General features: G+C 38.4%; 2 protein-coding genes across 2 annotated transcripts; one reads left to right on the top strand and one right to left on the bottom strand.

Moving 5' to 3' along the window:
* Nucleotides 1-25,551: 25,551 nt before the first annotated feature.
* LOC133817537 (xyloglucan endotransglucosylase protein 1-like) lies at nt 25,552-26,906 on the bottom strand. Its single transcript, XM_062250089.1, has 3 exons — nt 26,565-26,906; nt 26,239-26,432; nt 25,552-26,144 (listed from the first exon to the last, which is right to left on the bottom strand). Exons 1-3 carry the CDS (start codon nt 26,841-26,843, stop codon nt 25,730-25,732), a joined length of 888 nt encoding a protein of 295 aa, XP_062106073.1. The 5' UTR covers nt 26,844-26,906; the 3' UTR covers nt 25,552-25,729.
* A 15,947-nt stretch (nt 26,907-42,853) lies between these two features.
* LOC133817536 (xyloglucan endotransglucosylase protein 1-like) lies at nt 42,854-44,006 on the top strand. The gene is made up of 3 exons (XM_062250088.1): nt 42,854-43,170; nt 43,299-43,492; nt 43,587-44,006. Exons 1-3 carry the CDS (start codon nt 42,880-42,882, stop codon nt 43,999-44,001), a joined length of 900 nt encoding a protein of 299 aa, XP_062106072.1. The 5' UTR covers nt 42,854-42,879; the 3' UTR covers nt 44,002-44,006.
* Nucleotides 44,007-72,089: the final 28,083 nt, after the last annotated feature.

Genomic DNA, 72,089 nt, shown 5'->3' with positions numbered 1-72,089 from the left:
ATTTGGAATGGCTCCAAAAACCCAAATAACTCGCAAATCTCATTTTTAATTCTATAAACATCCAATTAATCATTGGTAACAACCATGGAGATTGGTGGAATTTGAATTCAAAGGGTGTCTCTAAACCCTATAAATAGGAGCTTATTGCTCACTTGTAAGACACAACTTTTCTATCCATTAGAGCACTTGGCTAAAAAACACCTAGAGGCTTAATTATTCTAGAAAGCAATTTCCAAATCTATGAGAGATCCCTTAGTGCTTGATTTAGGGGGAAATAAGCTTTTGGACAAAGGTTTCAAACCTTGTTCAAGTTGGTGATCCCCAACACTCTTCACTTTGGTTGTGTGAGTGAGAGTTTCTTGTTATTTGTTCTTGTTCTTATATTTTCTACTATTGTTTTTCTTCTTATTCTTCTTGTTCTATTTACTTGTAATTTTGTTTAGAGTTGTAATCCTCTCATTTCTTTTGTTACAAACATTTTTACTTTATTTGTATCATTTTGCTTAAAGTTGTATTTCACTATTCTCTTCTTCGAACCCTTCTCTTATTTATTTGTATTTTCAGTTATAGAGTTGTAACATTATTTAATCAATTTAAAGTTTATTTGTATTATTTTTTCCAGAGTTGAAATATTTCTTACCAATTTCCATTGATACAACATATATTTTCCTAACATTCAAAAGCTTACCCTTTTGTTTGTATCAATGGAAGGTGAGACTATCATGATCATGAATCAAGACCTAGTGAGGTTGGATAGGTTTGATGGGTCCAATTTAACTAGATGGCAAGACAAGGTGAGATTCTTCTTGACAACTCTAAGGATCGCCTACATTCTAGAGTCCACTCTAGAACTTCTCCCAACGCCATCCGATAAGGACACTCCCTAGGAGGTGGAGAAAAGAAGGAAAAAGGGAGGAGGATAATCTCCTTTGTAGGGGTCATATCCTCAATGCCCTTTTCGATAGGCTCTATGACCTCTACACCGAGACCAAATCGGCAAAGGAAATATGGGATGCACTTGAGACAAAATTCAAGGCGGAAGAGGAAGGTACCAAAAAGTTTTTGATATCTCAATATATTGATTTTAAGTTTTTAGGTGATAAACCTATTCTTCCTCAAATACATGAATTGCAAATAATTGTTAGCAAATTGAAAATTTTGAAGATTAAGCTTCCCGAGGCCTTTCAAGTTGGTGTTATAGTGGCTAAATTACCACCAACTTGGAGGAGCTATAGGAAAACAATCCTTCATAAAAGTGAGGGTTATTCTTTGGAGGAAATCCAAAAGCATATTCGAATCGAGGAGAAATTGATATGCAGAGATAAACTTGTGGATGGGTCTAATGGAGAGACGTCCAAAGAAAATGCGGTGTCACAACCAAACTTGTGGAGGGGTAATGATACATCCTTGGGTCCAAGAACAAACCCAAACAAGTTTAAGGGCGAGAAAGGTCCTTGCTTTGTGTGTGGGAAAAAGGGTCACTATGCTAGAGAGTGTAGGCATAGAAAATACCAACAAGGACCTAAGGTAAATGAAACTCAAGAGGAGAATATAGTTGCTACCCTTAGTGAGGTGAATGCGTTCCAAGGCTAGGTGAAGGGATGGTGGTATGATACATGTGCCACCGTCCATGTCACCTATGACAAATCATTGTTCAAGACCTTTGAAGAGTCAAAGGGCAACCATGAGATTAAAATGGGCAATGAGGGCAAATCCAAGGTACTTGGCAAAGGTACCATTGGTCTTTTTCACCTTCGGCAAGAAAGTAACATAAGTGAATGTACTTTATGTTCCCGAAATGAGTAGACACTTGGTAAGTGATGATTTTCTTGGCAAGCCCGGCATTAAAGCCATTTTTGAGTCCGGTAAACTTATTCTTACCAAATCCAATGTATTTTTGGGAAAGGGGTACTCTTGTGAGGGTATGGTTAAGTTGTGCATCAATGATGTAACTTTCAATGTTATCAATAAAAATGTTAATTCCGCCTATATTGTTGAGTACTTTATATTTGGGGCATCTTAGACTATCTCATATAGGTTTTTCAACCATGAAAATGGTAGTCAAATGTGGTATGATTGCATGCAATATTAAAAGCTATGGTAAATGTGAAACATGCATTAAGACAAAAATGATTAAGAAACCATTTCCTAGTGTAGAAAGATCATCTAATTTACTTGATTTAAGCCATTGTGCTCTTTGTGAATTAAATGGTGTTTTAACTAGAGGTGGTAAAAGGTATTTTCTTACTTTTATAGATGATTTTAGTAGATATACCTATGTGTTTCTTTTAAAGCATAAAGACGAAACTTTTGATGCTTTTAAAATATATAAATTAGAAGTTGAAAATCAAATTAATAAAAAGATTAAGGTCCTAAGAAGTGATAGAGGAGGAGAGTACTTCTCTAATGAATTCAATACATTTTGTGAAGAAAATGGTATAATTCATGAAAGCAATGCACCTTATACACCACAACACAATGGTGTTGCTGAAAGGAAAAATAGGACTTATCTAGAGATGATAAATTCTATGTTTGTGTTAGAATTTCAACTTATGGGGTGAAGCGTTGTTAACCGCTTGTCACATTCTTAATCGAATACCGATGAAGAAAAATGAGATATCTCCATATGAGTTATAGAAAGGAAGAAAACCCAACATAGGGTACTTCAAAGTGTGGGGGTGTCTTGCATATTGCAAGAAAAATGAACATAATAGAACAAAGTTAGGTTCAAGAGCCATAAACTGTGCTTTTGTTGGTTATGCCAACAATAGTAAAGCTTATATGCTATTAGACTTAGAGTTTGATATTGTGATTGAATCTAGAGAAGTTAAAAAATTTTGAGAACATGTTATGTGACAACAATTATCAAGCTTCAACATCTCTAAAGAAGAATTTGTTAATGAGAACAATTCTCAAGCTTCTACATCAAAAGTTCATTCTCAATAGGAGAATTCTCAAAAGATTGTAAAGCAACCTTTTGACCTTAGAAGAAGTCAAAGGCTTAAAAAGGAGAAAAGTCTAGTAGTGGATGAGATAGATTCTCAACGAACTTTATTCTACATGATACAAGGAAATAGAGAGGAAGTCTGTTGACGCCGTTTTTCGTCAACTTAAAATGTAGAGCAATTAAACAATAGGAACTATGGCGCAGATGAATAATATCGTAGAACAACAAGGATTTTACGTGGTTCAGCAGTTAACTCTGCCTAGTCCACGATTCTATTTTATTAATACTTGGAGTTTTCTAGAAATCCTTCAGGGATGAATTCTCCAGAATTTCTCTCAGTATATCAAAATATCTGTCCTCTACAAATGTTCATGACCTCTCTCTTTATAGAGAGTTCTCAGAGTTCATTCCCGCATATTTTGGGAAGATACTTCTACTTATTAATTAAAATAATGATATTAAATACTGTAACTCCTATATACAAGGGAATGTCCCCTAAAGACCAGGGGGCGAATAACAGACTTATTAATTTCCCTTTAATGTTGGGATGTTACAACAATAAATATCCGTAAACGTACGAAACACGTTACATCAGATGACTCATTAAATCTTTCGAGGTCATCGTCATGTCGGTCAAGGTTTATAGATAAGTTACGAACTAGCCGCCCTACTCCAAGACCAGCTCGGAGCAGGTAGATACCATCGAGGCTGTTACATTTTGAGCTTGTACTCTTTTTAAGCTCGGGCTACTTGATCCGAAGACACCCGACAATGGATATACCCCGATGCTATGTCTTTCGAGCTTAGAAAGAACTTCGAGGTTAAATGTCTTCGAGGTTGCCATCTTGATTCGAGGGTTTAACATCTAGACAACGAATATGCGTTTTAGACATCTCGAGCTCACACTTGACGAGTCTAGCTTTCGAGGTCACAGTCTTAGGTCTCGAAATCTGGGTGTAACATTTTGCCCCCTCAAAAGTATTAGTTCGAATCCTATGAGAGGGAAACTTTTGAACTACTTCCTTCGGGAACCGTTCCGTCACACACTCAAGTATGGACACGCGTCAGCAGGGTATTGCTCACTCAATGTACTTAAGTGCCTTGAAAATCTGCCCACGCCTATCCACCTGCCATCCTTTTGTGGTACTATCATTTCATTTGTCCCTGGCCGTCAGATCTGATACAGAATCTGGCCAATGGCCCAGATTAGTTCAACTTTAACATCCCTGGAGGTCTATAAATATATCCCCATTTTTCTTTCACGTTCAAATTCTCAGAGAGAAAAAAAAAACCAGAAACTTCTTTGCCCAGTTCTTGCATGTTCTCCAAGCCGAGAAGACAAAGCAGCGTTGGACTTTTTGACTCAGTGAGATCGCACTTGCAACCACTCATACAATCGTCCATTTCTCTGTTTCCACCGATCACATTGTGTAAGTTTTCGGTTCATGGCTTCTTTGCGTTATATATACATTTTTTTTCTTCATGTATGCTTATGCTTCTGTTACACCGTGGGCACTAGGATTTATTTTCAACCCATTCATTAGTTTAATGCACTAGGATTAGGGTGTTTTGACTAATATATATAGTAGATTCAAATCCAGTTTTTGTGAAAAAGGTCCAAATATGGTTCCTTTTTTGGGTTTTCAAATTCCAGAGACTATATCTTGCACATCAAGATATCGGGTACAAAATCAGTGTTTTTTAAGGAATGCACAATTCCCAAAAATATCACCTTTTTAATAACCGCCACCTTTTTTCCCTAATATTTTGGGATTTCCCATAACATATCCACCTTCCTTCCTTTTAGTGGAATACACGCTCTGAGATTGGCCTCATCCTTTGGATCGAGCTTTCCTTGTAGCCTCGATCATTCGAGCTTAGGTACTATTTATCTCTTTATTTCTTGTTCGCTTGGCCCTCACCCTTTTTCTTTCTTGTTAGATGTCGCAGAATTCTGGAAAGTGGTGGGGGTCCAAGCTTGCGATTCCTTACTCATCAGTAGCTTCAAGCCCAGAATCTCCCTTTACTCAGAACCAACGCTTAACTCGAGAGCACGAACTGAGGCGTGAGCAAGAGGACACTCGAGACCACTTCCGACGTTAGATAGATGAGGTCAAAGAAGGGAAGAGGAAAAGACTAAGGGTCACCCTTTATCCAGATCCGGACATCGATCTTAGATCGATTCCTCTCGATCCTACGCTCAAAGTGACAATCGCCTTCAAGTCGGGTGATCTTCAATTTTCGTTGATGGGGGAACCTTCTACCTCGCAACCGAGGAGAGAATTCTTCAAGTCCAAGAATTACTAGAGCTCGGTTACGTCACTAGGTCAGATAACTGATATTCTGGCCTTTCACGGCATAGGACTATCGGGCTCGGTGAGGTGTCGAGCTCCGACCTCCCACGAGCGGAGTTGCCGCGCTCCAGGAGACGGAAATCCTGACAGCAAGCTGAGATACGCAGCTTTGAGCCAGAAGCATATGAAGGCAGGGATAGTACTTCCCTTGAAGTCTTTTTTCAAGGACTTCACAGACTTTGTTGGGCTGGCTCCCTTCCAGCTCAACACCAATTCTTACAGGGTTCTGTCTGCCCTAAGGTCGCTGTACCACGAGCTAAAGTGGGTAGGACCTTCACCAGAAGAGATTTTATATCTCTTTTGCTTGAAAAGCAATCCCTCCCGAACTCAGGGAGGAGATGGCTTCTACTACCTCTCGAGTTATCCCAATGAGAAGAAGATGTTTGAGGATCTTCCCAACCATCCTCCTGATTTCAAGAAGGCCTTCTTCTAGACAGATGGCCTAGCCCCGTCTCGATTCTACTCATTCAGACGGATTCGTAAGTATCTCAACTTCCCTCTTTTTTGTGCTCGAACTTTATTTTAGGATCGTGCTTAGTTGAAATGTGTTTGGTCTTCCAGCCAATTACCATTGCCCTACCCCCACCAAGGAGATGAGGGAGCACAGAGAGACTCTGCTCTGACTTCCCTACGGCAGGAGATCCCTCTCCTATCTCCTACATGAAGACAAGCTCCGGGCGTGTGGGCTCTTAAGGGAGGATCAATCTACATCTGATTGGTCTAACAAGAAGTACGACTGGTGGGAGCTCGTGCCTCTGCCAACTGGCAACCTCCCCCTATGGAGAGATGTGAGGCCTCCATCTCTAGCTCACTGTCATAGGAGTCCACAATCGGGGAATGAGGCCAATGACGAGGCCTCGAGCTCGGGTTTGGATGAACAAGGTACAGTCATCCTTAGCTCGGATTTGTGGTCTCCCTCACTACTAAAACATAAACCCGATAGATTAATATTGCGTGAGGACGATAGGAACCATTTTTATGTATGGTCATGGGTAGATGAGAGGGTACATAGGTTCGATAGCTGGCTCGGGAAATACGACACCATGTATAGCCTGAACAAGGTATGGAACGGAATAGCTGTCCAATACGGGACTAACGACTATAGGGACCTTTCGAGGTTGAAATCCACCTATAGGGCAGGTACTCCCCTCGCCTCTTCTGAAGATGGGGGAATTTTGTGGTCGCCGAGCACAAGCTCGGGGGAGAGTTCCAGTTAGGTTTCTCTCCACTTGTCCTTTTATCCCTTGTATGTCTGCATTATGTTAAATTATTTTGGTTTACGATAACTCATAATGTGGTGTAAATGTGCAGGCGAGATGGACTTCGACCTTGACAACATCCTGGTGAGTGGCGGAGCCAAGAGGAGTAAGCGCCCCAAGGGGTCGCGAAAAATAGACCGGCCTGCCAAGGTCCTTAAGAGGACTGAGAAAATGCCACCTCCCCCAATTCCGATTGCTCCGAGCACGGCTCTGAGTCCACCTGCTCAGGTCGAGACTTCCTTGTCGACCCTACCTTGTGCTCCTCCTGCCCCCAAGTCAATCCCATAGTTGGTCCACCTCCGAAGAAGCCCTCGTCCTCAAAGACACCGCAGCTTTCAATTTCTACTCATGTTGATGAGTATGTGATCGACAACGTAGCTGGACCCCACTAAGCTACGCTAGGCTCGGACGTTCTGTCTCGGGTGGGTTGGAGTTTTGGCAGCTTCGACGCTCCTCACTGGCAGTTTCTAAACAATGCCCAAGACTACAACACTCTTTACGAGAAGAGCATCGAGCTCCATGCTGCGGTAACCTTTCTTCTTTCGCTATTAGCTGTATTTACACTTGGTCCATATGCTAATTTGATTTCTTTGTATGCCAGACTCTTGCTGTCTCTACCCAGCTCAATTATAAGCTGAACAACGAGGTCCATTCGAGCATGACCCTTGCTCAGGAGGCGAAGGATCTCCATCTCAAACTGAGTGACGAGATCAAGGCAACAAAAGCAAAAGTGGAGGCAGGAGCTGAGGAGCTAAAGGGAAAGACTTCCGAGCTTGAAAAGCTGAATGCCCGGCTCGCGGAGCTTGAGAAGGAAATTACTCAGGTCAAGGAGACCAATGCCAAGCTTTAAGAAGAGAAGGTTGTCACTTTCGAGATCATGGAGGGTGAAAAGGCTCGTCTTCTTGAAGAGTTTAAGGAGAAAAAGGATCGAGCAGTCGACATGGCCATGTACAGAATCTGGGCCAACAATGTCGACCTCGACACCAGCTTCTTAGGCCCTCTTGAAGCAAAGCTCGTGGCCAAATGGTAAGCTCATCTTAATGATGAGGAGACTGCTCGGGATGAGGCGAAGGGAGCCAGGGAGGATGCTGATGCTGAGAAGGCCAAGGAGAATGCCCCTCCTACTTAAATTTTATCTCGGGGCTGCGTCCCTCTGAATTTCTTGTAATAGCATTTTATGTTTGATTTATTAGTTATGCCCATGGGGCCAAGACAATTCTATAGCTCGTAAAAGAGCTGCATTTTTATGATATTTGAGATACCATTTTTTTTTTTATTTTAATATATAAGCTTTACATTTCTTGGGCTAAAATATTTTGCACAATTTATATTAAAGTGTCATATATGCCTGTTTATTCATACAAACATAGTTTGGATTTAAGCTCGAGGTTTAGTGCATTCATGCGCAGTTTGCTCGAATTATCCGCTTCCGACCTCGTTATTTGTCAAGGTCGGATATTACTTTTATGGCGTGTAATGCAAATAGTTTAGTTATATCTTACTTTTTAGTTACTTTTTCTCATCCTCGATTAGCTCCCCGAGGCTATGAGGTTGAAACTATTGTTTTGCAAGATACTCCAGCCTCGATCTCGACTTAACACGAAGTGGGTTATGCTCCAACTTGCTGTCGATTAGTTTTAGCTGGTTTGTTCTTAACCTATTAAGGTCGTGTTAGGTTTGTAATCCATACACTTATATTTTTATCTCTTGATAATTTGATTATGTTAAAACTTTCTTATCTCGCGCATTTGGTTATGTTCAAACACTTGTATGTTTATGATAGTTTGGTTATGTCCAAACTATCTTAGCTCGCACATTTGGTTATATCCAAACACTTGTATGTATGTTTTTGATAGTTTGGTTATATCTAAACAATCTTAGTTCGCGCATTTGGTTAGCTCCGAACACTTGTATGTCTTTCGTATATGCTTTTTATTTTTTCAAGCTAATGGTATATGTACCACTAATGCCCCCTTAATATCCTATGAATGCGACCATAGGTTATTAAATTAAGAGAGATTGCAAAAAAATACAGCATATTAAAATGAAATCAAACTTTATTTGATAAATCCAAAAATAGAAAAACAGTACAGATAAGCAAGCATGGTAATAAGCGACATCCTTCCAACATTATTGATAGTAAGGTCGTAGGTGCTTTCCATTCCATGCTCGTGGTACCAGACTTCCATCCAATCTTGCCAACTTGTACACACCGGGTCGGATGACTGTTTCTATCTGATAAGGTCCCTCCCAATTTGGCCCGAGCACGCCGACTACTGGATCCCGTGTTGCCAAGAATACACGCCTTAGCACCACATCTCCTACGCCGAATTTTCTATCTCGAACTCTTTTATTGATGTACCGGGTAGCTCGCTGTTGGTATGCATCATTTTTTAATTGAGCTTCATTCCTTTTTTCTTCGATCAGGTCCAGAGATTCTTCTAGCTGAGAGTGGTTCGAGGTTTGATCATAAGCGAGGGCTCAAATTGTGGGAATTTCGACCTCGATTGGAAACATAGGCTCGCAACCATACGCCAGAGAGAATGGGGTATGTCCTATTGATGTACGGGTCGTGGTCCTATATGCCCATAGAACTTGGGGCAATTCTTCGGGCCATCTTTCTTTGGCTTCTTCCAACTTTTTCTTTAGCGAACTCTTTAGGGTCTTGTTTACAGCTTCGACCTGGCCATTCGCCTAGGGATGGGCCACTGATGAGAAGCTCTTTATTATCCCTTTTTTTTCGCAAAAGTTGGTAAACAGATCGCTGTTGAACTGGGTACCATTATCAAACACAATCTTCCTTGGCATCCCATATCGGCATATGATGTTCTTTACCACGAAGTCAAGGACTTTCTTCGAGGTTATTGTCACCAAAAGTTTGGCTTCAATCCACTTCGTGAAGTAATCTACGGCGACTCTGCGTATTTTACTCCACCCTTGCCAGTCAGAAGGGAGCATATGAGATCGTTTCCCCAGACCGCAAATGGCCACGGGGAGGTCATCATTGTTAGCTCGGATGGTGGAGCTCGAGGAAATGTGGCAAACCATTGGCACTTATCACACCTCTTGACATAGTCGAACGAGTCCAATTTGATGGTAGGCTAGAAGTATCCCTTATGTATGATCTTCTTGGATAGGCTATGCCCCCCAGTATGGTCTCCACAGAACCCTTCATGAATTTCTTCTATGATTTTCTTAGCTTCGGGTGGGGTCACACATCGGAGTAGCGGCATGGAATATCCTCTTCTATACAACTTTCCATCTACAATGGTATACCTAGGGATTTGATACATCAACTTTTGAGCCTTGGCCCATTCTTCTGAGAGAACGCCGGTCTCAAGGTATTCAATTATCGGAGTCATCCAGGTTGGCTCGGAATTGATCATACACACATCCTCTTGTTCTAGTTCATTAATACTGGGCGTTGCGAGATGTTCGATTGGCACGACATTCAGTTCGTCATTCTCGGTAGAGGTGGCGAGCCTGGCTAAGGCGTCCGCGTTTGAATTCTATTCTCGGGGGACCTATTCTATTGCATAGAACTCAAAATGCTCCAGTGCCGATTTTGCCTTTTCTAAATATGCCGTCATTCGTGTACCGCGACCCTGGTACTCTCCCATAATTTGGTTAACCACCAACTGGGAGTCGCTATAGCAATGTATTGCTTTGGCTTTGAGTTCCTTGGCTATACGGAGTCCCGCTAGTAGAGCCTCGTACTCGGCCTCGTTATTCGACGCTTCGAAGTAAAATCTTAAGGCAGAGTGAAATCGGCTTCCTACAGGGGTGATCAAAATTACTCCTGCTCCCGCTCCATTTTCATTAGAGGACCCGTCAACATAAAGTTTCAACAGCTCGCGTGCCGAGGTTATAACTTCATCGTTGGCCACGACCGTACACTCCACTATGAAGTCTTCCAAGGCTTGTCCCCTAATGGTCATCCTTGGATGATAAGTGATCTCGAATTGTCCGAGTTCAATGGCCCATTTGAGTAGTCGACCTGAAGCTTCTGGCTTGGACAAGACTTGTCTTAGTGGTTGATCAGTAAGTACATGGATGGGGTGCGCCTGAAAATAGGGTCGGAGCTTTCGGGATGAGAGAATTAGGCTGAAAGTTAACTTCTCCATCAAGGGATATCTTGATTCTGCCCCCAGTAATCTTTTGCTGACGTAATACACGGGCCTTTGCACTTTTTCTTCTTCCCGCATGAGTACCGCACTTATGGCGTGCTCGGTCGTAGCAAGGTACAGGTACAGAACTTCTCCCGTAATGGGTTTTGACAAGATGGGGGGTTCTGCGAGGTGTTTCTTGAGCTCTTGAAAAGCCAACTCGCATTCCTCTGTCCATTCGAACTTCTTGCCTCCCCTCAAAAGGTTGAATAATGGAAGACAACGGTTTGTAGATTTTGAGATAAACCTACTTAGTGCCACCATCCTGCCAGTCAAACTTTGGACATCCTTATGTTTTCGAGGTGAAGGCATATCGATCAGAGCCTGGATTTTGTCTGGATTAGCTTCTATCCCCCAAGCATTTACAATGAAGCCCAAGAATTTTCCTGAAGATACTCCGAAAGAGCACTTCTGAGGGTTAAGTTTCATGTTATGTCTCCGTAACACGACAAAGAATTCTTCGAGGTCATCCACATGGTTATTGTTAAGTTGAGATTTAACTAACATATCTTCAACATAAACTTCCATGCTATTACCTATTTTTTCGGAGAACATCATGTTCACGAGTCGCTGGTAAGTGGCTCCAGCATTTTTGAGCCCGAATGGCATTACGTTATAACAATACAGCCCTTTGTCTGTTATGAAACTTGTATGCTCTTGGTCAGAGGCATGCATGGCAATCTAGTTATATCCAGAATAGGCATCCATGAACGACATGAGTCCATGCCCTGTCGTTGCATCCACGAGCTGGTTGATCCGTGGTAAAGGGAAGCAGTCCTTAGGACAGGCCTTATTGAGGTCCGAGTAGCAGGTCTGCCATGTCCCATTAGGCTTCAGGACCAGTACTGGGTTGGCTACCCAATCGAGGTAAAAAGCATCCCTGATGAATCAGTTTGCTTTTAACCTGTCGACTTCCTCTTTAAGGGCCTTCTTCCTATCGTCATCCAGTAGTCTTCGCTTTTTCTGTTTCAGCGGGAAGCTTCTGTCGATATTTAACGCGTGGCTTACTACATTTGGACTTATCCCTATCATGTCCGAATGTGACCATGCGAAGACATCCTGGTTCTTTTTCAAAAAGCAAATTAATTTCTATTTGGTTTCTTCGTGGAGGTTTTTCCCGACCTTTACCGTTTTCGGGGGGTCTGATTCTTCGAGCCTGATTTCTTCGAGCTCTTCTAATGGTTTGAGATCTACACTTTCCTCCACTCTTGGATCGATTTCTTCATCTATCTTCAAGACTTTCCCGTCCTTAGTCTGAATAACGACGAGCGCTTGTGCGCTCGCCTGCTTCTTTCCTCTTATGGAAATGCTATAGCATTCCCTTTCGGCTAACTGGTCTCCCTTCAGTGTCCTGATGCCACTAGAAGTCGGTAACTTGATGGCCAAATGCCTTACAGACGAGACTGCCCCCAGCCCTACTAGGGCGGGTCTCCCGAGCAGCACGTTGTAGGCCGATGGCAGGTCCACTACCACAAACTCCATCATCTTGGTTGTTGAGTCTGGGTAGTCTCCCAAGGTCATAGGGAGTTCAATGGACCCCATACAGGTAATCCCTTCTCCTGAAAAATCGTACAGCGTCATTGCATAAGCTTTTAGGTCACGAAGCGTGAGTCCCATCTTTTCTAAGGTGGCCTTATAGAGATTATTCACTGAGCTCCCATTATCAATGAGAACTCGGTGAACCCTCGTGTTCGCGAGCTAGAGAGTGATGACCAGTGGTTCGTTGTGAGGAAACTGAACATGGGACACGTCATCCTCAGTAAAGGTTATAGGCTGAGATTCAACCTTTTGATACTTTGGAGCTCTGGGTTCGGTTTCAAAAGGGGACCTGTCCCCAGTTTTCAGCTCGTTCACGTATCGCTTCTGGGCGTTCTTTCCCGATCCTGCGAGGTGAGGCCCGCCCGAGATGGTTACCACATCTTCTCCATCAATTGGAGGGGGTCTCTCTTCTTCCCTAGCTCGGGAATTGTTGTTTTGAGCAAGCGGCAGCGCAGCTGTCCTCTGGCTGGTAGAAGCCTGATTATTATTCTGGTTCCTGACATACTGCCTAAAGTATCCTCTTGAGATCAGTCCTTTGATCTCGTCCTTTAGTTGCCTGCCTTCATCAATAGTGTGTCCAGTATCTCTGTGAAATCGACAGTATTTACTGGAGTCTCTCTTGGACTTTTGATTTCTCATGGGGTCTGAATGCTTGAAAGGGACCTGGTTTTCATTATCCAGGTAAATATTCTCCTGATACTCATTGAGCTCGGTGTACACCTTGTACACGAAGAAATACCTTTCCCCTTTCTTCTTCTTTCCCCCTTTCGCCTCGGGGTTACTTCCTTCATTCTTCTTCCTTTTGGAAGGGTTTTCTGCAGGGGGTTTCGAGGCTGATGGGCCTGCCGAGGTCGAGGCAGAGTTTATGTTTGCCGTTGTAGCTATGGGTTGAGAGGTCATATTTAGTGTTGACCTCGCCTCTTCTACATTGACAAACCTCTGAGCTCGCCTATTAAACTCGGTTATTGACCTTACAGGCTTCCTCTGCATATCTTCCCAGAGGGGACTTCCCGGCATTACCCCAGCTCGAACGGCCATTAAATGACCACTGTCGTCTACATCCTAAGCTCAGGCAACATCCAAATTAAATCTTGTGAGGTAGCTTTTCAGCATTTCATTTGGTTGTTGCCGGACATTGGTCAGGGTCGATGCCTCGTGCCTTATCCCGATCATGGCTCTAAACTGCTTCATGAAATCTTTTGACAACTGATCCCAAGAAGTGATTGAATGTCTCTTATATTTTTTTGAATTAGTTTTTCGCTGGTCCTGTAAGCGATGCTGGAAATAACATGCATCTTAGCTCGTAACCCACATTGCTTGCTCTCATTATAGTGTTAAATGTACTCAAATGACTGTACGGGTTGGATTTCCCTTCAAAAGGTGGGACATGAGGAATCTGAAACCCTTGAGGAAATGGAGTGTTGGAAATGTGGGGAGCGAATGGTTCGAGCTCCACATCAGAATCTTCGTCCCAATTCTGACCTCTCTCATTCTGTAAGAGCCTAAATGCTCTTTCCAGTTGATCAATTCTATCCTGAACTGGGTCCACAGGGGGTCTCATCTGAAATTGGTTATCATTGATCACAATTCAAGGTTCGCGCCTTCGTAGGGGATCCTTGCGCCCATTTATATGATCTCTCAGATCTGGGTTCGAGGGATTACCACTACCCTGATTCTAATTCAGGTGTTCCCGCAAGTCAGGGTGGTTCCTTTGGTCCCCAGTATTTCAACGTCCTTGATCATACATACTGACTGATCTTGTGTCCCCTGAGTCATCGCTGGTGAAGCTCGTCGCATGATTTTTTCGAGATGGATTCCTTTCAGGCTGCCTCGCCTCTACAGTGCGAGACCGAGACATTTGGCTTCTCGTAGGCTGGGTGCCTCTCCATTCCCCTGCTTCCATCCAGCCCGCCTTTCCCTATCACCCTAAGTCGGTTGTGCGTTCCTCCGAGGCGGTGAAGGATATCTTATTGGCGATGGTGGGAACCGTATGGGTTATGGTGGATGCCACCCATTTCGGGGTCTGGATGGTCCCAAGTTCGCCTGTGCCGGCTCAGTAACACTCTGCCTGTTAACAGGATTCTGAGTCCGAGCCTCTGCAGGGGCTCGGTTATTCCCAGTTTCAGCTGGTAACTCAACAATTGAGTTAACCGGAGCTCTAGCGCGGGTATTTTTTGGGGCCTCGAGAGAGCAGGTTGCTCTGCCGGTGGCGGAGGTTGCTCCGTTCTTCTTGTGGCAGCAATTTTGCGAGGTCACCAACGAGGCCTGCGAGGAGTAACATGCACGTCCCGCGGAGGTGGGGCGTGGTTCTCAGACGAAGGTTGAGGCAGAGCCGCCTGCGCCTCCGCAGCTAACCTAGCCAGCTCCTCGTTTCGCTTTTTGGCCTCAGCCAATTGTTTTCTTAACTGTCGGTTTTCGAGTTCCACAATGGGGACATACCGCTCGGGATTATAATACATGTCCTCATCGTCCCTGGGAGCCGGAGGTGCCGGAGGTCCTCAAGAATTAGAGGACTCACTTCTCTCTTCTGGTTCTGGATTCGTCATTGGCTGCTTCCCAAGGCGTCGTGGATAGTTTTCTTCAGGAATATTCTGATCATTTGCGGCCATAGCTAATCAGGGATTGTACTGCTTAAGGCTCTCAATGAAAGCACCAAAATGTTGACACCATTTTTCGTCAACTTAAAATGTAGAGCAATTAAACAATAGGAACTATGGCGCAGATGAATAATATGGTAGAACAACAAGGATTTTACATGGTTCAGCAGTTAACTCTGCCTAGTCCACGAGTCTATTTTCTTAATGCTTGGAGTTTTCTAGAAATCCTTCAGGGATGAATTCTCCAGAATTTCTCTCAGTATATCAAAAGATCCGCCCTCTACAAATGTTCATGACCTCTCTATTTATAGAGAGTTCTCAGAGTTCATTCCCACATATTTCGGGAAGATACTTCTACTTATCAATTAAAATAATGATATTAAATACTGTAACTCCTATATATAAGGGAACGTCCCCTGAGGACTAGGGGGTGAATAACAGACTTGTTAATATCCCTTTAATGTTGGGATGTTACAACAATAAACATCCTTAAACGTACGGAACACGTTACAACAGATGACTCATTGTATCTTTCGAGGTCAACAACCAGCATCATGTCAGTCAAGGTTTATAGATAAGTTACGAACTAGCCACCCTACTCCAAGACCAGCTCGGAGCAGGTAGATACCATCGAGGCTGTTACATTTCGAGCTTGTACTCTTTTTAAGCTCAAGCTACTTGATCCGAAGACACCCAACAACGGATATACCCTGATGCTATGTCTTTCGAGCTTAGAAAGAACTTCGAGGTTAAATGTCTTCAAGGTTTCCATCTTGATTCAAGGGTTTAACATCTGGACCACGAATATGCGTTTTAGACATCTCGAGCTCACACTTGACGAGTCCATCTTTCGAGGTCACAATCTCAGGTCTCAAAATCTGGGTGTAACAAAGTCATTAGGAAAATTCCTATTGTACTTCTCGTTGAAGATGATCCTAAGACTTATAGATAAGCTATGCAATAGAGAGATAGTGCATTTTGTAAAGAAGCCATAAATGATGAGACAGATTCCATTCTTTCCAAAAACACTTGGGAATTGGTAGATCTCCCCCCGGGGTCTAAGCCAATTGGGTGTAAGCGGGTATTTAGGAGAAAATACCACACTGACTGTTAGGAAAATATGAATTTGACTCAATAGAAATGGTAAGATAATACAACTCTATGCAATAATATTACAAATAAATATAGATTGATTAAAAAGAGTGTTACAACTCTATAACTGAAAATATAAATAAAAGGAGAAGAAGATGTAAGATGATAGAAATAGAAAGTACAACTTTATTACAAAAAGATACAAGTAAACTAGAAGTGTTTGAATAAAGGAAATAAAAGGATTACAACTCTTAAATAGAAGTACAAGTAAATAGAACAAGAAGAAAAGGAAGAAAAAGCAATAGAAGAAAGTAAGAACAAAAACAATAAACTCTCACTCACACAACCAAAGTGAAGAGTGTTGGGGATCACCAACTTGAACAAGGTTTGAAACCTTTGTCCAAAAGCTTATTTTCCCCCTAACTCAAGCACTAAGGGATCTCTCACAGATTTTGGAAATGCTTTCTGTGAGAGATCCCTTAGTGCTTGAGTTAGGGGGAAATAAGCTTTTGGACAAAGGTTTCAAACCTTGTTCAAGTTGGTGATCTCCAACACTCTTCACTTTGGTTGTACGAGTGAGAGTTCTTTGTTGATTGTTCTTGTTCTTATTCTTTTGTTCTATTGCTTTTCATTTCTTCTATTATTCTCCTTTTCTCTTTTATTTGTATCTTTTGTTTTGGAGTTGTAATCTCATCTATATCTTTCATTCTACTACTTCTAGTTTATTTGTATATTTTTGTCATAGAGTTGTCCTTTCTATTTCTATCATCTTCCACCTCTTTCTCTATATTTATATGTATCTTTTGTTATAGAGTTGTAAATTTATTTAATCAATCATTATTTATTTGTAATATTTTGTCAAGTGTTGTAATATTCTTACTAATTTCCATTGAGGAAAATATATTTTTCCTAACACTAAGAAGATGAACAAGATCGATACCGCCATGAGAAGAGAGTTCGACATCGAGATCATCTGGTCGAGACTCGGTGCTCCGTCCATGGGGCCAACTGGATCTGGGTTAAGATTGAAGTCACGATTGAGGACGGCGCCAAACGCTACTAAGAAGAAGAAGAAGAAGAAGAGATCAAGACCGCATGGAGAAGAGAGTCTGGTGTCGAGACCACCTGGAGACAAGACTGGGTGCTCCGTCCATGGGGTCGGCTAGATCTGGGTTTTGAGAATATCAGTGAAACGTGGGGTTTGGGTTTGGGTTGAATAGCGATGATGAAGAAGAAGAAGAATATGATGATGATGGTCTAGTATTTGAGTTGTATTGAGATTAGGGGAAGAAAAGAAGAACATGAGGTCTAAGATTAGGGGAAGAAGAAGATGAACGAAGAAGAAGACGAAGAGTAGCAAAAAGAAAAGTCTAAACGTTTATTTTGATTTTTAGTTTTAAATTTAATTTAATATCAGTTTTTAAAATGATTTTTCATTAAGTTTTATGATAATTTAAAAATTAAAAATTAGTTTAAATTATTATTTAAATACATAAAATAAAATTTAATTATTTTTTTATATTTTTATATTTTTTAATTTAAAATTATTTTTAAATAATGTTTTAATATTTAAATAAAATTGGGTTTTTTACATAGGTATTTAAGTTCAACAAATCTAACTACATAGGTATTATTGTCGCACATTTTTCTATTCAAAAATATTTTCAATTAATAAATTAATATCATAAACAAAAATCGGGCAACATTTCCTCTAATTCTATAACATATCCTAAATTATTAGTACCTACAAATTCAATTCAAATAAAACATACAACAAACAACATGCATAATTTCTTTCATAAACCACCGCAGCACACATAATTCACATAACCTACTTCACTAAGACACACATGTTCTCAACCTTCTGTTATCTCCGTAGCACAAAATGTCATCTCAGAACCTACTTCACTATGGATGAATATCTAATGTATTTAAACTCCTCTAACAGTTTGTTATCATATAACAGATTGAGTTCAAGTTGAATTGATACATACCTCATACCAAACAACATAGCTGATGATTCAATATTATCCATGGAGGCTGCTTAATAAACATTTTTCGATGTGATGAAGATGACCTCGCGATCTCCTATAAACTTCGGGTCAACGAGAACTAGTACAACCCCATCTATTCCTTTAATGGAATAGTACTGTAATGCCTTGTTACTCCAAGACCGTTATTGTAGACTTTAAACAGTGCTTAACTCGCTAAACGATTCATTTGGTTATAAACGTGCATCTAGGTGTTATTAATAGGCTAAGGTGAAAAATCTCGATCAAAAGGAATGGATATATTTTATTTAAAACATAAAATTGTACATGGGCCCATAAAAGTGTTTACAAAGTTATTTACAATCCAAAATGGTCACTACAGTGTAAGAATTACAACCTACCGACCTAAACGACAAAATATACGGTCACACCCCTAATTCCCCTAAGAAACACCTTGGCCGTGGTGATCAACCGGCCACATATGTACACATCGCCACCTAAGCTCTCCACTCAAGGCTGGGTGAGCTTCTCTTTCCCTTTACCTGCACCATATAGCAAGAAAACTTATTACTGCATGTATACAATATCAATAAATGATTCTGATAACCATATTAGGGCTTGCAGCCCAATCAGATAAGTGAATATCAATAATGATTCTGGTAATCATGTTGGGGCTTGTAGCCCTAATCAAATAAGTGACAAATGAGTCACGAACTTGAACCGGATAAGTAAGTAATAAGTCACGAACTTAAACTAAATAAGTAACTAATAAGTCATGAACTTGGGCTCCGCACCCTAAGCCATGTGACATTACGATCACCTGAGCCTTTTGGCTCTGGCTCTAAGTAACTAGCCTTTAGACTAGACAAGCGCTTTTGTTTTCATCGAACTTGAGGTCGGTCAAGCATTTCATGCTTATGTTGATAATGCTTATGTCGATTAGATCTAATCTTTTCAGCTCGTGTTAAACACGCTAATACCGTTCTTGACTTGTAACGACCCAAATTTGCTAATAGAGCTTAGGGCCTTGATTAGCGTGCCTGGAGGGCAATAAATGATTTAATATGTTAATATGTGAATTTATGTGAATATATGATAAAGATGCATGTTTAGTTGAATTAAATATGCATGTGGGCCCCATTTGGATATTAGGGGTATGTTTGTGACTTTAGCCCGTTGAGGGCGTAAATGTGATAAATATGATATGCATGTGATATATTTCTGTGTAGCACGATCCGAGACAGTCTTGGGGAGTGGTTAGCCAGAAAGTCACAACGGGGTTGAGAATCTGACTCAGGGTGAGTCGAGGGGTATTTTGGGTATTAGATGTATTATCGGGTTATGGAAATAAATATTTGGAGATATATTTGAGGATAGAATGTCTAGGAGGGAATATTGGGGAAATTTACCATTTTGAGGTAACCTTAAAGCTTAAGTTAAATTAAACAAAGCCTAGGAAGCTTTTGGATACTTAGAAACCGATATTTATTTTTTCCCTTCTCAGCAGAAGATAGTTTCTCTCTCTCTCATCTTTGCTCTCTAAGACAATTCAAGGAAACAAGCAAGGGGAAGAAAATAGTCAAGAACTAAGGATTGGAGCTGAGCTTGGGAGACTCTAACCAGAAAACTAGGGCTTAGAGCTTGAGGAATTGAAGTTGGAATTTGGGGGATCAACTCTGAATCGTAACTCAGCAAGGGTAAGCTTTAACTTTGAGAATTATGGCTGATTTCTATTATTTTCTTAGGAAATGCATGTGAGTAGGATTTGATCTATTCTAGGGTGTTTAGCTGAGTTTGTGGAGCAGGTTTTGATGTTGAAACTGGGCTAGAACCTTTGTGATGACTATTTGGAATTGTTAGTTTGATTTTGGATGAGATGGTTTGAAGAAAATGCAGGAAAAGATGGAGATTTCTAGGTTTTGAGGCAAGTGTCGCAGCCCTAGGAGGGGCATGTCGCGGCCCGTGTGTGTGCGCAGCCTTGGAAGGCCATGGTGCTTGAGGCGTGCCGCGACGCTTGGTCAAGTACGTCGCGGCCCGTGCTTGTTTCAAGGTTGTGTTAGCCTCTGTTTCGAGGCTAGCCGCGGTGCTTGTGGGTTAGGGACGCGACTCTTAGTGCCACTTTGTGTTTTTAAGTGTGTTTAGGCTTGGGAACTCAAGGGTTAAGGCTCGGGATGGATTTTATCACCCGTATTGATAGAATTCAAGGTTCCGGAGATTAGAGTTATGGCTCAAAGTTATTTAATGGATTAGAACTTGATGGATGAGTATTGTTAACGTGTTGTGACTAGGGTTCGGCGAGGCTCAAGTTAGGGGGCTGTGCTTGGGATTTCGGTGCTCGGAAAGCTCGGGACGCAGGTAAGAAAACAACTGTTCCCATAGAGCTTGTATGCAGGGCTGAGCCCAATATGTTTGAATTGCAGGACGTAGCCCTTTGTCTAAATCTGTTAATGTTCAGTATATGTTTATTATGCTATCAATGCGATTGTGAAAGTGTTCGGCAAGAGCCGGGAACGGCACAAGCCGAGGTCGGCAGGGGCTGGGAACGGCGTTAGGCCCGTTGAGTGCAAGGCCGAGTACGAAAAGGGGCCGGGAGCAACGTTGAGCACGTGGAGTGCGAGTTTCCAGGGCGAGTCCCTAAAGGATACCTGGGATATCCTCACGGTGTGGACCACAAACCCAGGGCCTAGTAAAGCGCCTGGGACGGCTTGGCCGTATGTGTTTAGCCTATTGATGGCCTGTTATATATGCTATGTGTTTGTTTTGCATATGTTATTTGTTTGTGGGTTTTCTTGCTGGGCTTTGGCTCACGAGTGCTCTGTGGTGCAGGTAAGGGCAAGGAGAAAGCCAACCAGCCATGAGTATAGCAAGCTTGAAGCGGCGTGTACATGTTTGGCCTGCCTGACTGTCACGGTCAGAAGTATTTTGGGAGATGAATGAATAAAACTGGATTTTGTCGTTTAGTCTACTGTGTTCCTATTTTTGAGTTGAAAATATTTCTAAAATTGTATTTTGGGAGCCCAACTGTTAAACTTTCATGATTTTCAATGAAATAAAGTTATTTCTAAAGTTTCTACTCAGATTATGGCTTAATTACACTTCTGCTTTAAAAACCTCGATTAGCGAGTGATTCCACGATTTAAAATCACTTAGTAACGGCTCTAAGGTAGTAGGGCATTACATGACTCATAAGCCAATACCATACAACCAGTGCTCAGTACTACTATCGAACTTGACTAATAAGTCACAACTTCACAATCAATACTGACACCATTGTCGTTTCCTGACTCATAGGTCAGTTCCATACACAGATAGGCAAAGCAATTATGCATTTACTATGCAATCAATGTCAATATATAGAGCACTCAACATGCTTCATCAATCATCATGCATGTCACATACTGGGTGCAATTTTCTTACCTCTGGTTCGAGCGATTAATAATAATAGAACGACCTTTGAGAACGATCAGTCCTTATGTTCTTTAGCGGTCACCTAGTCATAAAAAAATATGGAATTCCATCAATAATGAGTAAATAAAGGCTTCTAAACTGAGTCCTAGCCTCCGGGACGTCGAATCCTACCAAACTGGGTAGTAGGATCGATCCCGAGCCCTTAGGTTTAAGTTCCCATCAATAAAAACTCATTTTGGCCATTTCTTCCCTTTTGGGCTGTGGCCCCAAAAACCCATGCCATGGCCTAATCAAGAACAGGGGCTAAACCCCTCTCTGTCTGCGTTGTGGGCCACGGCCTGAAAAAAAGGGGCAGCAGCCCAAAGTGCCCCCAACAGCCAAAAACATCTTTTTATGCAAGCCTGGGCCGCGACACACAATAAAAGGTTCGCAGCCCAACCACGAACACAACCATGAAACTCTGATTTTCCCACTTTAAATATTTCCAAAAACCTATCCAAGCATACCCATATCTCATAAAAAAAAAAATTCTCAATCATCTCAATGGCACAAAATCCTCAAAAGCCAAGCTTCAAATCATTTAAAACCACACCAAATAACCACTTCAAAAATCAAACCTTCAAGATCAAGAACTAACTTTAAAATATAGCAAACCAGAAAATAAAGCTCAAAATTCTTTCCCTTGAGTTGAATTGAACCCCTTCCAATAGTTGAACCAATAACCTAAGCTCACAAGCCTTGATTCCCAAGCTTTGATCCTTAAGCTCACTTCAAAATTCAAGCCAAAAAGAAGAAGAAGAAAGAATCGAGAGAGAGAAAGAGAAGAGTCTCTGTTTTGGCTGCTTAATTCCTTCTACAACCAGCCATCCTAATTTGAAATATATCCCTTGGTCAAAAGACCAAAATGCCCCTATGTCCATTTAATCTTTTTTTAAACCACCAAGGGAAAAACTATCATTCCCCACTTATCCCGCTAATTATAATTAACGTCCTCCAATTCCCAATATTCTCAATAAATAATTAAATCATAACCCACTATCCTTTAATTCTCGGTAATGTACTAATCATCAAATTACCCCGAGACTCACCTCGGGCTCAGTAAATAACCTCGTTATGACCAAACCGCTAACTTGCATTCTAAGATCGTCTCATGCCGAATAGCTCGAACAAATCCACATTATAATGTAGTCTCATACATTAAGTCATAAACATGCATGAAAATATACATATATGCCCTCAACGGGCCAAATTAGCAAAATTCCCTTCTAATAATAAATGGACCCACATGCATGCAATTATCATCATATAATAATGTAACTCACATAATTGCATATTAAATCAATTATGGCCCCCCCGACCCCATAATCCAGGCATTAAGCCACATTAGGGAATTTGAGTCGTTACAAGTACTCCTTCACTATAAATTTTAGACTAACATTAATTATGTCCCATTGGTCATCAATTAACCAATTTGAAGGTTCTGGTTGAGCTCTTTCAACAAGGACAACTACGTGAGCTCCAGGTGATGATAAATGTGGGCTTGGTGATATGGATTTTCATTTATATGTCGATGGGCCCTACATAATATCATTTAACATATTAATACAATGTACCCATGTAAAAATAAAATTTAAGCATCTGAGAAAATAATTTTATACCTGACCAATCACGATTAATTTTTTTGGCCAAGGAAGGAATGTGTCTCATGCGTCTCCAACATATCGTATGTTACCAAAGGGAATATGGGATCTCAGCTTCTTCTTGTAAGACATATATAAGTCAAACCCTCGCAATGGAATCATCAAGTATAACTCCATGGATGGCCATTGGAATACCCATATTTGGTACAATGATAACACCCTTAGCCACTACATTGTCAATATTTTCATAACACAATTGCACTTCATAGCTTGGTGGTGGCGGGGACTCATAATAAATTGATCGATCATCTTCATCATCAAAAGGATCCATTGTGGTTTGGTGGACAGGTTGATAGAATTCACCAATAGGATAGTCTTCGGTTTGTGGGACATCGAGATATACTTGATGAAAATGATCCTCTGCGTAGGAGCCAGGTGATAGAAGCACTTCTTCATTTGGATTCTCATAGCATTGCCCTTCGTTATTGTTTGGATTCTCATAGTATTGTCCTTCATCTTTTGGATTCTCATAGTATTGTCCTTCATCATAGTATCCCCATCATCATTTTCTTCATTGTATTCCTCATTTTGAACTAATTCATCTTCTGTTGTAGATTTATGTCTCTTTAGCTCTTCAATCTCAGCTTTTAGCCGAGCAATATCCTATTTTGCAGTCATTTTCTTCGGGTTTTTTCCAAACATTTTGGTTACGTTCGCAATGAACCTACAAAATAATCAACCAAGTTATTCAGTAAATCAAGCTAAATAATTCTTAAAAGAAAACAACTGTTATAAAGTATCATACCCTCCAGCTCGAACACGACCTGGGTGTTTCGGTGTCCCTAATGCTTGAGTCAAGATGTCATCTCGACCCTGAGTTGTAATTTCACCACGACTCAATTTTTCTTTGAGCTCCTCCTATTCAAGATATTGTTTGGTCAAATTAGTTTATATAAATAAAACCAATATGTTAATTATAATGTCGTAGAACAATTACTATCTTATCGGCAATCTATCGGTCCAACTCTGTCACAAGAACTTTATTATTTTCAAGCGATCTAAGCCAAGCTTCATACCACTCCAGATTTTGAATACCTCATTCTTTTTTCTACAACGTACAATATAATTAAAGTTATATGTTGCGATAATATCAACCATTATTTAAACTTTAATATCAATTATTCTTACCAAATCTTCTTTTATATTAGTCATTCATCTATGAGATGTTCGATGCCTTGACTTCATTTGTAATGCACGTGATTTTTGTTATTGATGCATTTTTTCAAACTCTGGACTTAGACAGCTGGCTACAAATTTTAACCATTCTCTTTTGTCAAGTATAGCTCTATACTTCTTCGGGGGAAATTTAAGTTCTTCCATCATACTCATTTCAACTAAAGGTTTTTATGTACTTGGTACTAAGTTCACTTTTAAAATCCCTCATTATATGACCAGCTTTTTTCAAAATCTCACGTTTGAAGTTCTGAGGAATTTTGTGACCACCCTGACAATATAAACAAGAAAATTAATTATTAAATTTGAATATCACACTCAAGTTCATAAATATAATAATGATAATTTCTTACAATGGTATCCTCTCATCACTACTACAAAAACATGCTTTTTGGACTCTTTTTTAGGGCACTAAACTAGATGCGAGTCCTAGAAACATCTCCTGGACTTTTTAGGACACTCATTGAGCCCTAAAAACTAATGCGTGTCCTAAAAGTTTGAATATTTTTTAAACAAAAGTTCCTGGACTTTTTAGGAGACGCAAAGCGAGGCCTAAAAACTTATGTGTGTCCTAAAAGTTTGAATTTTTTTTTTTAACAAAAGTTCATGTACTTTTTAGGACACTCATTGAGAGTCCTTAAAGAATTGTTTATAGATGATATTTGAGTTAGATTCAAATTTTTAGTTTTAGTTTAATTTTATTTTTTATTTATTATAAATATTTTTAATTTATATTTAATTAAAGAGAAATGCTAAATACAGTATATATTTCACTTTCTTTTACACTCTCTTAAATCAATGAATGGAATATCCATTCCACTAATGATTTTAAAAAGATTAAAATATAAAAAAAATTGAATAATATCTATATGTAATGCATGGATGAATGAGAGTGTAAAAGAGGGTGCAATAGAGTGTTTCCTTAAAACATAAAGCTTTTTAATTATTTTTTATTTAAAACTAATTTAATTTAATTTAATTTTTATTATAAAATATATTTTTAATTAATTAATAAAATCAAAATGTATTTTAGTCATATTAAAAAAAAAGTTTGACAAAAATTTGGTCCAATGTAATTTTGTATACAAAGTTCGAATTATCTTTACACAACACAAGATCCATAATGGTATTTATCAATACTTACCCAAAAAAAAAAAACCTTGAAGGTCATATTACGGTTGTAGTGTACTCATTTGTTAATTTTTAAAGTTTTGACATATTTTTCTTTTATACAATGAAACCTTGAAGATTTTAAATTATATATATATTTTAAACTTTAACTTACTAGACCTTACTTGAGTTAATATTAAAGTTTTAGAGAGAGACAAAAGGAAAATTTTATTTCGTATAGTTTCATAATTCAAAGTAGTACAGTTTATTTTACGATATACAGGGAATAAATAAAGAATTTTGGGCAGTATGTATGCATGATACAATTTAAAAACAAACAACAAACAAATAGAATTGAATTGAATTGATGGTATTGAGTTTGAGTATAATTAATCAGAGGAATCGAGAGTGCTTGCATTCTGCAGGAAGCTGGCCCTTAGGGAAGCGTTTCAAGTCTGTGCAGTAGTTGTACACCATGAACTTCTGCTGCACCCACCGCAGCCTGTTCCGCCCGGCGGCGTCCAGCCCTTGATTCTGCCACGTGGCATCGTTAAAGCCACCGGAGTTGTTGGCGTCACAGGTGGACTTTCCGGCAGACCAAACACAGGCATTGGCCTTAAAGTTAGCGTAGGAAGCAGTGAAAGGAGCTTTGGTCCAGTCAGTCTTGACAAGGCCACCTCTTGTAGCCCAATCGTCTGCGTTCCACAAGCTTGAGTAAATCCTCATTGGCTGGCTTTTGGGGAATGCAACTCCTGCTGTTGACTCCAAGTTGTTGAACACTCTTATTGGAATGTTGTCCACCATGAAGCTGATCAATCAACCACAATATATAATTCATTAATTAATAATTAGATGATACATGCATGCATATATATATATATATTAACAATATCATCACTTACATAATACGTTGTTTGTTCCAAACAATGGAGTAAGTGTGGAAAGCCTTTGTTGGGTCGAACCAAAGATGGAACTGTTGTTCTCTATTCCCTTTTCCTTGGCTGAACACATTGGTATGGAGTGTGTAGGGGTCTCCAGACAAGTTGCCCAAGAACTCGAAGTCAATCTCATCGTGGTTTGGGCCTTGAGAAGATAACTGCATTGTTTGGAATATTATTATTATTCATAATAAGAAACTATATATAATTATATATTGTAGAAGATTATACAAGAGAGAGATCGAAAAACATATTTATATATATATATATATATTAATAATGTATCTTACATAGTATGCAGTGACTGTCCCAGCTGAATTCCCAGGCACAAGCTTGATTTGCATATCGATTCGGCCGAACAAGTACTCGTTCTTGGACTGGAAACCAGAGCCTGAAGCCTTGTCAAGTGAGAGAGTAAGAAGCTTACCTCCTTGGAGTATTTGGGCTCGGTGATCACCCCATGTTATATCGAAGTCTTGGTAAAAGTTCCCAGCTGAGGCTAAACCCACCAGCAGGCAACTAGTTACCATCAACACACAACAAAGCAGAGGCTTCGAAAGAGACCACATTTTTTTGGAATAATGTATTATTCTTGTAGAAAATATAATATAGCTATACTTGTGGTTGGGATAGGCTTTGTCTATCAATTGATGAGAAGCCTAAGTTACTGAAATGCCTTTATATAGATCATAGAGATATGGAGCAACGTTCAAAAGTTGATACCTGGTGCCAACTGGGGATAATTATTACAAAATAAAAGTCTTAATAAGCAGACAGGTGTAACCAAAAAATATAGGATGGTATTAGCTCAGCTGGCAAATACCAACTTGACCATAGAGAGTCTCCATTAATTGGAAGGAGCGTAGAAACGAGGAATTAATTTCTTTTTTTAATTGTGTGTTTGTGTGTGATATATAATATGATGATTATTATGGACTGAAATAATATAAAGGCAATTTTATTTATTTATGGGTAAACTTGGGTCCTCATCAAGCTTCAATTGTATCGATTAACTCTCCAATTTTTTTTTAGCAAATAGATCCTCAATATTTATATTTTGACTTACATAAATCTTTAATATTATATTTTATTAAATAAATCATAATTTATATAGGCAAAATGAGATTTTTAACCCAAAAAAATATAGCAACCATTTTTTTTAACCATTTTAATAATTAATTATTACTAAATATTAAAAATTTATTTTCTATCATACCTCTAAAATATTTAATATACCATTAAGTAGTTTATCATTTTTAATAAAAAAATTTACATATTTTAAATTTTAGAAGCATGAAATTTATTTAGGATACTTTTATCTATAGCATCATTTTTTTTCTCACTACGCACATTTCTATGTAAACTCCTCATAAATTGTTAAAAATTATTTCTACACGTATGATGAGCTTAATAGAAATGCGTGTAGTGAGAGAAAATGATATTATAAATAGAAGCATCATTAATAAATTTGATGCTTCTAAAATTTAAATTATATAATTTTTTTATTAAAAATGATAAACTAATTAATATATAAGTGATATTTTAAATATTTTAGAGGTATAATAACAAATATTTTTATTATTATTTCTTAATATTTCAAGAGAATATTTAAGTTAATTACCAAAATAATATATTTAATAATAATTTTTTTGAAGGTATAATAATTAATTAATTAAGAATGTTTAAAGAGAAAAAAAACGGGTGTTATGTTTTTTTTGTTGTTAAAATCATATTTATACTTATTACGAATGATTTATTTAATAAAATAATAAAAGTTGATGATCTAATTGCTACAAAATAAAAATTAACAACTTAAGCCATACAAGTGATAAAAGTTAAGGATGTGGCAAGTGCTATTTAGCCTAATTATTTATTTTATTTCTAAAGAAAGTTGTTTTAAAATAGAAAAAAATAGATATGGGTTCACGCGCAAAGCAAAGATAGCATGCATGCACCATAGTAATCCAAAAGGAAATAAATACTGGAATATTGTTATTATCTGGGGTATGGCGGTGGGAGCTGGACACAGAAAATAGGTACGTACGCGTTTCGTTTGGTGGGTTAATACTACTCTTATTGAGACCGTGAGTTAGTTAGTGATCAACTTTAAACCTTGGCTTAGGTCCACTTGAAAAATAATAAACCCTTTTATTGGTACTTTTATTTTGTTATTTTTCAAGGCTTTCCTACTTGATATTATTTTTTAAGTATTATATTGGTGTATGTACGTGTACGTAGGGAAGGGATATTATTCTTGTATAATATCATATTCTTTTTCACATTTGGGATGTGTACATCTACTATATGGCTAAACAGGGTGCTTATTATTATTGACTTCCTTCTGTATTCCAAAACCGGAGCCTCATTACTAGCTAGTCTCTCTATATAGGAATTTTTTTAGGTAATTAATACGGTTATGTACTTTTTAGTATTTTTGGTATATAAATAAGTTATAACTATATTTTTTATATGACAGTTTATAATATAATTACTTCCCTATAAATATTTAGTAAATACCATTCAGGCAGTTTCAATAGCAAGGGTGTCTTACGTGTTCCTAGGATAATTTTGGTGCATTGGAGTTCTCTTTTTTCTAGTTGGTAATTAAATGTTTAACACGGATATGGAACTTAATAATTTCAACATCAAAGAGAGGTTGTCTTCTTCTCTTACTGAGGTCATTAAGAATCCAAAAGATTTTATTTTTCATTCTTCTCTTCTAGTTCTAGATTTGACAGGAATTTTTCCCACGGCAATATTGGTGGAAGATGATGGTTATAGTGACATTTACAAGGGGCTAGTGTAAGCACTTGGATTTTAGTCTAATTTTTTTTAACTTAATTTAATATATATATATATATGTTAAATACATTATATTTAATTGAAAACTAAAATTAAGATGTCTTTTTCATAAATCTAATCTAAACTCAAACCCACTCATTTGATAAGATTATTTAAAAGAATAAATAGTATTTTTGCTTCTCGAACTATGAACATTATATGATCGTGCTCCCCTAATGATTTGCAATGTTAAAAATCTCTCGAACTATACACGTTACTCAAATATGAGACATCTATTAGATTTCGTCGTATGTGACTAACATATTGATGATGTGACATTTTGTCTGTTAATGTGGCAATGTCATGTGTAGAATAAGTAGTAATTTTGCCCATCGAACTTTGACCACTACCAAATTGTACCATTTTTATTTAAACTAATTTAATTTTTTTTTAAGAAAATCCATTTTTTTCTTAAAAATAATCATTAAATCCTTAAAAAGTAAAAAAAAATATATATATTTTAAAAGATTAAGAAAATAAATAATACTAAAAGTTTCAAATTAATTAAATAAATTTTCAAAAATTAAAAATCTAATTAATGAAAAAGAACTTTTTTTTAATTTTTTTTACAATATAAATAAATAGGGAGCGACTACAATGCATCATTTTTTTTTTGCAACACTGGTGCATCATTTTTCTATTTCAGCACCTGAATAGTCATAATCCCAAATTTTTTTATATGATGGTGTACATTATAGCTATCTAGAACATCCTACAAATTTTCAAGAAATTCTGAATAAATTATGGTACTGAAACAGGGTCTAAACTGTCTGTTGCACGCGTGCCTGTTTTTTTGTATACGCGTGTAAAATTTGACAGTTTAAACTTTGTTTTCGGCTCCGTAAACTATTCATAATTTCTTGAAAATTTGCAGGATATTCTAAATACCTACAATGTACACCGTCATATAAAAAATTTTGGATTATATCTATCCAGGCGCCAAAATAAAAAAAGGATGCATGCACCGATGTTGCAAAAAAGTGGGATGCGTTGTAGTCGTTCCCTAAATAAATATATCTTAAAATAAATCATAAAACAAAAAAATTTCTCATTCGTCCTCCTCCTTTTAAATTATTTTATTTATTTATTTAAGACTTTCGTCCTTCGTCCTCATTTTTAATTAAAAAAAATTTCTTTCTTTTAGTATTTATTTTAAATTTTCACTCTAAAATAGATTTATTTTATATTGTAAAATAAAATTAAAAAAGAGCTATTTGTTATTAATTAGATTTTTAATTTTTTAATGATTTAATTAATATTTTTAAGAAAAAATTAGATTTTTTTAAAAATAAAAATTGCACAATTTAGTAGGGGTTAAAATTCTGGTTAAAGTTCGGAGGAAAATTGGTAATTACACATGGTATTGTCACATTAACAAACAAAATGCCACATCATCAATCTACTAGCTATCTAGGACGAAATCTAACAAAAGTTTCATATTTCAATAACATGTATAGTTCCATGAGAATTTTTAACATCGTGAATCATTCGGGGGCACGATCATATTGTTGTCATAGTTCAGGGGACAAAAAAATAATGCTATTTATTCTATTTGAAATAATATATAATACGATAACACTATATTTAAGTCTTATATATATGCATATATCATTATGATCCTATATATTATTAAAGTAATATTGAATAATCAAGTGTGTGGTGTACATATCGATGTATAAAAAAAATTAATTGAAGACAATAAAAGGTTAAACAAATGAATTTAGGTATTATAGAGAAAAGGTGCAATGAATGTTGTTTGCAATACACCATTGGTGAGTAGTGAAAGAGGTGCTCGGAGACTTATGAGATTTGGGCTTGTTTGATATTGTTTTTTGTAATGCCCCAAAATCCCTAATAAGGTTTTGGACCTTGATTAGGAGGTCGGGAGGGCCATAATTGATTTATTATGTCATTAAATGATTATATGCCTATTTATGTGAATTATATTATTATATGATGATAAATGCATGCATATGAGTCCATTTTTAATTATAAGGGCATTTTGGTAATTTGGCCCGTTGAGGGAATAATTGTGTATTTTCATGCATGTGGGTGAATTATGATTAATACCACATTATATGTGGATTTGTTCGAGCCATTCGGCATGAGACGATCTTTGAATGCAAGTTATTGGTCTGGTCATAACGGGGTTAGTTTCGAGGCTCGGAATGAGTCTGGAGGTGATTTGGTGATTAGAACATTACCGGAAATTAAAGGGTAATGGGATATGATTTATTGATATTTGAGGATATCGAGAATAATGGGAATTGGAGGGTGTTAATTATGATTAACGAGATAGGCGGGAAATGACGATTTTTCCCTTGGGGTTGTTAAAGAAAGAAGATAAGCCTAGGGACATTTTGGTCTTTTGACATAAGGGGTATATATAACCTTAAGAAGCTTTAGGCAGCAGAAAAACAGAGCATCACCTCCCCTTCAAACGATCATCTCCCTTCCTATTCCTTCTCTTTGAATTTTGAAGCTCAAGTTTGAGGATTCTAGTGTGGGAATCAAGGCTTGAGGGTTTAAGCTTGTGTTTAGCCATAGAGGAGGATTCAATTCGAGTTCAAGGTAATGTTTTTAGTTCAATTTTATGGTTCCATACTATGTTTTTTATGTTAGTTTGGAAGTTGGGGTTTTGATCATATGAATGGGAATTTGGTGTGGTTTTTGATGGTTTAAGGCTTGGGTTTTGTTAGTTGTATGTTGGACAAGTTGTGGTAATAGTTGGGAACTTTGATTTGTGTTGTTGGAAGTGTTTTAGTGAGGTTTTGAATTGGATTCGAAGAGGGAAAAACAGGGGTTTTTAGCTGGGTTTCAGGTGGGGTTGCGGCTCTATTCTAGAGCGCCGCGGCCCAAGCTTAATGAACATGCAGGAAGGACGTTGGGCCGCGACATGGGGAAGGCAGGGTCGCGGCCCGTGTTGGTGTTTGAAGGTTGGCTGCTTCTATTTGGGAGGCGGGCCGCGACATGGTGAATGTAGGGTCGCGGCCCTTAGTGGCATTTTTAGCCATAATGATGTTTTTAGTGTGGGGATCCAAACCTTAGGCCTCGGGATCGTTCGTACTACCCGGTTTAGTGGGATTTGATGTCCCGGAGGCTAGGTCTTGGTCTGAAACCTTTATTATTGATTTTATTGTTGGAATCCCATATTGTGTTATGACTAGGTGACCGCTAAATGATCAAAGGATTGATCGTTCTCAAAGGTCGTTCAATTATTATTTCTCGCTCGAACCAGAGGTAAGAAAACTGCACCCAGTATGTGATGCATGTGATGCACGAGAAACATGTGATTAGGGCATGTCATGAATGTTGAATATGAGATTGTTCAGAGCTTGAGTCTCTGTGTTTGTGCATGATCCTAGTTATGCTAGCAATTGTTAAGTAAGTATGTTGAATGTCCTACAGTTGGATATTTGACATATGATATATGCCTGCTAGCACTGCTTACTTGTGCGTGGCACTGACTAACTAGTCAGATTTGGCAATGGTGTCAGTATTAACTGTGAAGCTGTGACTCACCTGTCAAGTTCGGCAGTAGTACTGAGCACTGGTCACATGGTATTGACTAATAAGTCTAGAACGATCTTAGCGTGTTTAACGCAAGCCGATAAAGATTAGATATAATCGACATCTGCATTGAATGACTCAAATGAGCATTAATGCCGGATCGACCTCAAGTTCGATGAAAACTAAAAGCGCCTGTCTAGCCTATGGCTAGTCACTTAGAGCCAGGGCCAGAGAGCCCCAATGACTGTTTAGTCACATGGCTATGGGTGTTGAACCCCGTAGTGACTTGCTTGCCAGTCACTCATTTGATTAGAGTCATGGTCAGAAAGCCCAGGTGACTGCTTCGTCACATGGTTATGGGTACTAAGCCACGTAGTGACTTGCTCGTCATTCACTCATTTGATTAGAGCCATGGTCAGAAAGCTCAGGTGACTGCTTCGTCACATGGCTATGGGTACTGAGCCCCGTAGTGACTTGCTCGTCAATCACTCATTATGGTTAAACAGAACCTCAAAGTTATATTCACGCATCTGTTCAGGGCTACGAGCTCTGTATGATTATAATGATCATCAGTCGCATGGCTGTGTGTGCTGAGCCCCGTGGTGACTTGCTTGTCAGTCACTCAATCTGGTTAAACAGAACCACCAGTGTTAAACCACTCATCTGATTAGGATTGACTTGATGGTCATCCAATCAGGAGGGCAGGATTTCTGACCAGGGATTTCCCCATCATTATCTGAACTTAATTGCATGCTTGAATAGGGCCATAATTTCTAGGTATGCCAGATATGATTTTGTGACATGTTATGACTGTTCATGAGCATATTAAGCTTTCTTGTTGGGCTTCGACTCACGGGTGCTATATGGTGCATGTAAAGGAAAAAGAAAGTTGGATCATCCTTGAGTTGGAGAGCTTAGGTGACGATGTGTACATATGCGGCTGCTCGACCACCACGGTCGAGGGTTGAAAGAGGAACTAGGGTTAAACTCTGTTTTGCCGCTTAGATCGGCTAGTTGTAAATATTTTCTTGTAATTAACCTTTAAATTATATTTTTGGGATCTCAATGTATACAGTAAACGTATTAGTGAAACGTTATATCTCAACCAAAATTTTTAATCCTAAACCACTAATCATACTTAGTTACACGATTATGGCCAAATGACTCGGTTAGCGAGTTTAGCACTGTTCAAAATGCACACCGTACCGGTTCCTGGAGTTTAGGGCGTTACATTTTTGTTTTTGAAGTTGTGTTTTCATAAATGAGAATAGAAAATAGTTTTAGTAGTTTAAAAAAAACAAGAGGTGTTTGGTTAATATTTACTAAAAATAATTTTGTAGATTTTTTCTGAAGAAAAACTTTATATAAAAAATTAATTCATATTTTTTTAAACACTACTTGCGAGTCCTAAAATTTTTTTTAAAAAACTGGGGTTTTAGTCCTAAAAGAATATTTTTAGGACTCGCAAAGTTTTATTTTTTATTTTTAAAAAATTAATTGGAGGGTTTTGAATCTGGTGGTAGGGCGCAGGCGACGGCGGCGCCGCCACCATTCAAAGGTGGTGGTTCGGAAAACAAACTATTGGGTTTTAAAGCCCAAGAAGCAAGGAGTATGGTGGTGGTGGTTCATCTCGTGGTGGCTCGAGGTGGCTGGAATATGCTCGGAAAGTTTAGGAGAAACCCATGAACGACCGAACTTCGAGTGCCTCGTTGAGGGCCTTAGGCCGCACGTGAGGTGTCAATCTTCGGGGGTTGGGGGTTTCGGGGGACGACACTTCTGATGGTGTGGCGCGTGGCGGTGGCTGGAGACGGGACGACGGGCGTTCGACCCTATTTAACGCCCAAAACGTGCATCCACTAAGCGGTGGTTGTAGTATAGATCGGGCGGTCGAATCCACAAGGAGGCAAAGAAATAAAGTTAATCAATAAATAAAGTTTAGAGATAAATAATATGAGGAAAATAGAACACGTGATACTTTTATTGTTTTTGAGATTTAAATATTAGAAATAGAGATAGACTAAAGTGTGATGTAACAATAAGTAACAAGTAGGAAGGGTCAAGAGTCACCAATATGCATACTTATTTATTTGGATCTTTGATTCACAAAAATTACACAAATGGATAGTTCACATCCCAACTATTCATTTGGAATATTTAACATTGAAGCACAAATATATTTTACAAAATGTATTCAAGTGATTACTATTCTTTACCATGGCAGGAATGACATTATACCATTGGCAATAATGAAATAAAAGATTGGACATAAAACCTAACACTAATATTACTTTTACTATTTATAAAATACATAGAAATAGCATGACTAATTCTATATAGATTTAGCAAAAGTAAATATATATGAATGAGGTGGAGAAAATGATAAAGATATTATCTATATTATTTTCACTAATTTGATAATACATAGAAAGTGCTTGACAAAATCTATATACTATTAGTAAACATAAATAAAGATAACAAGATGAAGAAATAGAGATGAAAGAAAATAAATTACTCAAATATATAAAATTTAAGCACATGGTGAATCAAAAATACTAAACAAAGTCATAGTGCATATATGATCATCCTAACCTTCCTAAGATGGCTAGCCTATATGCTAGACATTCTCATGAAATTCTAGAGAGAAAATATGAGAAATGGGACTAAAATTTGGTAGAGTTTTGCTACCTAAAAATTACATTGTAAATGTGAAAGAAGAGTCCATATTTATAGAGGGAGAAAATGACTAAAAAGAAATTAAACAACAATTTCGGGTTTACAAAATAAATCTGAAATATTAATAATAAAATATGATTTTGAAAAATCAAATCTTATTATAAATATTAACCTAGTTATTTTGGTGCATGGTCAATATGCCCCTTTTCTAAAATACCACAAAATATGGGCTTTAAAACTCAAAATAGAAGGTTCATGGTCCAAAGTGCATCAAAGGTTGGGGTAAAAGGTGGCTAGTGCAGCTGGTCCATTGATCCAGCCATGGCCAATGGAGAGGCGCCACGTAGGCACTGGCTGAAGGAAGAGGAGCATGTGTTGACCGGGTCGGATCTGGGTCGTGGGTCGCCAACCAGGTCGTGCGGAGCTCCAGGAGGCTGGGCTGGGGAGGATGCGAACAGGTGTCGTGCGAAGAAGACGCCAGGTGGCGTGCTGGGGTGAAAGGAGGCTGGCAGGCCTGGGTCTTTGGGCTGAATTCTGGGCCTATTTTCTTCAAAAATGCCACAATTCCACTATATTTTAAGTTGTAATTCTTTCCTTCTTGCTTTCTTTTTTTCTTTGTTTCCAAGTGCCAAAATACACTTTATTTTCTACAAAATATAAATTAATTAAATTAAGATCAAATATTTCCAATGTAAGAATATATCGTATTAATTCCATGAAAAATATTAATTAAAACTTAATTTATTTTGACAATTAAAATAAACAAATGTGGATTTTTCACCACTAATCAAGCCCTGACAGTGACGACGCAAGGAGAGAGAGGGAGAGAGAGAGAGAGAGGGAACCGAGGAGAGAGAAAAAAAAAAGGGCTGAGTGATTTTTATTCAAACTTTTAGGACACACGAGGACTCGCAATGCGAGTCCTAAAAAGTCCAGGAGGTATTTGTTAAAAAAAATTCAAACTTTTAGGACACACATAGTATTCGAGTCCTAAAAGAAATTCTTTAATGACTCGCAACGCGAGTTCTAAAAAGTCTAGGAGTTGTTCTTAGGACTCGCATTTAGGTGAGTATCCTAAAAATAAGTGTTCTGACTATGTGTTTTTGTAATAGTGAAATGGAAAAATCTTTTAACAATTTGTAATGTATAATGAGATAAAGTACTATGAAATAAAAAGTGATGAAAAACAAAAAGTGAAGAGGAAGAGAAGCGAAGAAAAAATAATAGAGAAATTGATAAGAAAGAAAGTGAAGAGAGAGAAGCGAGGAGAGAGAGAAAGTAAAGAAAGAAAAAAAGAGGAGATAATGTGATGGGGGACAAAGTGAAAATATAGAAAGTGAGTAGAGAGAAAGTGGTAAGAGAAAGAAATATGAAGATAGGAAATGAAGAGAGAAACTAATGAGATGGAAAGTGATGTGAGAAGAAATCATGCGAGATAATAATGATTAAAAAAATGACGTGAGAGAAAAAAATATATATACAATTTTTATTGTTAGAAACTACCACTCCTATTTGTTTTCAAAAAATAATTTTTAAATTTTTAAAAATAAAAAGCAGTTTTAAAATTTTAAAAATAAAACACAGTTTTGCATTTTACAATGACTAGATAGATAGTATATACATTAACCACACTTTAATTTCAATGACTATAGATAAGATAGTTTTGCATTTCAAATAATTCACGCTGGTACAATTCGAAAAGTCTCGAATATTAACTTTATTAAAAAAAAATTGTTGGTGGTGCATGTGAGTATTCTATCAGCCTACCAAAATCCAGATAAATTTTGTGTATAGTCTTCAATGTCCAACTATTTAAAATTTTAACAAATCTGTTATTTTTACTTAAAATCATTTTTTCACATATCTCTTTAAATTTACATTTTCATACCTAAAAGATGATTTATCAAATTTTGAGTAACAAGACAAGAAAAAGACTTGTAATTTGAGGACATAAAATTTCTGTTCACCAAATCCAGTAGGCTAGTGTAGAATTCATACTCCAATTTCAAATATTGTTTTCTTTGAATTAAATTAAGTTAGTTCAAACATACAAGTTCTTCAAAACTAGTTTCCAAAACGCGTATTTGAATTCTGTATCCAGCTCCCACAGATACCATGTCAACTAATTTTTCTCTACATTATTATTCTTCTGCGCCTTAACACATAATAATATGTCGTTCTTGTTTCCTATATCCACCTCCACCTCTCTATTCTATAATAGATTTGAGTGTTTGCCAGCTCAACCAGTAGCATACTATTTTGGTAAAACATTAAACCCTTTTACCAGGACCTATCATATTACGTACCAACAATACAACAAAGCATTATATCGCCTGTTTTGCTGAGCTGGCACTAGTTTTGGACTTTTCAACATTATTTGCCATTCCATATTTCTATATAAAAGGCCTTATTGGTTAACTTACATTTCTCATTATTAAGGGGCCTTATTATGTTCTGTTTCAGTTTTTTATTTATTTTTTACTTTATTAGAGTTAGGAGAATAGTTTGTTGTATAATTAGTTTTTGGTTAGTTAAGTTGTTATATTAGTTATTCGGTTTAGCCTTAACCGAAGCATAGAATAGGTTTAGCCTCTTATATAAAAGGCATTCTTTGTAATTGTTCTCTGTAATTTTCTCTTCAACAATCTTGCAATAAACAGATTCTTGTTTCTTCACTTCACGATTCTGAAACTTGTTATGGTATCAGAGCAGGAAAGTTGAGCTTTCCTGATTGATTCTGGTTTCCTCTCCGACCGGCCTTCATTATCTCCGGCACGGTTGCGCATTTTTCCTTTTCCGCACTTCACTCTGATCCGACTAGTGATTCTAGTTTTTCTCGTATCTTTGTTCTTTTTTTTTCTGGACAATCTCAATGTCTTCAGGCGAACCAGAACGCCAAACCTCCACTCCCGCATCGATTCCTACCGCCATTGAAGAACAGCAACGCTCCTCTGCTAGAACCGATCACCACATGCAGGTTCTTGCATCAAGAAGCCCAATCGAAGATCCTGCGAATCCTTATTACCTGCATCATGCCGACAACCCAGGAAATACTCTTGTATCTCAACTCCTCACTGGGCAAGACAACTACATCACTTGGAGTAGGGCAATGCAGCTAGCTATATCAATCAAGAACAAGCTAGGATTTATGGACGGTTCTATCTCTAAACCCTCAATCTCTGATTTGCCTCTTTATAATGCTTGGCTGCGAAATAACAATATAGTGATTTCATGGATTTTGAATTCGGTTTCAAAAGAGATTTCTTCAAGCATTCTTTATGATGAATCTGCATCTGCAATTTGGAATGCTCTAAAAACATGTTTTCATCAAAGAAATGGTCCTTACATTTTTAACCTCAAGAAAGATCTGATGAATCTTAAACAAGATTCCCAATCCATAAGTCTGTATTTTACTAGCTGAAAACAATCTGGGAAGAGTTAAACATTTATAGGCCTTCTTGTACGTGTAATGGATGCACATGTGGAGGAGTCAAAAGGCTTCAAGATCATCACAATATGGAATACATCATCTCTTTTCTTATGGGGCTGTCAGATTCGTATTCACAGATTCGTGGGAGCATATTGCTTATGGACCCTCTACCAGACATAAGCCGTGTTTTTCACCTTGTCACCCAGGAAGAAAGTCAAAGAAGTTCATCCTCTTTCAGTACTGATTCTAACCAAGCTATGGCTTTTGCCTTCCAAGGAGATAGACTCAACAATCAGAAAAATGACACTCAGCCACACCGAAACCATTTTCCAAAAAGAAATCGCCCTTTTTGTACTCACTGTAATGTTTTGGGACATACAGTTGAGAGGTGTTTCAAGATCCACGGCTACCCTCCTGGTTATAATAAGAACAATAAACCCAAAGATATCTCTGCTAATCAAGTTCAATCCAGTGATGAAGGGCTCTGCATTACAGAAGATAGTCATGCCACTCTCCCTCAACTGACAACAACTCAGTATCAACAACTCCTTAACCTTCTTGCTTCTCAAAATTCTGGTATGCCTCCTACAGAACCTACCACTTCGAAAAATAATGGAGGTATCATTATGTCGTATTTTTCAAATTTTCCAATTTCTAATTCCTGGATTGTTGACTCTGGAGCTACTCGCCATATATGCTCTAACATCAACATGTTTCAATCACTATGTAAGATAACTCCAACTAAACTTCTCTTACCAAATAATGAACATGTTTCTGTGCATAAAGTTGGAACTGTCATCATTGACAGTAACATTGTTCTAACTGATGTGCTTTATGCTCCTAATTTCAAATATAACATAATATCGGTGAGCTATCTAACTCAAAAAGCTTTTATTTCTGTCATTTTTAATTCTGATATATTTACTATGCAGGACAATGCCAGCAAGAGGATGATTGGCAAAGGTAAAAATGTCAAAGATTTGCATATCCTGGATACCACACCCGATCCTCCTCAAGTAGGCAATGTTACTATTGACACATGGCACACAAGGCTGGGACACCCTTCCTCCAAACGTCTCAATATACTTAGAGATACTTTGAATTGTAAAAACTCTCCTTTACATAATTCTACCTGTTATGTGTGTCCTTTAGCTAAGCAAAGGAAACTTCCCTTTCCAAATAATACATCATTTTCTGAACATATTTTTGATCTTATGCATTGTGATGTTTGGGGTCCATATCAAGTTACTTCCCACTGTAATCACAAATATTTTTTAACACTTGTTGATGACCATTCACGTTTTACCTGGATTTATTTGATGCAAAACAAATCTGATGTTCTTCATATTATACCACAGTTTCTGGCCTATATACAGACTCAATTTGGCTGTGTTTTTAAACGGTTTAGATCTGATAATGCACCAGAATTGGTGTTCAAAAATTTATTTGTTGAAAAGGGTATCTTGCATGATTTTTCTTGTGTGGAAACGCCACAACAAAACGTTGTAGCTGAGAGAAAACATCAACATTTACTAAATGTAGCTCGAGCACTTTTCTTTCAATCTAAAGTCCCTATCAAATTTTGGTCTGAATGCATTTTGACTGCTGTTTACTTAATTAATAGAATACCCTCACCGATTCTAAATAACAAATCATCTTATGAACTGCTCTTTAATAAACTGCCTGAGTATGATCATTTGAGATCTTTCGGATGTCTTGTTTTTGCCTCTACATTAACTGTTAACAGGTCCAAGTTTTCACCTCGAGCAAGAGCTTGTGTTCTAATGGGATTCCCCAAAGGAATCAAAGGATATCGACTTTATGATCTGAACACTCACCAATTTTTCAACTCCAGAAATGTGGTATTTCATGAAACTATTTTTCCATTCCACAATTTGAATACTGAGTGTAGCACAGTAGATCCTTTTTTTAATGTTGTCATTCCTAACCATTTTGTTACTAACACACCTGTCAATGATTGTACTTTAGACACTCCTTGTCCTCCTCATACTCATTCACAGGTTTTAGATTCTACATAACAACAAAATAATGGCCAAGGATCAGATTCTGACATAGCTCCTGAACAACATGAATCGTCTATCATTGCCCCAAGACGATCTGCCAGAATTCCAAGACCCCCGAGTCACCTGCGTGACTTTAAATGCTATTCAACATTACAGGATCTTTCCTCAACTCCTCACTCATTAGATAAAGTTATTTCTTACTCTAATATCTCAAACACACACAAAGAATTTGTCTTTGCAGTTTCTGCTCAAAAGGAACCTCAGACATACAAGCAAGCCATACAAAAACAAGAATGGACCAATGCAATGCAAGCTGAACTCCAAGCTCTCACTGCTAATAACACTTGGACTCTTGTCTCTTTACCACCCAACAAACATGCCACAGGATGGCGTTGGGTGTACAAGATCAAACATAACAGTGATGGATCCATTGAACGGTACAAAGCCCATCTTGTTACTCAAGGGTATACGCAACAAGAAGGGCTTGATTTCTTTGACACCTTTTCCCCCGTAGCTAAAATGGTTACTTTTCAATTATTATTAGCTATATCTTCCATTAAGAATTGGCATACTGTACAAATTGATGTTAATAACGCTTTTTTGAATGGTGACCTCAATGAGGAGGTTTACATGACCATACCAAAAGGACTAACAATACCTACATCCTTTATTGCAGATTCTAATCTGGTTTGTAAACTACAAAAATCGATATATGGCTTAAAACAGTCCTCACGGCAGTGGTACAAAAAGTTGTCAGATGCTCTTTTAAAGGAAGGTTTTCAACAATCTCAAGCGGACAACACTCTGTTTACAAGAGGAGCAGATGATACTTACATAGCTCTGCTTGTTTATGTCGACGACATAATAATAACAGGGCCTAATTTATCCATCTTAAATGCACTTCAATCATCCCTGCACCAACAGTTCAAGCTCAAGGCACTTGGCACTCTTAAGTATTTTCTAGGCTTTGAAATTGCTCGGTCAAAAGCTGGGATTTTTCTCTCCCAACGAAAATACACCTTGGAGCTCTTGGCGGATACTGGCTTCCTCGGCAGCAAGCCCAGCAAAACGCCTATGGATCCTAAAGTCAAGCTGCACGATGACACCAACCAACTTCTTGACAACCCCTCTGCATATAGACAGCTTATTGGACGCTTACTGTACTTAACACACTCACGACCGGACATTACCTTTGCTGTCAACACCTTGAGCCAACACATGGCATCCCCTCGGACTAATCATTTACAGGCAGTGCACCACTTACTTCGGTATCTCAAAGGAAATCCTGGCCAAGGCTTACTTTTTTCATCACTTTCCAGCTTACAGTTAAGGGGTTTCTCGGATTCAGATTGGGCATCATGTCCTATTACTCTTCGTTCAGTAACTGGTTTCTGCATTTTTATAGGAGATTCTCTCATTTCCTGGCGCACCAAGAAACAGCCAACAATTTCCAAGAGCTCGGCCGAAGCAGAATATAGAGCTTTGGCTGCCACTACAAGCGAAATAACTTGGATTCGATATCTCCTACTTGATCTTCATGTTCCACAAACATCTCCTTCATGTATCTACTGTGACAACCAATCCGCAATTCACATTGCCAATAACCCTACCTTCCATGAACGCACCAAACACATAGAGCTTGATTGCCATTTTGTCCGAGACAAAATCAACAACTCCACAATCCGACTTGCTCATGTCCCCAGCTCACTGCAGTTGGCGATGCTTTCACAAAATCATTGACTTCTCCTATTCTTCAATCCCATTTTACCAAGATGAGTGTCGACAATATATACACTCCATCTTGAGGAGGGGTATTAAGGGGCCTTATTATGTTCTGTTTCAGTTTTTTATTTATTTTTTACTTTATTAGAGTTAGGAGAATAGTTTGTTGTATAATTAATTTTTTGGTTAGTTAAGTTGTTATATTAGTTATTCGGTTTAGCCTTAACCGAAGCATAGAATAGGTTTAGCCTCTTATATAAAAGGCATTCTTTGTAATTGTTCTCTGTAATTTTCTCTTCAACAATCTTGCAATAAACAGATTCTTGTTTCATCACTTCACGATTCTGAAACTTGTTACTCATTCAACAAACTCTCATCATCTTTCTCTACCATACACAAACCAAAATGTCGTCTGATAAGACCTCCCTTTCAAAGCCTCTGCTTTGTTCTGTGCTCATGGTAATTAGTTGCATGCTGGTGGGTTTAGCCTCAGCTGGGAACTTTTACCAAGACTTCGATATAACATGGGGTGATCACCGAGCCCAAATACTCCAAGGAGGTAAGCTTCTTACTCTCTCACTTGACAAGGCTTCAGGCTCTGGTTTCCAGTCCAAGAACGAGTACTTGTTTGGCCGAATCGATATGCAAATCAAGCTTGTGCCTGGGAATTCAGCTGGGACAATCACTGCATACTATGTAAGATACATTATTAATATATATATAAATAAATATGTTTTTCGATCTCTCTCTTGTATAATCTTCTATAATATATAATTATATATAGTTTCTTATTATGAATAATAATAATATTCCAAACAATGCAGTTATCTTCTCAAGGCCCAAACCACGATGAGATTGACTTCGAGTTCTTGGGCAACTTGTCTGGAGACCCCTACACACTCCATACCAATGTGTTCAGCCAAGGAAAAGGGAATAGAGAACAAAAGTTCCATCTTTGGTTCGACCCAACAAAGGCTTTCGACACTTACTCCATTGTTTGGAACAAACAACGTATTATGTAAGTGATGATATTGTTAATATATATATGTATACACATGCATGTATCATCTAATTATTAATTAATGAATTACATATTGTGGCTGATTGATCAGCTTCATGGTGGACAACATTCCAATAAGAGTGTTCAACAACTTGGAGTCAACAGCAGGAGTTGCATTCCCCAAAAGCCAGCCAATGAGGATTTACTCAAGCTTGTGGAACGCAGACGATTGGGCTACAAGAGGTGGCCTTGTCAAGACTGACTGGACCAAAGCTCCTTTCACTGCTTCCTACGCTAACTTTAAGGCCAATGCCTGTGTTTGGTCTGTCGGAAAGTCCACCTGTGACGCCAACAACTCCGGTGGCTTTAACGATGCCACGTGGCAGAATCAAGGGCAGGACGCCGCCGGGCGGAACAGGCTGCGGTGGGTGCAGCAGAAGTTCATGGTGTACAACTACTGCACAGACTTGAAACGCTTCCCTAAGGGCCAGCTTCCTGCAGAATGCAAGCACTCTCGATTCCTCTGATTAATTATACTTCAATACCATCAATTCTATTTGTTTGTTGTTTGTTTTTAAATTGTATCATGCATACATACTGCCCAAAATTCTTTATTTATTCCCTGTATATCGTAAAATAAAGTGTACTTTAAAATTATTAAATAATATTTGCCTTTTCGTCTTTTTTTATTGGTGGAAATAGATTTTATTACTATTATTCAGAGCTTAAAAGGGAAATAAAAGAGAAAAAAAGAAATACTAAATATGCCTCGGTATTGAATATATTCACTCAACTTTTACAGGGTGCAAATACACCTTATATATGGAGGGAGAAAAACATTACAATCAATTCTATTCGCTGTCCTATAACAGAAAATATTCTCCTTGGGACCACACTCTTGATATCAGCGAAAGCATAACAAATTATAATGGTAAGGATTGTACAATTTGCCTAGTCATCAGAATATTCCTTATCCTTTAATTGTGCCAATTCCAATCCTTTCATTTCAACATGCTCCCTCAAGTTATGCTGTGGTGAGAATGTAACAGTCAGCTTGTGTTTGAGATAATTGAAGGTTGGGATTGGCAGAGACTTAGTTAGGATATCCGTTGTTTGTTCTTCAGTTGGTATATACCTCACTTCAATTTCCTTACTCAGCACTTTGTCTCTAATGAAATGAACATCGATTTCGATATGTTTAGTTCTTGAGTGGAAAACCGGATTAGATGCCAATTTCCTCGCCCCTGAGTTGTCGCACCAGATCACAGCTTGATTGTCATGTTTGATTCCTATTTCTGTCAGCAGTGATTACAGCCAAGTGATCTCAGTGCAAGCTTGAGCAAGTGCTCTGTATTCGGCCTCTGTTCTTGAGCATGCAACGACCTTCTGTTTTCTTGAACTCCAACTTGTCCTGCCTAATCCGAATCCGAGTTGATTTTCTATCATCAAGTGAACTTGCCCAATCCGAATCACAGAAACTTTCAATAATCGGGTTGGTGGATTTGGTGAACTGAGTTTCATCTCCAACTGTGCCTGCTATATACCTTAGGATATGCTTACATGCCAGCCAATGTTTCTTGGTTGGAGCTTGAAGATATTGGCTCGATTTATTTACCAAGTAAGCTATATCGGGATGGCTAAGTGTAAGGTACTGCAAGGCGCCAATGACACTTCGGTATTGAGTGACATCTTCAAAAAGTGCACTCTCATTGAGATGCAGTTTGTTGCTTTGTATCATGGGTGTTGGATATGGTTTAGCTCCAAGCATATGAGTTTTGTTAAGAAGATCAATTCAATACTTGGTTTGAGAAAAGTGTAAGCCATCTTGCCCCCTACTTGTCTCAAAACCAAGGAAATAGGTAACGGAGCCAAGAGATTTAAGAGCAAACTGCTGGTTTAATTGAGAGATGATATGAAGAACTCAGACAGAGTTGTTACCAGTAAGCAGAATGTCGTCAACATAGACGAGGACATAGAGGCGAGCATCATCTTCAACAAAATATAACAGAGAACTGTCAGATACAGAATTACGAAAACCAAGCTTAAGCAATGAGGTACAAAATGTATCAAACCACGCGCGAGGAGCCTCTTTCAGGCCATAAAGAGCACGGTCCAATTTACAAACAGCCTGAGGGAAGTTAGGATCAATGAAGCCGACAGGTTTTGACATATAAACATCCTCATCTAAAGTGCCATTAAGAAAGGCATTATTGATGTCAATTTGCTGAACATCCCAATTATGAGTGACTGCGAGAGAAAGGATAACACAAATAATAGATGGGTTGACAACGGGACTAAAAGTTTCAAACAAATCAATACCAGGTTGTTGCTGAAATCCTTTGGCAATAAGGCGAGCCATTTATGGGAATCTTGACGTAGTCTGCTCTACCTAGTTGATGAATATCACCTTCTGGTCGGCCATACCTCTGCTGGTAGGACATGCATTTGCTGGTAGGACATGCACTTGCTGGTCGGACATGCACATGACCGATCGGCCAATGTCATTCCTAGCAATGTCACTCCTGGACAGTAATGCCACTCCTGGGCAGCAATGCCACTCCTGGGCAGTAATGTCACTCCTGGGCAGCAATGTCATTCCTGGGCAGCAAAGTCATTACTGGTCAGTCATGCATTTCTCTGGTCTAATATGGCATCTCTGGTCTATCACGACACTTCTCAAGCCAGTCAAAAATTCTTCAATGGCCTACTCGGCTACTCCTAAGCCAGATCACTTTATCACAACTCTGAGGAGCCAATATATTTATTGACTATTTAATGTGTCTTTTACGGACCATTTATTGCCACTTGTCACCTCTATTGCCACGTCATCGATCTCCAATTTTTGGGGATAACATTTGCCCCCCAAGTTTATTATACGATTTTCTTCGTATGATAAACTTTTCTTCTAACCAATTCAACAAGAATCGGTCTTGGCATACGCGGGAATCTCTCATTCTTCCCACAAATTGGGTGTTCTGTTATATTTTGAATATTTTTGTAATTTAGATATAATAAATATAATGAAATATCCCGATTCTAGGGGATAGCAGATGTATGATCGTAAGCCTATAAATATATGGCTTATGGAATTAGAGGGAGACTTTTGAAAATTTTGGGTCTGAATTTTCTAGAGAGAGAAAGTGCTTATATCTGAAAGAATTCTTGTATTCTTGTAATCGGTACTGAAGAAACTCAGTTGGCTCAGTTCATCTGATCTTGAGTACAGATCTATAATCACAACTCTAAGTGGATTAGGCTATTACCAACATATTGGGGCTGAACCACTATAAAAATTGTGTGTGTTATTTACTTTCTTTTCAAAACCGTCTGTGTCGTTTTATTTCTCTTGAAGGTTTTATCGTTTTTGACGTTCTCTCGTCGTTGGCCAAAAACGCGGTCAACAACATCCATATGAGGCTGCCAAGGAACTAAGCGCCAAGTCTTGTTTTGCAGCAGGGCATAATACTCATCATTCATGGCTGCCTTCCAAACTGGAATAGAGAGAGAAACATCAACATATTCAAGGGTGGTGTGATTGAGGGCAGGTATTTTGGGATCTCTGAGAATGGTGGCAAGATAAGTTTTGGGTTTGAAGATACTAGCCTTGGAGCGAGTGATCATGGGGTGAGATGGCTCAAGTTTGGAGGGGGTAAAGGAAGAGGGAGGGACTATAGGTGAGGGAGAAATAGAAGGGAGCTGAACTGGTAAAGGGATAGCTGGAAAATAACTCACCGATTGTGGACTTTGATGTTGATCACGAGAGGATACTAAGCAAGAAGATGATGCGTGAGGAGATGTTGCAGGGGTTGCTGGGCACTGAGATGTTTCAACAGCTGTGTTTGGTACACCATCATCATCATAAATCTGAGTAGAAACAAAAGGCAACCAGTGACTATAGTGAAAGTCTGAGTTGTGAGTGGTGACAGAAGAAGACTGAGAAGAGCCAAAACCAGTGGCAAATGGGAACTCAAGTTCATTGAAAGAGACACCATGAGAATGTAGATGCGTCCACTAGGATGAAGGCATCGATATAGCCTTTGTGATTGGGGCTATAGCCAATAAACACACATTTGGCTGATCTAAAGTCAAGCTTGTGATTGTTATAATCTCGAAGATGTGGAAAGCAAGCACACCTGAAAACTTTGAGAAATTTGAGATTTGGAGTGACTCGAAATAGGACTTCAATGGGAGATTTATGAGACAAGGTTGGTGTTGAAAGGTGATTAATTAGAAAGGTTGTTGTACTAAATGATTCCCACCAGTACCTTAAGGGAATAGAAGCTTGAGTAAGCAATGTGAGACCCATTTCAATTATGTGTTGGTGTTTACGTTCAGATTTTCCATTTTGGGCGTGTGTGTGAGGACAAGGGTGTCTAACATGGACACCAATTGAGTTGAGAAAAGGTGCAAGGATTCTGTACTCATCGCCCCAATCGAATTGGAGGGTTTTGATCTTAGTGTCAAATTTTCTTTCCACAAATGCTTGAAAATTAATGAAAGTTTGTTTGACATCAGATTTTAATTTAAGAGGAAAAATCCATGTGAAATTGCTATAGTCATCAATGAAATGCACATAGTGCCTAAATCCTTCTTTAGATAGAATTGGAGATGGACCCCATACATCTAAATGTATGAGTTCCAAGGGAGTGTGAGTGGCAGTTTGAGAGACACCATAGTGTTTATATTTTGATTTTCCAATATGACAGGCAGTACAAAATGATGGACTATATTTGAAAGAAACTTTTTCATTCAACAACATGTGTTTCATTACATTGATATTTGGATGACTTAATCTAATATGCCAAACATTGACATCAGACTTGAAAACAGACTCAGCAAACATGGACTCAACATGCTTAGGGACACTTAAATTTGACTTGGAAAGTTTGGCAGTATCACTGCTCTTGAAGGAAGAGAAATAACAGGAATTAACACTTGAGACAGACTGGAAAGAAAATGATGATGAAGTAACAAGTTGCAGCTGATACAATCCATTGCTAAGCACTCCCTGAAGTAGCTCCTCCTTCGTAGCAAGATCCTTCACAACACAATGATCATCATAAAATTCAACAAGCACAGAGTGATCTTTGGTGAGTTGAGAAATAGACAAAATATTTTTAGTAATTTCGGGTACACATAAAATGTATTTGAGCAATAGGAAACCAGACATGTTTTTTATTTTACTGAGGCCAATATGAGTTACTGTTAAAGGGAGACCATTACCAATAAGAAGGTGAGAAATACCTTTCAGATCTGATTTTTGCTGTAGATTTGTGGCCTCAAAGGTAATGTGATTGGTTGCTCCACTATCGATGTACCAGGAGTTGTCATTGTTATTCTCGGTAGATGTGTAGTAGGCTTGTTGATCATTGTGAGAGGTGTTATGGTTGGTATTCTGGTGAGTAGTGTTGGATAGAGTTTGGAAGGATATGTCAAAGCGATGGAAGCATTTTGCTGCAGTATGGGCAGGCCTATTTCATAGTTGACAAGGGGGACGATTATTACTGGTTCTGCCTCGACCACGACCACGGTCACGAGGGGTGAAGGTGCGGCCAGAGGAGTGGTTTGGTGCTGCAGAGGAACTACCAAAGTTGAGAGACTTGCGCATCTGAGTAGCAAGGCTGGTTGTGGGAAGAGATAAGTCACCAGAAGCATTATTGAGTTGCTTTAGCTGTATTTCATGGCTCTACAACATGTATTGTACCTCCTGCAGTGAAACTTGGTCATGTCTAGATGTTAGATTGACAACAACTGGATCGTATTCGTGACCGAGACCACCTAAAATGTAGAGAATTAAATCATCATCAGAAAGTAATTGACCAGCAGAGGAAAGACCATCAGAGATATTTTTCATTTTGAGTATATAATCGTGTATAGAGATACTGTCCTTTTTTAGGAATTGAAGGTGAAATCACAACTGCAGTGTAACGACCCAAAATTGCTAATAAGGCTTAAGGGCCTTGATTAGTGTGCCAGGAGGGCATTAATGGAATAATTGTGATTTAAATGAGTAATTATATGTTTAGTAATGTTTATATGATAATTGATGATATTATGTGGTAATGTGATAAGAAATAAATATGTGATATATGTGATAACCACATTATTATGTGGACAGGTTTGCAGAGCACGACTCGAGACAATTCTAGGGTCAGATAGCGGAAACAGTCACAACGGGACTTAAGATATGACTTTGGATAAGACGGGGGTATTTTTAGATAGCGGGTAGCGATTTGGACTGTCGGGTCATGAAAATAAATATATGGAGATATATTTGAGGTTAGGATGTCTAGGCGGGAATATTGGGGGATTTTACCATTTTGGCCTCGTGGATGGTTCCGGCACCCCAAGCCTCGGAATTAACTTAACGAGTAAGATAGACATAAGGAAGCTCTTAGAAGAAAATACAAACCGACTAAAACTTTTGCCTCAGTTCTCTCTCACTCTCAAGGAAAACAAAGGGAAGGAAAACACAGAAAACTTAAGGGAATCAAGCTGGAATTTCTGAGGATTGAGGTGGGGATTTAGAGGCTTAGCTCAGGGATTAATCAAGAACCAAAACAGGGTTAAGGTAAGCTTTTAATTTTCTTCTCTGTGGTTAGAATTCTGGGTTTTGGTTAAGTGTTGAAGTTGTTGGAAAAAGCTTATACAGGATCTTTATTTATTTTCATGCATATCTAATATTAAACAAATTAATAGGAGATAGCCTAAAACATGTTTCTAAAATTGAATTCGAAGATAAACAAAGAATAGAATACTTACAGTATACGCGGTAGAATTAAAGAGTCCTTCCTTCAGTTTCTCTAACTCTTGTATCATTTCTGTCGCAGAGTATTATCAAGAAACTGAACCGATCTTCTATTTTTTTCACAATCTTCCAATGTATCCTAGAACCACCTAGACTAGTGTGGGCAATTCTCAACGCATGAGATAGATATAGAGAGAAGAAGAGAAAATAACAAAGAGCTTTAGAAAAGGACTTGTGTTTAGAGAGAATCTAAAACTATCAGAAAATCTGACTTGTAACTTATCAAAATTATGTTTTGACTTCTCTCTAAGCACTCTTTTTATAGACTCAATTAGGCCATTTAATTTAATTAAAAAATCAATAAAATAATAGCCATTTTGAAGCCCTAGGTCGAAATTATCATGGGCTATAGGTTCGTGAAATTTCTCATTTGATTATAAGCCCATTAGACTTAAAATCAAGGCTTGTATTATTTTCTATTGATTTAATTAATTAAATAATTATTTAAATCATTTATCAAATTAATTACTTATAATTTGAACCTTGATTTAAATTTATTTATTAATTTAGATACCAATATCTTAATTAATAAATCTGCCATGATTTCTCTTTTCTTCTCAAAATTACACAACTCTGTGAAACTATCCAAAATTGACCTGGTCAACTTTGATAATTCTAATTGATGATTAAATCAATTAATTGAGACTATCTAGATGATTTTATCTAAGGTAAAATGGGGACCGTGGGCCTATGAAATCAAGCTCCAATAAGTTATCATAAATCTAACAAATAAATTTACCAACTTATTAGTTCCTCGTGACTCCACTATAGACTTGGAATTGCACTCTTGAATTCATAGAACGCTCTATAACAAATATAGATACGCTATTAATTATCCATTGTTACAACCATAATTGTCACTCAATCCTCTATAGACGGTCTACAATGAGATAGGACTAAAATACCGTTTTACCCCTCATTGTATTTTATCCTTAAAACACTTAGTTCCTTGTAAATGATATTTCAGTAAACTAATTTAATTACTGAAATGAGATCTCTATCATTTAACACCTTGACCCAAACTAAAAGGAAACCATCGTTTCACTTCTTCATTAGAAGCTATAGATGTTCATGTCTATGATTAACACTCCCACTCAATTATACTACCGAGCTCCCAAGATGTAAGTATGGGCTAGTCCGTAGGGTAAGCTGGTAACGAACAAGTCAAAGAACTCAAATAATACAATCAGTTAGAATACTAACCACTCAGAATTGAGATTGAATTGACCTATGGTCAACTATATAATATGACTATAATAGATAATAACGGTATGTTTACTTATCTTATCAACTGTCAATATCGGTCATGTCCGATGTAACAAATACATCTTATCTTATCTACTTTGCTAATGTTCTGGAAAGAACATAACACTGTAATGTGTAAGTAGATCATATCGTAGATTGGCAAGTCAGTGTAAATCTGGTGCACTGACTAATCTTAGGACTAACTTATTTTGAACATATAATCATATTTATATTCCACTGTGATTGCGTCACTATAAATAAGATTAGCTAAATGCTCGGGATGTAATAGAAGTTTATATTAAACAAATAATCATGAAAATAAAACATGTGAGCAAAGTGAATGACCAAGTCAAAAAATGATTTCTATTCTTTTATTGATAATAAAATGAGATTACAAAGAATTTGGGTTTTAATTAGGGCATAAAACCCCAACAGAAGCAAATATGGTTTTGATGTTTTAAGGCAGAATTAAGGAGGAAACTTGGGGACTTAGCTTGGCTTTGGCTTGGTGAAGTGATTCAACAGAAAAGGTAAGTTTCAACTCATGGTTTAGAGGTTTTAAATTGGGTTGAATGGCTGGTTTAAGTGTTTATAGCTCTTGAGTTTCAGAAATTGAAAAGAGAAGATTAGTGTGTGTTAGGCTGTGTTTTCTGTGGAATTATGTTGTTTAAGTCATGCAAAAGGAGTTGGGATTAATTGGTTGTGAGTTGGGGAGCTTTGGGATGGTTTAAGGTGAAGTTTAAAGCTTAGAAATGATGGGTTTTCTGGGCACGAAGGGGAAGGTCGCGGCTCTGTTCTAGAGCTCTGCGGCCCTAGGATGAAAAAGGGCCAAGAAGGCTCGGCCATGGGAGGGCGCCGCGGCGCCCAAAGCAAGGGCCGCGGCTCGTGTGTGGTTCAGCATGGGTGTGGTTCTGTTTTGAGGCTAGGGCCGCGGCTAGGCTTCAAGGGCCGCAGCCCTTGGTTGCACACATGAGTCTTTGAGGGTTTTTGGCACGGGAAAGTGGTCTAGGGTGCTCGGGGTTAGTTTCACCACCGTGCTTGGTGGAATTTGGATTCCCGGGAGTTAGTTTTATAACCAGAAACCTATATCAGAGTATTAATGGAACCCTATACTTTGGTTGTGACTAGGTGATAAAGGCTTAGGCTCGGGAACGGATCGTGCTTGAGGGGCGTTGCTCGTAATTCAATAACTGCACAGACTAAAGGTAAGAAAACTGCACCTGGTTGAATATATGCGACGGGACTAAGGGCTCCCTATTGTAAATGCTTGAAAAGATGGTATTATGCCATGCAAGCCATTTAGTGAACCAACGGCCTAAGGGTCCCAAGGGTTTCACTAGCGCACAGGGCGCGGCTCGGCCACTGGTAGCCAAGGACAACTTATTATGCACTGAGATCGGTTTAAGCGGGTCGGAGTCAGTGGGTTAAACAGAGGGTGCGGCCTAAGTCTTCAGCCCTGAATATTATGTGATATGTGTGTAATATGTGATTGATTATATCTTGAATCTAAATAAATGTGCTGAATATCTATTATGGTTTGTCTGATAGGAAATACATGCCTAATGAGTTAATTGTTTGTTATCATTGATTGAGTTGTATAAAATGTTTTCTTGCTAGGCCTTGGCTCACGGGTCTACATGGTGCAAGTAAAGGCAAGGGCAAATTAGACCAGCCTTGATTGGAGAGCTCAGCGAGCGGAATGTACATAGCCAGGTGCTCGACCGCCACGGTTGAGGTCTAGGCAAGGACGTGAAACCGGAAGACTGTCTGTTTTGCCTTAGTATGGCTAGTGAATACTCATGTAATTTTTGGGGGTCTGTAAACTTATTCTAACTTTGTTTTCTTATGGGATCCCATGTTTACTACAGTTTAAATATATGAAATGAGTCTTTTGAGACAAAAACCTTTTAACCCTAGTTCTTACACGTTTAGTAACACGTTTTTGAAATAATGACTTGATTAGCGAGTCTTGCACCTTTATAAGTACATAGTGTAACAGTCTTGGCTATCCAGGGCGTTACATGCAGTATGCGTGCTTTGGAGCTAGTTGTATAGAGTCGTTCCAGAGTAACCCAAAGATCAAAGGAAGTTTGATGGTCGACGGCATGGTCAAACATTGACTCTGAAATAGAGTTGAGCAGCCAGCTCAAAATAAACTGATATGTTCATCTCCACATAGCATATCCCATATTAACTTGCTGTGATTCACCTGGAATAGAGCCACTAATAGTGTTGTCAACAAACTGAGGGAGACACACCTTTGTGCCAAGAATGTATCCCTTTAAATCATGTGCCCGAAGGGCAAGAAGGACTTGAGACTTCCAATATGGATAGTTGGTGTGATCTAACTTAATGGTTAGAAGAGCTAGACTTTGAACGGGATTTGAGATAGTTGGAGGAGTAGAGGCTATGACTGGTGCGGAAGCTGCAGGATCAGAGGAGGTGATAAGGTCAACAATGGGGTTGGTAAAGGAGGACTTTTCGGCTGATTTTGGGGACTCCATGATTGGCTCTGATACCAAGCTTAAAAGGGAAATAAAAGAGAAAAAGGACATACTAAATATGCCTCTCTATTGAATATATTCACTCAACTTTTATAGGGTGCAAATACACCTTATATATACAGGGAGAAAAACATTATAATCAATTCTATTGGTTGTCCTATAACAGAAAATATTCTCCTTGGGACCACACTCTTGATATCAGCAAAAGCATAACAAATTATAACGGCAAGGATTGTACAATTTTCCCAGTCATTAGAATATTCCTTATCCTTTAATTGTGCCAATTCCAATCCTTTCATTTCAACAGAGTACAAATTGGGAGGAGGAATTTGCCTTTTTGTCTTTCTCTATATAATTTTACTTATATTTTTTTACTCTCTCTTATTTTTTGTTTTATTTTTACATGTATTTATAAATATATATATATATATATGAGTATAGCTATGGGGCATCACCTTAACACTGCTTGATGTAAGATGTGAATACATTGACATTATTGTATGCAACATCAAGTGTTGGAGACTACTAATACCCCATAACAATATTATATTTTATATCACTTTGACAATGTACTATTAAAAATAAGAATTTAAACTTTAATGGTGAAAAGACATTACTTTAAAAAATTACGTGACCATTTTTTCATGCGGCATTTTGGAGACCTAGGATCTTGACTTAGCAATGAATGAAAGGGAGCACTTCGAGCTTTCTCCGCAGCGACTTATGTAGTGGTCGGCCATATAAAGCTCGCTAAGCGAAGCTTACCTCCCCCTTCCCTTATTAAATGAAGTGGAAAGTCTTCACTTAGTAGTCGACATTCTATAAGCGACTTGTCGAGTCTATGAAGCTTCCTTCCCTTTTCTAAAATGGTTGAATGGTCTGCCTCAGCAAATGTACAAAGTCTTCTTCCCATTTGGGTTGGGTTGACCCAAAAGTCAAGTAAGAAGAATTTCTTTCCATTCTGGGATAGTAGGCACCGAAACCTATGATTTATTGGAGTGGAGTGTGCAACTTCCCATCCTTATTTTGAAACAAAGAGAGTAAGGAAAATTGTGACTTTTCTTATTGGTCCAACCCTACTTTAAGAAGAAAGCACAAATCATCTTAGATAAAGTGATGGAAGGGAATGATTTCACATTAGTAAGGCAAGGAATAGGAATAGCAGTCACTGGTCTTTCTTTAGCAGGGACAGATCAAAAAAGGGAGCAACTCGTAGAGGAATTCAATCTTTTGGTTTATCATATAATAGACTCTTAGCTAGCTCGAGAATATTCACTCTTTGTTGAGATGAGATAATTGGGATGGAGCTTTCTCCCATAGCAAGAGATGAGGGAATTTGGCTCTTTGAAGGACAACTACTACTTCATAAATTGCTATTGAATTTGGTCCTTGTGAATTTTCATTCAGATCCTAACTTGATTTTATGACTTCTTGGTTAGGTGTCTAAATTTCTTGAAACTTAAGCTTCTTTGGTAAGTTTCTATCTTGATGGTTTAGATCTCTTTTTCATCTCCTTTTCTTTAGAAACTCATGATTTTTATTGTTGATTTTAGGAGATTTCCAATCCTGTTCTTGTCTCCATTATCCTGGTTTTTGGTAAGGAAAATGGGTTAGAATATATGTGTTTATATGATGTGTTATGATATGTTTATATGATATGATATGTGCTATGTATATATATGCATAAGTATGTTTTGTAGTCACTTGGGGCTTATAGTTGCTTAGATAGCAAACCCCAAGATTTTTATCATTATCGTAGTTTAGAGTTATGATTTACCCTACCTCAATTAGTAGAGTGAGGACCTAGATGGGTTATCATATACTACCTTGTGATCTAACCTACCTCAATTAGTAGGCTGAGGACCTAGATGGTTTAATCACATACCACGGTAATGAGTTAATGGCCATTAATATTGTAGTCCTATATGATCGTTTTTATGTCATATGATTTTATAGAATATGTTGTATGATATAGTCTTATGATTTATGCTATATGTTTTTAGTAGATTTTCCTTTTTGGGCATTAGGCTCATTCCTTTTATTTTAGATGGTACGGGAAAGTAAACTTGAAAGGCGGAATGGATTCGTGGCAACTTGGCATGTGTTTTAGGAGATGACTAATTGAGTGGACTGCTGGAAGATCGAGGATGAAGTTATTTCAAGTCTTTTAATTTATGTTCTTATGTATTTCCGCACATAGTTTTTTAAACAGTTAAAGTTTATGATTATGTTTTTTTTTTAATAATGGGATCCCATATCATATTTTGTATTTCGTACCGTATTTTGGATTTTTAATATAGTTTTCATATTTATGTATGTATGTATTCCAAAATAGTAGCTATGTCTTAGTAGTTTTTAATGGTCCAAGGTCTTAGAATTAGTCAGGGCATTACAAATACATTGTGATAGCCAAGCAACATTGGCTAAAGCATAGAGTGGAGTGTATAATGGGAAGTCTAGACATATTAGTCTAATACATTCATATGTAAGAAAATTGATTAAAAGATAAGTCATTTCAATATCCTATGTGAGACAAGTGAAAACCTGGCGGATCCTTTCACTAAGCCACTAACAAGGGATTTAGTAGCTTCATCATCTCGAGGGATGGGACTTAAACTCCCTAAAGAGATTCACGATTGATGGTAACCTATCTTAACACTAGTTATTTAACTAGTGTTAGGTTCAATAGGTAACAACAAGTCAATCAAGTGAATATTAGTTGTACTCAAAACAAGTCTCATATGAGATGTTGAGTACTTGTGAGTTACCAAGTTGAGGGTTAAAACCGAGAGGTTTTTTAATAGAATTTAGTCTTGTGAAGACAAGTATTTTCAGTAACAAAATATTGTAAGAGTTCTACCTATATGGACCTAGGGGTGGTGTCGCCTCTCATGAGAATTGGGAGTATTCTCAAGAACGTCCAGGAATGGAAACTGCACATGGCCATTAACAGTGCAAAGTGAGACATAGAGGTCTCAAGTGAACCTGGCAAAGGTGTGTGTGTTATCACTATTTTTTTATCATGGAAAGATGGTTCAATGCCTAGTGCAACCAAATTTTCAACAAATTTTGTGATATTTACACTATAGTAAATTTCAAGTTGAAAAACACTTTACTTTATGCACCAATGCAATGACTTCTATAAGAGAGAGTTAAAATTTAATCAAGTGGGGGATATGTTATATTATAAAAATATAATATTGATTGATTAAATAAGTGTTACAATAGATAACTATTTAATCTAGTGGGGGAATGTTATATTATTTTATAATATAATGTAATATTATATTATTTTATAATATAATGTAATATTATATTATTTTATAATATAATATAATATTTTAGATTAAATAAATGTGACAAAGAGTGTCACATATTGTAACATATAATAGAGAGTTACAACATTTAGATATGTGAGAATATCCAAATATGTAACATATTTGGTGTTACGAATTCAGTGACAAACTTGTAACTTCCAAATATTGCCTATTATTGTGTAGATTTGATGTTACACAATATTGAGATGAATTTCTTAAAGACATATGTGAAATGGTTGTTAGAGATATGATTTTAACCCCAATAATGTGTTTTAGGGGTTACAAAATCAATTGGGAGTGGATTGGAACCATTTGGAAAAACAACACATTTTTTGGTGCTGAAATTGGTTAGTGGCTGCGGGCAGAAGACGTTGGTGGTCGCAGCCACAGGTGCTTGACTGACCAATTTTTTTTTCAGTTTTTTCCAACCTTTTTTAACGGCTCCAAAAACCCAAATAACTGTTAAATCTCATTTTTAATTCCATAAACATTCAATTAATCATTGGTAACATCCATGGGGGTTTGTGGAATTTGAAATTCAAAGGGTGTCTCTAAACTCTATAAATAGGAGCTTATTGCTCACTTGTAAGACACAACTTTTCTATCCATTATAGCAATTGGCTTAGTGCTTGAGTTAGGGGGAAATAAGCTTTTGTACAAAGGTTTCAAACCTTGTTCAAGTTAGTGATCCCCAACACTTTTCACTTTGGTTGTGTGAGTGAGAGTTTCTTGTTATTTGTTCTTGTTCTTATATTTTCTACTATTGCTTTTCTTCTTATTCTTCTTGTTCTATTTACTTGTAATTTTGTTTAGAGTTGTAATTCTTTCATTTCTTTTGTTACAAACATTTTTACTTTATTTGTATCATTTTGCATAGAGTTGTATTTCACCATTCTCTTCTTCCAACCCTTCTCTTATTTATTTGTATTTTCAGTTATAGAGTTGTAACACTATTTAATAAATTTAAAGTTTATTTGTATTATTTTGTCTAGAGTTGTAAAAAGTCTTACCAATTTCCATTGATACAACATATATTTTCCTAACAAGTAGCACGAATACGGACTGGGATTGCCTCCCGAGGACACCGTGCTCAAGGAGTAATGACCTAGTCCTGTGATCTCGAGATGCGAACGGAAGCCCGAGTCATTGGAACTTGGAGCTAGACCTTGAGTGCTAAAACTTGAGTGTCGCGAAAAACCTAGTCTAATGGCGTGAATTCGATTACCTGAACCTAGGATGATGAATTCACGACTTCCACTAGTGACCACATAACCGGGGGGTAGGTAGCTTAGTGTGAATGACCTCCTACGAGCCTGAGTAATTGGGACTTGAGGACACAGGACGATATTAAAGTTACTTTCAAGGACATCGAGCATGGAAGACAACACTAAATGTCCTAAGCATTGAGCACTAAGGAAAAACTCTACAGTGCAACAGACCTCCTAAAAGCCCGAGTCGCTGAAAATTGAAGGCGTAGGATAGCCAAGTTCCCTCACTTGACACCGCATCAAAGTTACTCTTAGGACCATGATCCTAAGAAGAATCACTAAATGCACAAGCGTCTAGGCACTAGCAGGAAGATCCTCAAGCTCTAAGTACCACAGGCTGGCTCCTTCCTGAGTTATTGGAACTCAAGGACGTAGGGTCACGTCGAGTGTATCACTTGACCTCGCGTTAAAGTTACTCTCAAGGACCGCAAGCCTAAAGAGCAACACTAAATGTCTAAAAACTATCTAAGTACTAAGAAAAGTCGATAAAGGCTCGAGTACAAGACCTAAGTGAACAACTTGGGACTCTCGTGAGTTACGTTGCGTTGAGTTGAATTAACAAAATCCAAGTTGCCTATTTACTAAGTGACAATTTGATAATAATAGTGTAATCATGGCAATAAAGTAGTGCAAGTTGCATAAGTTCAAATGGAAAAATATTTACAATAGTGCTCGGAGGGTCAAGCAATAATTGTCTATACCCCAATAAACTATGGCAGGCGAGCCTACTTAACTAAAAGTATATATATATATAAAGAACAAAATTAATGGGGCTCTTGGCCTAGAGGAACCTCTACCACCAGCTCGATCAGGGGATTGACCTCGACGATGCGACCCACTGTAGCAGCTTCCCTCTCCTTGGCCACCCTGGCCTCCTCCGCCTCAAGGCGCGCCTTCAGCATTGTCCTCATGTTGGACTCCTCAGTGAATGAGAGATCCATATCTCTATTGCTTTGCCACGCAACAAAGAGTGTATCATCGGCTATTACACAGAGGTCCTTTTCCAATACTTTTGCTCGGAGACGGAGGTCTTCGACCTCTTTGGCGCCAACTTCAGCACAAGTGGTTGCATGTGCAGTGTCCTCCCTGACCTTAGTCAGCTCTTCGGCGCGAACCAAAGACTCATCTCGACTCAACCGAAGTTTTTCACGAGCCAGCTCCTCCTCTACACTCGGGTGCGACTCGTGGCTTCATCTAACATCTTAGAGGAAATTTCCTGTGGAAAACTTTGATCGTTTGGTGGCCAGCAGACTCTTCACCTCGCGGACACGGGCACTCGTGTACACCACCCCCTTCTGGAGTCATGAGTGCTCCTCTATTGGGAATATGGTTTCTCGGAATCGCACCAGCTCTTCCCCAACCTCCTTAACCTCAAAGAACTGCATCAGTACAATGTCCCTGAGTCGTTGGTTGAAAGCTGCAATCTATGCCAAGTTAAAGTATCAGATCAGCAAAAAGAAGTTGATGAAATAAATAATGGACTTTGATAAACACTTCAAGACTCACCCTTATAGAGGAGTGGCGGCTTGCAACTATCAACAAAACCACGTTGTCGCTGACACAACGAGCGAAGCTGCGGGAAGGTATCTCGCACAGGGACCTCGCTATCCCTTGGAGGAGCTCAATGGTTAGCAGAGAAGTTTTTCCTCCAACTCTCTTTGCGGCTAGGAGGAGTAACTCAGTGAGGAGTCTGAAGTCCTTGCTTCCCTTATCAATACAGACGTTGAAGTACTCAACAACTTGTTTATGCTTCTCAAAGTCTTCCCTGTCATAGTGCTCCACGAAGACTCCTGACCGGAGGAGAGTCGGGCACCTTGGAAGGGATTTCCTTACCCTTTCTGGAGGACCCAAAATCTTGAGGTGGGGGGGGGGGGCTCAAGGACAATGACCTCACCGGGAGCCACTGTCCTCGAGGTGAGGACCAATGGAGCAGTTGCAAGAGTTGTTGGGGCCACCGAGGCTAGAGGCACAGCAGCTAGGGCATGGATGTTGTAGTTGACACAATCGTGAGGTCTATATGAGAGGGTCCCAACATCCTCTGACGCTTCGACCTAACCAATTCAGACAAGCCCATGCTTTCTGCACAAAGAAAACAAAATGGTTAAGTCTTCGAAAGGAAAGCAGTAAAAACAAGCAAAAAAATGCATGCAATACTAAAAATAAATCTCCTCAGGAGCCCCACCATGATCAGGCTCCTCTGGGTGAAGGAGGGAATGAGAGAATTCATGGATGAGTTGACCCATCTCCTGCGTTAGATTGGTCTCGTACTGCCAAAACTAGATGGCGTGCATGGACTTCACCTCATCAAGAGGCACGAGACCTTGGGGATGTCTCCTCCTCCTCGGATCATGAATGAATATGTCGATGAGGTCCTGGTAGTATTTGTACTCCTCCTCAGACCAACAACGTCCCAATATTTTCCCACACTCAAGAAGTGAGAGCGAAAATAAAGAATGGTCGAGACTAGTTCTTTCCCCTACGTGCTTGGCATAATGAAGAACGACTGAGAATTTACCTTGAGGCATGGAGGATGACTCGATCCCCGCCTTGAGTTCTTCATCTTCTTTTTCCTTCGTGGTGGCCTTGATGGCGAGGGCGCTCTCCACATGCTTTTTGCGAAAGCATTGCATATATTCAACTTTCGCCTTAGCAGCCACATATTCCGTGTGGATCCTCGCCTCGTGGCGTGATTGATTTGAGTCCCGAAAGCTTGTGAGGACCACTGGGCTTTTCCTCTACCCCTCCCGCAGTAGCCCATACTGTTGGAGGTGGGCATTAGTGACGAGGAAGGTAAGATCCAGCTCTTCATCATGGAGGGTGTTCATTGTCTTAAACCCTTCGTCGAAAGAATCAGCGAAAGGTGTACAATGAAAGGGACCTGAAATGAGACATTTCAAGACTAAGGATCAATTACGAGCGGGGATCTATTAGACGAAATGACTCGAGAACAAAAGCACTTACCAACCCTAGCGAAGTCCAAGAGCATGGTGGGATTGGTCTGCATCGGGAAACCATTTGCCCAGAAGAAGTGGTCCTTGTAGTCCAAAGTGTGGTTCTTGTTGCCATCCGGGTCCTTGTATGTCATCCATGGGAACGTGTGCTTCATCATGGTGTAGTGCCCATCCTAGTCCCCCTTCCACAGACACTGGCAAAAGCTGTAGACATAGAATATCTCAGCTGGGGAAGGTGCGGGCCAGTTCTATCTCTTGTACAGAACGTAGAGCCTGGCCAGCACCCGATATCCATTTGGGGACAGCTGGAAAGGGGATATGCCAATGAACTTGAGGAAGTCAACATGTACTGGTGCAATGGAAGAATTGCACCAGCCTATAGATGAGAGGCACTCCAGGGCCCGAGCCCGTGGATGCTCTCATGTGCCCTCTCGTCCTCTCGAGACAAGCACACCCACATCTCACGGGTGTCCACCCCATAGTGGGTAAGAATCTTCTCCAAGGCCCTCCGATGTTGGAGCTTGCTGGGGATCACCTCTACCTCAAATCCCATGGCGGTGTAGGGTTTGTCCGTTTGCATCGGACCCTTATTAGCTTCTTCCTCCGAGATTCCAACTCGAAGGGGCCTTGTAGCCGACGGGGCGGGGTCCTCTCATACTACAAGGGCTTGACTACTACTAGCCACTCGTTTCCCCTTCTCGAGGTGTTGCCCAGCTTCTCGGGCCGTCTATAAAATCTCAACATCGAAGGCATAGAACCCTTGTTTGTGTAGTTAGTGGAGCTCCTTGGACATCTGAAACAATAAACCAAGCAGTTAGCGCCTTGGCTCGAAGAAAGATGGGTCAAAACGAGAACCCCTAAGACTATTGCTCAGGGAGGAGAGGAAAGAATTTCTAAGGACTTGGGGTGTCCTCGGGCCAAAGAGTCGGCACCAGAGAACACCACCGAAGATTATGAACGTTTCCGGAATCTGGGAATTTTCCAAATTCCGGTCGAATGCCTAGAAAGGCAAAAGTTTCATAAGGTGTGCAACAGACCATTTTGACCACTTCTAACATCAAAATATGCCTAAAAAGACCTATAAAATGTCTAAATAGCCCTTCAAGTGCCACAAAAAGCACGTTCCTAGGCATGCACCTAAACTCTCAAATGAAACTCGACGCAAATACGAAGTCGAACACAAAACCAGTAAATACTTACTCAAGATATAGTGGCAATAGGTTCTAATACGAGTCTGAACTCTGAAAAATTGCTTGTCGTTCACCCAGAAATAAGACAATTCTCGCAAACCGTCCAGAATTGCAGAGAAAACTCAGAAATGGTTGAAGGTCTGGGAAGCTTGAGAAAGAAGAGAGAGTTTTTGATTTTGGATATTTTGAATTTCAAATGGTTAAGGTGAATAATGTGAGGCGGTTGTCGAGTTTTTATGCTCATATAACTTGGGGTGGAAGCAACCCCACCCCGACCGTTGGATTACCTTCGATGTAGGTACTCAAGAACAATCCAACAGTCAGGATCCAAAAGGCATGGATCGTGATCATTAGTATTGGAAAATGAGGCCTCGGGCACAGGGAAAAGGGACGCCTATGGTACGGATTGGATGTTTTGGGTCATGGAGTTGACCCCTCATTAATTGCACGGATTGATGGGCCCAGCAATAAGGAGTCAACACGTGGCATGAATTTCTAGAGTGTCGTCGGGGAAGCCCAAACGTCTCCCCCCGAAGACCTTTCAAATTACTCCTCTCAACCTAATTCTCCACTGTCCGAGGACAAGTGAAGACTTGGGGGGCAAATGTTGTTCGTGTTTTTACCACTAGACACGTGGAATCAGGAGTAATTAATGACAAGATAAGACATGATGTTCTCGGAGTGTGAATTCCTCCAGGTACCCTAAACTGGTCAAACGCAAATGTCTCCATTTTAGAGGTCCTCGCACTTTCTTCATTCAATTGTCCTCCAGGTCTAGGATTTTGTCCTCAGGATCTAGAAGAGCTGCCAGGTATCAATCACTGAAAATATGAGCCATTAGAAGATCGTCTAACAACCTTTTGGAGAGCCTCGAGCAGTGGTGTCAAGTTGTACACTTGACAATCAACACTTCTCACTGCGCCGCTTGACATGGAGAAATGTGCAGCCTCACCCTGACACTTCCAGAGGCATGTTCCCCATAAAGCTGGTAAACAACTTCCTGCAATGGCCCCGTGCAATCCCCCTAGGTCATAGTCTCTATTTAGTGCAGCCGTTTTGTATTAATTCAACATTAATAGCCCAATAATAGGGAAATTTGTATTAATAATACATTATTGACATCAATGACCCCAGCCTCTATAAATAGGGCAAGGGTATCTTTTTGTACATGGTTCGGATTTTAGAGAGAGAAAAACTCTGTAACTGAGTGCAATATATACTCTGCCTTAGAACCACCATTGAATCTTGCTAAAACAAGCTTCAAGCTCACTAAATACCAGAGACTCGTGGATTGGAGCTCTTTTATAACCTGAACCACATAAAATCATTGTGTTCCTTTCCATTATTTTCTTTAAACTCTCAGATTAAGTTGATAGCAAAAAGACAGTCAACAGTCTTTTTTTAGGAGAAGAAATTATGGTTTTTGTCATAAAAATGATTTTTTTTTTTTTTTTTTTGAAAATTGATGGTCTTTGGAAGATTGAAATAGAAGAATAATGCAAGAGAACAAATGGTGGTTTTCAGAGAGGAAAAAAGAGAAAATTATAGATAAAATGAGAGAGAATATAGAGATGATATAGTAGAAATGCGAAAGAGAGCTAGCTTTTGTTTGTACATGCTAGGTTTTGTAGAAAAATGGATGGTCTTCGAAAAATTGAAAGAAGAAAAATGGAAAAGAAGGATAAGAAGAGAGCAAGGGGTGGTTTCGAACCAGAAGACAAGAATAATAAATAAAAAGGAGAGAGAATGTGGATATGATATAGTAGAATTGTGGAAGAGAGCTAGCTTTTGTTTGTATGTTTCGTAGGAAAGTGGATGGTCTTCGAAAGATTGAAAAAGAAAAACAATGGGAAAAAAGAAGAAAAGGGCAAGTGGTGGTCTCAGACAAAGAATAACCCATAAAAGGAGAGAGAATAGGGAGATGATAGAGTAGAAATGCGGAATAGAGAGCTAGCTTATATTTATACTAAAATTTATTTTCTTTCTTCCTCTTTTATTTTAATTGTCTGCCAGCTTATATAAACAAAATAATTGGTGAATAATTTCATTTATGATGAATAATGTTCTTTAATTTGCTTTATAACGAACGAATATGGGTTTTGCTCCTCTATTACATTATACATCTTTTTGCTTCACCTCATATAAGTTTTTATTCCTAAGAGTAAGTTTCTCGTTTGCTTTAATTTTTCCAACATGATCATTAATCAAAACTAAATCATCAATTCAATGAATCAAGCGAATTTGTCGTTTAAGACTTTGGAATCATCGTTCTTAAGACATTGGTCCTTTCATTTACATTTAAAATTTGTGTTGCATTGCTTTAAAGATATTGGTTCTTATTACAATCGCGGGTACCTTCGTTGATAATAAAGGTTCATCGAAAGCTGAGTGTCAAAAAGTGATAATGCTTAAGACTATATGAAATTTGTATACGGGATCGATGGCTAGATTTAAGTGCACACATTGAGAAAGGGAAATAACAAAAGTGGAAAATAAACTCTACTCAGAAGTAAATAAAAAAAAATGGTGTAGAAATTAATACAGCTCAAATAAAATTCAGATGAATAAAACAAATTGATGGTTTCAAGTTCTACTCCGCCACTTCCGAGTTTTCGTCAGGCACCCAAGTTGGAGACTTTTGAATCTTCCAGCAACAATTGTAGACCTTTATACAGTAGTTGGTGTTTAGAGACTTAATCTAACAAAGCTACAAACGACTTTTTTTAAAATAAAACAAACAAATAAATAAATAAATAGACTTAAACAATCACTTCAACAAAGCACAACTGCTATAGCTAGGTTATTCCAATTGAAAATATAGGTTTGTCCTAAAATTTATTCTGGCAGCCTATACAAATATTATTACATAATAATTTTCCTTTCTCGCTCCATTTAATTACTAATTATAAAACTTTCCTGAAACTAAAGATTATTTTTTAGCATGATAAAAACCTATTTTATATGTTATATTATACAGCTCTACTAGCTTGTACTGTGTACAACAAAAATGTCATGGAAATTGCGTCGTGATCAACTTTTAATAATAATAAGGAAAAAAAAACACCCAACTCCATATAAACACAATTTTTAAATTAATTAAACAGCTGGGCAAATTATAATAATCTTGACCAAGTAGAACACATGACTTTTTTTACAGAATAGAAACTGGAATTCGAAACAAGAAAGGCTGGCTGAGAGAAAAGATAATAGAGATGAATTGAAGGAGAAAGGGAATTTAGGTTAAATAGTTAATATAAAATACACGGGAACAATTTGAGAAGAGTAACGCCAAAGCTCTAGAACTAACAGTCAGTAGTTTTGTTTAATTTGTCGATTCATATACATTTCTAATATATAGGGAGAATTTATATAGTAAACTTAAAAAACCCCACCATGTTTGACACATTTGATACTCTGTTAAAAATTATTTACATCCCTCTCAAAGCTATTTTAATATATATATATATATATTTTCTCCAATTCTTACAAATAATTAAAATCCTTGTTTTCTAAAACCATAATAATTGAGGGTTGTTGCATTCGCTGTCTCCACCCAAGACAATTTAATTACTCTTATTGTTATAATGATATATGTAGTATTATAATAAAGGAAATCTCAGTTTCACCTGTGTTTTTCTTGAATATGCAATTGGTCATTTGTTTTGTTAAAAGACAATTTAGATATATTATTGTATCGTCAACGACCGAAGAATTAATTGTTAAGACTGGTTACACTTGATGTACATAATTGTATAGTTTGTTTTTGTACAGCTTGCAGTTAGTTATTTATGTTAGTTTAGCTGCAATTCTGTTAGTTTGTTAGTTTTGTTTCTTCTCTGATGTAATGACTATATATACCTCTGTATAATGATTCATTAATTCAATAAGAGAAGATTACACATTTTCACATTCATTATCGAAACCTTTACATGGTATCAGTGCCCTTACGATTCTGTTCTTTCTTTGATTCTTGATCTACATCCTCATTTCTGTTACTCCATGGCTTCTGCTGTTCCTTCTTCCATGGCTTCCACTTCGTTTGCACCTGTAGTCTTTTCTCATAATCTGTCTGTCAAGCTCGATAATCACAATTTTCTTCTTTGGAGACCTCAAGTTCTTGCTGCTATCAGAGGACATATGCTTGAAGATTACATTGATCCAGATTTCACTCCTCCATTGAAATTTCTCACAGATGCATATCGACTTGTTGGTAACATCAATTCGGTCTACACTCAATGGAAGCAGCAAGACCATCTTCTCTATTCTTGGCTTTTATCCTCAATGTCTGAAACCATCCTTACTCGAGTAGTTGGATCGGACACTTCGGCTCAGGTCTGGTGCGTTCTTGACACTTACTTCACTACTCAGACTAATGCAAAGATCGATCAATTTCATTCTCAATTGAGGAATCTCAAGAAAGGCTCTCTATCATTGAACGATTACCTGCTCAAGATCAAATTTCTTGTTGATCAGCTCAGCTCCGTTGGTCACACTACAACTGCGAAAGACCATATCACTGCGATTTTCAATGGTCTGCCTCCCGAATACGATGTTCTTGTTATCTCCATCAACTCTCGACAATCGTCCTACACTGTTGCTGAAATCGAGTCTCTTCTTCTTTCCCAAGAAAGTCGTTTGGAGAAACACAATCGAGATCTGGATTCAAGTCCTCAAGTCAATGCGACATACAGACGAGGTGGTTCGGCTTCCTTCTCGAACCCTGGATATGGTCGTTTCTCTTCTACTTCTCAATCGCAAGGTTCCATACCTTCTTCTGGCCGTGGTTCTTTCTGGAATCCGTACGCTGGTGGTCGTGGTCGGTTTCCCAATCCCGGTCGGTCGTATAGTGAGAATTCCCCCAATTCCTCCACTCCTCTGGTATCACGCCCAATTTGTCAGCTGTGTTCTCGTCCAGGCCACTACGCATCAAGATGCTATCAGCAATTCAATATCGATTTTCCTGGTTTTGGTGCTCAACCAGTCGACAAACAAGCTTCTTCAATGAATGCTTTGATAGCTTCTTCTGAAATGGTGAATGATTCTTCGTGGTACCCGGACTCTGGAGCAACGAACCACTGTACCAATAATGATCAGAATCTCTTGACCAAGAGTCCATACTCTGGATCTGAACAATTGCATGTTGGCGATGGCTCGGTTCTATCTATCTCCAACATTGGTAAGTCTACTATACAGTCTCTTTCTCCTTCCAAACCTCTATTTCTAAATCAATTGTTACATGTTCCTACTATCAAGAAAAACCTTATCAGTGTTTCCCAGCTAACCAAGGATAACAATGTCTACTGTGAATTCCATTCTGACTTTTGTCTTGTGAAAGACCAGGTCACCAATCAAACTCTGATGCGAGGGACACTCAATAATGGTCTCTATGCATTTCCTTCGTCTGAAGTTCGTCTTGTTCATCCTAGCTCAGTGCCTTCCTCTTCCACCTCTAACAATTCGTATAAGTCATCTCTTCAAACTTTATCTCACTGTTTTTCTGCTGATGTAACTACTTCTAAGTCTTCATGTAATTCTGAATTTTTGTTATGGCATAACAGATTGGGTCACCCATCTGCTAAGATTGTAAAATTCATTCTCTCTTCATGTAATATTCCACACATTAATAAAACTCAATTTGATTTCTGTTCATCATGTTGTCAAGGCAAAATACACAAATTCCCATTTCCCACCTCCACATCCGAATATAATACTCCTCTTGAGCTCATTCACTCTGACCTATGGGGGCCAGCTCCCATTGTCTCTTCTAATGGCTACAAATATTACATACATTTTATAGACTCTTTTTCTAGATATACATGGGTCTATTTACTGAAAAACAAATCAGATGCCATACAAACATTCAGAAATTTTAAGACTCAGATAGAAAATGAACTTGGTCATAAGATAAAATCTATCCAAACTGACTGGGGAGGTGAGTATCAGGCTTTTACTCAATACCTCATTGACAATGGCATTAGTCATCGTGTTTCTTGTCCCAAAACTTCTGAGCAAAAAAGTCTTGCTGAACGCAAGCACAGGCATATTGTTGAATTGTCCCTAACTCTCCTTGCTAATGCTTCTTTACCCTTAATTTTTTGGGACGAAGCCGTTAGAACATCTGTCTATCTCATAAATAGACTGCCCTCTCCTGTTATTGCAAATACCTCTCCTCTTTTTCGTTTATTCCACAAACAGCCAGACTACTCAAAACTCAAAACTTTTGGCTGTGAGTGCTTTCCTAATATTCGACCATACAACTCTCATAAGCTCCAATTTCGATCTGAGTCTTGCATATTTCTTGGCTATAGCTATAACCATAAAGGTTATAAATGTCTCTCCAAAACTGGTAGAATTTATATATCTCGTGATGTGATTTTTAATGAACATAATTTTCCATATTCATCACCTGCATTACCAGTTCAATCTCCGAAACATATGTCCTCTCCTTCCAACACTTCTATTCCCTTAGTCTCCAAAATTCGCACCACTGTTCCCAATTCTTCCACACCTCAAACTTCAGCCTCTCTTCATATTCCACCTCATTCATCATCACCTTCTCATTCCCCTACTCAGTCTTCCCCATCCTCTTTTCCTTCACAGCCTCATAATTCACATCTTCCCCCTCCTCTTCCATCTCATTCTGCTGCCTTATCTCCATTACAACATTCACATCCTCATGGTCCAGCTATTCCACCTCCTATTCCTCATCATTCTGCTGCCTCATCTCCTTCACACCATACTCCACCTTTAATCAGTCCATCCCCACTCGAGACTGTACTAGCAGCTGAACCTATGTTACCTATTTCAAGATCTAACCTGAAGCAACATACAATGGTAACTCGTTCTAAAGCAGGGGTCTTCAAACCAAAGGTGTTTATCACCTCTAGAGAGCCTTTGACACTTACTGATGCATTGACCACTCCACATTGGAAGTCTGCAATGGATGCTGAAATACATGCTTTAGAACATAATAACACTTGGACTCTAGTGGAGCTGCCACCAAATAGAAGAGCTATTGGTTGTAAATGGGTGTTCAAGGTGAAGGAGAATCCTGATGGCTCGGTTCAAAAGCATAAGGCCCGACTGGTGGCTAAGGGTTTCAATAAACAATTCGGCTTTGATTTTACTGAGACTTTTAGTCCAGTAATTAAGCCAACAATTCGGCTTTGATTTTTTCTATAGCACTCTCCTCTGGCTGGCCAATAAAACAATTGGATATAAATAATGCTTTTTTAAATGGCCAGCTACAGGATGAAGTTTTTATGACCCAACCTCGTGGTTTTGAAACCCAACATACACCCCCATTGGTTTGTAAGTTGAACAAGGCACTCTATGGCTTGAAACAAGCCCCTAGAGCATGGTTTGAAAAGCTTCGGGCCACTTTATTCTCTCTGAATTTCCACAATTCTAAGGCTGATCAGTCCTTATTTTTACGGTTTGACAATGACTCACCTATCTTTGTTTTAGTGTATGTTGATGACATCTTGGTGACAGGAAGATCGGCTACTCAAGTGCATCATTTGATCAGTCATTTAAATTCTGTGTTTGCTCTTAAGAATATGGGTGATGTTCATTATTTTCTTGGCATTCAAGTAGCCAAAACCTCTCAAGGATATCACTTGTCACAGTCTAAATATATTACAGATTTGTTGTGCCGATCTAAAATGCAATTCGCCAATGGTCTTCCTACTCCTATGGTTAGTGGTGAGAAGCTCTCTGCTTCAGGTAGTGACCCAGTTGCGGATCCAAAACTCTATCGCAGTCTAGTCGGGGCTCTTCAGTATGCAACAATAACTAGGCCTGAGATTTCCTTTGCTGTTAGCAAAGTCTCCCAATTCATGCATAACCCTCTTGAGTCCCATTGGAAGACTGTGAAGCGGCTGCTTAGATATCTGAAACATACTTTGGATTTTGGTCTTCAGTTTCAAGCTAGCTCTTCTGTTGATTTGGTTGGCTTTTGTGATGCCGATTGGGCATCGGACCCTGATGATCGACGGTCAACATCTGGTATATGTGTTTATCTTGGTCCCAATCTAATATCCTGGTCTTCAAAGAAGCAGCCCACTGTCTCTCGGTCCAGTACTGAGGCCGAATACCGAAGCTTAGCTACCCTTACTGCGGAACTTACTTGGCTTCAAGCTCTTCTTTCTGAGTTGAAGATTCCCTCACCGCATCCTCCTGTGCTCTGGTGTGGTAACCTTAGCATTGTTCTTCTCTCTGCTAATCCTATTCAACATCAACGGACAAAGCATATTGAGCTCGACCTCTACTTTGTCAGGGAGAAAGTACAGCGAAATCAAATAGTTGTTCGCCATTGTCATGCTCTGGATCAGACTGCTGACATCCTCACCAAGGCTCTCTCTCACTCACGATTTCTTTTTTTGAGGTCCAAACTAAGAGTTGTTTCCCTATCCACTCTTAGTTTGAGCGGGGGTGTTAAGACTGGTTACACTTGATGTACATAATTGTATAGTTTGTTTTTGTACAGCTTGCAGTTTGTTATTTATGTTAGTTTAGCTGCAATCCTGTTAGTTTGTTAGTTTTGTTTCTTCTCTGATGTAATGACTATATATACCTCTGCATAATGATTCATTAATTCAATAAGAGAAGATTACACATTTTCACATTCATTATCGAAACCTTTATATTAATATTATAATTAAAAAATATATATTAAAATTGAGTTTAGATACTATTTTATAAAATATAGAATCTGAATTGTCATTTAACAAAACACAAAGACTAATTACGAATTCGGGAAAAACACAAGGGCCAAAATTATATTTTCCTTATAATAAAAAAAATCAATCTACCGAAAATTATGGTGGAAACAAGAGCTCTATTTCATTAATTAAGACACTACAAGAATAACTAATATCACTAACGGCAAAATGTTGTTAGTAAAAGTCATAGTATCACCAACGACATTTCACTGTCTTCAGTAATACTTTTTTTTTTTTTTTGGATAAATAAAACATCACCAACGAAAATTGCAACAACGAGGACAATGTCGTCATTGATAAATTTATCATGTTTTTTAAAATGAACCACTAAAGAGGCGGGCTTTTTCCCTCTAAAAAGTATTGCCAACGACTTTGTCGTTAATAATGCTCTGCCACGTCGTCAGTGATGTCCAATCACCAACGACTTTGTCCTCATTAATAGTCGTTGGTGAAAATCATTAAAAATCACCTTCTTCAACCCCGAGCCCCCATTTCCTCTTAACATATTTTTATCAGTTTTTCAGATCTAAAATCCTCCCTTATCACCGTCCCCTCCCTCTGCCGCCGAGCCCCCCTTATCACCATATCAAGTCCGCCGTCCCGTCCCCT

The sequence above is a fragment of the Humulus lupulus genome, chromosome 2, assembly GCF_963169125.1.
Source record: "Humulus lupulus chromosome 2, drHumLupu1.1, whole genome shotgun sequence".
Taxonomy (NCBI): domain Eukaryota; kingdom Viridiplantae; phylum Streptophyta; class Magnoliopsida; order Rosales; family Cannabaceae; genus Humulus; species Humulus lupulus.
Note: the sequence above shows the minus strand (reverse complement) of the source record. Positions and strands in the feature narration are given on the sequence as shown.

What these genes read in the sequence shown, in the direction of transcription:
- LOC133817537 (XM_062250089.1), bottom strand. Translation starts at nt 26,843, where the DNA reads ATGTGGTCTCTTTCGAAGCCTCTGCTTTGTTGTGTGTTGATGGTAACT. An exon ending in GGACAGTCACTGCATACTAT is followed by an intron (nt 26,433 to 26,564) that starts GTAAGATACATT and finishes CAAACAATGCAG; the next exon opens with TTATCTTCTCAAGGCCCAAA. An exon ending in TGGAACAAACAACGTATTAT is followed by an intron (nt 26,145 to 26,238) that starts GTAAGTGATGAT and finishes TTGATTGATCAG; the next exon opens with CTTCATGGTGGACAACATTC.
- LOC133817536 (XM_062250088.1), top strand. Translation starts at nt 42,880, where the DNA reads ATGTCGTCTGATAAGACCTCCCTTTCAAAGCCTCTGCTTTGTTCTGTG. An exon ending in GGACAATCACTGCATACTAT is followed by an intron (nt 43,171 to 43,298) that starts GTAAGATACATT and finishes CAAACAATGCAG; the next exon opens with TTATCTTCTCAAGGCCCAAA. An exon ending in TGGAACAAACAACGTATTAT is followed by an intron (nt 43,493 to 43,586) that starts GTAAGTGATGAT and finishes CTGATTGATCAG; the next exon opens with CTTCATGGTGGACAACATTC.